Source organism: Anas platyrhynchos, chromosome Z, assembly GCF_047663525.1.
Source record: "Anas platyrhynchos isolate ZD024472 breed Pekin duck chromosome Z, IASCAAS_PekinDuck_T2T, whole genome shotgun sequence".
Classification (NCBI taxonomy): domain Eukaryota; kingdom Metazoa; phylum Chordata; class Aves; order Anseriformes; family Anatidae; genus Anas; species Anas platyrhynchos.
In genome coordinates, this window is record NC_092621.1 from 46,785,015 (window position 1) to 46,857,103 (window position 72,089).

Sequence of the window (72,089 nt, forward strand, 5' to 3'; positions counted from 1 at the left end):
TTTTTTTTTCTATCCATACTCATGGTGACACCACAGTCTTCTCACTAATTGTAAAACAATGTGAAAAGGTGACAAAGACATAGGACTGTTGCAGGCTGTAGCCCACAGATAGCATTTTCCTTTGTCTGTCTCAGAAAGTCAACTTTAAAAGGAATAAATAAATAAATATCATAATTATTCCTTACATTTTGTATTATAAATAAATAAATAAATAGATTCATATTTGCTTGCAAAGCACAAGAATTAGAGTCATCAGTGTCCATAAAGACCAGTTGAAAATATTTGCTTTAGTCCTCTGCAGTAAATTCCTCATTCCCTTAAGTCCTCAGAAGGCAAACTTTAGAAATTAGCTATTCACTCATCATTTTCTGCATTTTATATTTTACTAATCCAACTTCATTTAGCCAACATTCTCTATAACAATTAACTATGCTACTCAATCTTTATTTCAAGAGAATAGAAAGACAGAGATATAATTTTAAAGGTTTCTGTTTCTTTTATCCTAATTAATTCTGTTTCCTTGATCTTCACTCTGCTTGATGGCCCTGGTTAACCCTCCTTCTAGTGCCACCTGCTGCAGTTTTAATGCTATTACATTACATGTACTCTACTACATCTGGTCATATAATGCAGCTGGAGCAAATGTGCCTTTTTAACATAAACTGAACTGTTTCAAGATCATTTTAAATCTGATTCTCGACATTGCTAGCAATCCTGCAGAAAAATACTGCAGTCTGCAAAGGCTGCAAACAACAGAAATGCACAAAGCCAAACATAAAAACATAGAATAGAGCTATGTTACATAGCGTTTGTTAGTAATGAGGCTACATGATCTTTAAGGTCCCTTCCAAACTGAGCCATTCCATGATTCTATGATTCTATGAAAATAAAATCCACATAAAAATAATGCTACTAAGTATATTTTTTAATCATAGTAGCCCTCTACAATACAGACAGCATAGAGAAAAAAAAAAAAAAAAAAAAAAAAACCTAAAAAAAAAAAAAAAACATTCCAAAAATACAGTGTAACTAATGGCTGTAAAATGATTTTTTCCCAGTAGAGGCAGAATACTACAGTTTGTCTGCTGGTTGCAAAGATGCAAGTTCCCGTGCAGCCTGTTCTTGTTAAAGAAAAAAAAGAAAAAAAAATATAAAATAAAATAAAACAAAATATAATAATATAAAATAAATAAAACTAAGCTAAGCTAAGCTAAGCTAAGCTAAGCTAAGCTAAAATAAAATAAAATAAAATAAAATAAAATAAAATAAAATAAAATAAAATAAAATAAAATAAAATAAAATAAAATAAAATAAAATAAAATAAAATAATAAATTGTCTGCGAAGATCACATTTTGCCAATTATTACAGTTATTTCTTTCCCAGGTAACACTCAAAAGTTAGAACAGAGTGTCTGTGGCCCAGATCACCTGCAGGAGGAAAAGAACACATGGAAAAGCTCTATCTGGACTGTTTAAGCACTGCCTTAACAGTGGGATTGAAGAGTGGAACAAGGTGTATAGCTGCACAGAATGTTTTTCTGCTGCTGCTGCAGGATAAATCGTATTTCCCTCCTGGAAGAATGCCATGATTTACTAGAGGTATCTTTTTTGAGTTTTGTTGAAAATGCATCATTTTAGCTCTCATTATACATAATGAGATTTATTATTAATAATAATGAGATTTATTATCTCATTATACATAATGAGATTTTAGCTCTCATTATACATAATATTGTGAATTCCTATGCTGACATTCTTTATACACAAAGAGTAAACTCTTTGTGTATAAAGATTGCCAGCATAGGAATTCACAATTTCAATAAACAGAACTGGAGAATGAATTTGTGCATTTGCCTATAAACATTTTACACAAGTCTCACATATGTATGTATAAGAAAGTAATAAAGTAATTTGTACAAATAAAATAAATGAGGAGCAGGAATTAATAATAATAATAATAATAATAATAATAATAATAATAATAATAATAATAATAATAATAAACATTAATTAAATAAATATTATTAATATAATTATAATTATTATTATTAATTCCTGCTCCTCATTTATTTTATTTGTACAAATAAATATTTATTATTAAATATATATATATTTAATAATATATATATATATATTATATATATATATAATTACATATATATAATTATATATATTATAATTATATATATAATTATATATTTTTATATATTATATATAATACATATTATATATAATATATTATGTATAATTATGTACATGTATGTACATAATGTATCATGTATTATATATATAATTATGTACAAATAATAATAATAATTGTTATTAATAATAATAAACAACAACAACAACAACAACAATAATAATAATAATAATAATAATAATAATAATAATAATAATAATAATAATAATAATAATAATAATAATAATAATAATAATAAAAGATTGTTGTATTGCATAAGACTTATAGGACTTTATACTTAACTGTTCTAGTGGCTTTACTTCAAAGTGAAAAAAAATATTGAAGAGGAGAATAACTAAAAGGGACTGAAAGTTGACAGGGATGGTGTAACACATTATATGGATTTACCAAAGGTAGATCATAGTACACAAAACTGATAGCTCCGTTTTATATCTGATTCCTCCCTAAAGAAAAGAAATGCAGGTCTTCAACAAAGAACACATATGACTATGATATACTTAAGATATTTCTTTAGTAATGTAGAAAAGATGGAGTTTAGTAAAGACGATGTGCAACAAATAAGAAGGAGAATTAATAAAAGAAAACACAAAAAGTTATCAGGATCATTATTTCATTAAAGTATAAATCATCTATATTAACTTATGACCACAGATCAAATATTAGGAACAGGCTCACCATGGTCTGGAAAATGTCCAGTAAAATATAGTCAGTGTAGGAAAGGCCTACACTATCATACACAAAGCATAGGATGACCTTCCTGAAGAATAAAAGTAAAGCAATAGTAAATAGCAAAATATGCAGAGAGCTTATTATCTAACTCTGATAATAACAGCAACATCAGCAGTAAATTAGAGGAGTTAATTTGGAAACGTGAGAATGGGTAAGTCTAAACTGAACTGGTCAATTGTAAATGGAATATAAGGTTCCAGTGTGACATAACCACAAAACAAACAAACAAAAAAAAACAAGTTGTAACCAGGAATTAATTTGTAGTAGAAATATAGTATAATAGTATATTACAGCAGGAAACAAAGCTTCTGAACCTGTAATGGAGTAAAAGCCAAAGGACCTGTCAAGAACAAAGGAACTCAAGAACCTTTCTCCATTTCTGTTTTGTTGGCTGTGTCAGGGCTTGAAAATGTGGATTTGAAAATCTTCAGGGGTAATAAAGATTGTGAATACAAACACACAAAATTCCAGAAAAATAAATAAATAAATAAATAAATAACAATAATGAAATAACTTCTGCTCCTTTTCTCTCAAAGGCAACAACTAAATCTTGTGAAGGCTCTAGACTGTGGCTCACTGAGTCATAGGTATGGTAACCTAACTCACAGAATCAGTCTGTGAATCACAGAACCATAAAATGGTTTGGGTTGAAAGAGATGTAAGAGACCTTAAAGATCATCTAATTCCAACCCACCTGTCATGGGAAGGAAATTTCAGTAGGAACAGTGTATTAAGATTATTTCCAAACTTTATTGCTCCACACAGTCTAACATGTGTTGTCCACTCAGTGCTGATGTCTTATCCACAGCTATCTTTCTATGTGCATCATAGGGGGAGCTTAGTTGCATGGTTACAATGGTTGTATTTCATGCATCTGAAATCTAGATGAGATACTGCTTGTCCTGATTGTGCCCGAGGATATACCCACATAGTCTGATGCAAATGAAACTATAAAAGCATCCAGCCTGGAGCTATCTTGTGTCTACTCTCTGTATGAGAAATTTAACTCAGTTGTATTTAAAGAGATATTGCACCTGTTTAAAAGGATATTGACTGGCTTTATAGCTTAGGTTTCATTGCCAAGAAAATACTGTCAAGAAATTACAATTTGAAAATAAGCTTAGTTTTTATTCCTCTGTGCAAAGGAAAATACTAAAATCCTTCTTGAATTAGAAATGTTAGAAAAGTAAGAATTAATAGGTTGTTTATGTAAAATGTATTTTGACCATGTGGGAAAAAAAAATAAATAATTTTTAAAAAGTAAATAATTTCATGTTCAAAAATGACAGTGGAAAGTAGACAAGCATCCAGCCACTATGCAGAACAAGATTTAACTTACACAAGCTCTATTTCCTCTATGTTAGGAGAAAAATCTATGTAATATGCTTTCCCTATCTTAATTTGTGTGAAATTATTCTTTTGCCAACAAAATTTATAACTGCATCAGGATGTTATGTTGTTGAAGCAATGCGTTTCAGAGAGATGATACAAAAGAAAAAAAAAAAAAAAGACAGTAAATAGACTTGTGCAAGATGAACAAGGTCAAAAATATGGGACTCAGCTTTTCTAAAATGTGAATATCTCTAAATTGAACATGCAGATATCACCTGTATTGCAAGCACTTAAAGTAAGCTGCAAATAGCCAATGCTTCATTGATCTGGACAACATTTTAAAGACCAAGGTCAGAGTCTATATACTGTAGGTTAAATGTTGTTGACATTGTTCAATGTGTTAAGACAAACACTCAAAATTCTCTAAAGGGAAATAATTTTGTTCAGTTCCTCCCCCCCCTCCCCCCCTCTTTAAGATGTTATTTGTAGACATCATAAAAGGGAAAAACACATTAGTCTTTATGTTCTTAGTACCCTCATTCATCTGTTGTAGCTTTATAGGGATCATTTGAGAAGTATCTGGCCTGAATAATTCCCAATTTGTATCTAGATTTGCTTATGTATGGTCTAATGTAAATAACATGCAGCTATAAACAATGCTAGTGCCTATCTGGTAAATATAACCGATCTCTTCAAGGAGTAGAATTTCTTTACAGGTTTATGAAAGGTAGGTAATCTGGCTGTATTTCATTGTGAAACAGAAACAGTGAGAGGGAGATATTTTGGGGATACAAGCAATGGCAGCAAGATTACCAATAACATAGGTATTTCTCCCCATCCACACAAGGAAACAATCAAACTCTGGGAAAGGCTGTTTCATTCTGAATATAAAATGAGTAATTGTCTTGTATGATTCTCTTTTATACAAAAACAAAGAGAATAATTCTTCTTTTGCTGTTTTATTAAAAACATGACTGGACAAATACACTTGCTTATTTAGACTGTCCCTTTTGATGAGTACTATATCAAGAACCTAGACCAACTCTTGTCTGAGAATGACACATCCATGGGAATTATGCCTGATCTCTGAGGAAATCTCATGAGACATGACATCTTAAAGTTCTGGGATGACAAACAAGATGCCATTGAATCAGAGGTGTCTAGCAGATTTTTCCAGATATTTTTCTGTATTATGATATTACAATTATTATTTATTTCTTTATTTACTGCCACCAAGACTTTTCCCACAAGATTACTAAAACAACAGAAAAGGTAGTAGCCGGTTGATTTAGTACACAAGATCACATATCTGCACCTCGTTTGTTCTAGTGCTCAATACCTACCTCTGCACACTCAGTTTTCTCCTCATCCTCATGGATTTACTAGTCTTTTTACATAAATAACTCATGCTCCCAGTTTACTTAGAGCAGCATTAAATTTTGATTCCAAATGATTTTGTTCTTCAAAGCAAGAACTAATATACATCTAATATGCAGCAGCAGAACAGCCACTAAGTCTTCCACAATGCTAAAGAGAAGGATGTCTCAAAGGAGTACTCCAGAGGTTGGGTATCTGTATCTTTGCAGTAGGAATCAAGACTCCCCTCAGATTCTCAAACTTGATGCAGTTACAGTTATATTCTTTAGGTGTTCCATAATGTCATTTATCTCTCCTGAAACAGTAGATAATGCTCTGGGTTTCCCACAAATCAACGCCTGATATTGATCTTTCTCAGTGCTTTTCCCATATAAGAGAATGATTTGTCTGTTATATAACCTTGATTGAGCTGCGTGCACCCCTGCTGATATCAGCAGTACCAGCAGTTTGGTTAAAATGAAACAGGTTCAGAAAACATGTAGATTTCATGGGGATGTGGAAACATTTAAACATATGACAGACAAACTGACGCGTGTAGACTTTAACCATGTGGTGTTGGAAAGGTGTTAGTGTCACTCCTAGCTTTACATCACTAAAGATAGTCTCAGAGTATGTCTGTTGCTGTCTTCTGAAGAAACTCTCTAACTTTAATGAAAATGAATTTAAAGAAGACCTATACTGTCTCCAATACCCAAAACTGCTGTTGTACTGGAAGTCCACAATGGGATGGGAACACACTGAAAGTAATTTACAGTGATGATAAGTACTTTCTTCTCCTGGAAATTTCTCTGCTTTACATAACCCCTTTAAAAACTTTAAATACACAACCATTGTAATCCAGAGTGTAGAAATAGATGATACCTTATAACAGCTTTCCAATACCTAAAGGGAAAAGATGGGAAGGGATTCTTTGTTGGGGGAGGGGGGTAGTGATAGAACAAGGAGTAATGGCTTTAAACTAAACTAAAAGAGGATATATTTAGATTAGATATAAGGAAGACATTCTCTACTCAGAGGGTGGTGAGGCACTGGAACAGATTACCCAGAGAAGCTGTGGATGCTCTGTCCTTGAAAATATTAAAGGCTAGGTTGGATGGGGCTTTGGGCAACCTGGTTTAGTGGGAGGTGTCCCTGCCTGCCCATGGCAGGGAGGATGGAATTAAAATCTTTGAGGTCCCTGGAACCCAAACCATTTCATTATTCCAAAGTTTACTTTTACTTTTATAACATCCTTAATAAAAACAATATTTACAGAATATTGAGTAAAATCATAGCCAGTGTTATATACTGGTAGATCTGCTTATTCATTTGTATATTGTACATGATCAGACATTAATTTCACACATGTCAGTTTCAGTATGTTTTATAGTTGTTCTCTTCTTTTGCTTTTTCATGCTTTAATAATAGGGAAGAAACAAATTAAGTATTCAGCTAGCTTTGCTGTATTTTGAAATGCATCTTCACCATACATTTTCTGAATGCAAATGATAACCAGCTTTATTTCTTGTGTAACCTATATGGGAAATTAGGATAACTAAAAATTGGGACTTTACATTGGGACAAAGTAATCAAATCTCACTGATTTGTAACTCCAAATTAGTAATGCTTACTCTTTCCTTTTAATGAGTCTCTAGTTTTGAACTAATGAAACCCATGTGGACTTTGTTGCTAAATTATCTATTAAGAGATATTTCAAGGTTGTACTAATTTTCACCTCAAGTGATTTAAGTGCCAAAATTTCAGAGTATTTGCACACAACAAAAACAATCTTAAATGATCTGTCTTGTATATGAGAACAGGACTATGCTTTCAGTGTTTCCATTTCAGTCACATTGCTCTCAGAGTTTTATTATATCAGAAACTAAGCCTAAACTGAAAGATTAAAGCTAAGCCTAAACTGAAGACTAAGCCTAAAATGAAGACTAAACTGAAAGCAGAATGATACTAAAATATATAACCTTTAAAATCCAGAATAACATCTTCAAAACGTCTGTTTATGATAACATTTCTGTAAACACATAGGACATATAAATAATTATTAATCATGGATATTAAGAAATCAATAGACTGTTGGTATGCAATTAAACATAACTTCTTTCACTGGGCTATCAGTTTAAAAAAGTGACTTCCAAGCCTTTGTAAATTAGTTATCTTGTAAATTTCAGAAATCTATAATAAGCGGGAACTATTAGCCAATAATTTTGGAGCTAAACAATATAGGCCATTGAGTACACTTTCCTGGCACAGCTTTCCTAACTAAGTCTGAGACATTTAGGGTGAGATCAAAAGGAAGCTACCAAAGGCTTATGAGCTAGGTGTTTCATCCCAAATTACAGAGAAGTAAAATTCAACCACCAGCTAGTGTTAAAATCACGTTACTCTCCAAACTGTTTTTGTATCTGTCTTCAAGAACTGAGGAGCAAAATGGCTTTCTCATACCTGACTGAATCAAAGCATTCAATCTGCCGTATCTTTCACAGGATAGTGATAGCTGTTGTCTAATATAAATGTAAAGGACTTAACGTTCCCTTTACCACCAACTAAATATTATGGTGGTAAAGATACATTTTGCAAAATGCAACTTCCCTTCCCTTCCCTTCCCTTCCCTTCCCTTCCCTTCCCTTCCCTTCCCTTCCCTTCCCTTCCCTTCCCTTCCCTTCCCTTCCCTTCCCTTCCCTTCCCTTCCCTTCCCTTCCCTTCCCTTCCCTTCCCTTCCCTTCCCTTCCCTTCCCTTCCCTTCCCTTCCCTTCCCTTCCCTTCCCTTCCCTTCCCTTCCCTTCCCTTCCCTTCCCTTCCCTTCCCTTCCCTTCCCTCCCCTCACAGAAATATATCTGAACAGCACTCTCAACAGCCCTCTGAACAGCCGTCACAGCTTCCTGAACTGTGTCTGTCTTCTAGGTGTTGACTGATGTCTTCAAAGTGCAGAAGAAAATGTCCCAGGACCAGTCTTCCTGTTAAGACACTCTGTTCCAACATTATGTCATGGTGGGGAGGTTATGGAAAGGCAAGGGACATGGTGTATCTTGATTTCAGTAAAGCCTTTGACACTGTCTCCCCAGCATCCTCACAGCTAAACTGAGGAAGTGAGGTCTGGATGATTGGGTAGTGGAGTGGACTGTGAACTGGCTGACAGGAAGAAGCCAGAGAGTTGTGGTCAATGGGACAGTGTCGATCTGGAATCCTGTGTGTGGTGGAGTCCCTCAAGGGTTGGTATTGGGACCAGTGTTGTTCAATATATTCATTAATGCCTCGGATGAGGGAATGGAGTGTTCTGTCAGCAAGTTTGCTGATGACACAAAACTGGGAGGAGTGGCTGACATGCTGGAAAATGCTACCATCCAGCAGGACCTAGACAGACTGGAGAATTGAGCAGGGAGAAATTTAATGAAATATAATGAGTGCAAGTGTAGAGTCCTGAATCTGGGAAAGAGCAACCCCGGACACCAGTATAATATATATGGGACTGCTCTGCTGGAGAGCAGAGAAGCGGAAAGGGAGGTAGCAGTCCTGGAGGACAGTGGGATGACCATGAGCTAGCATTGTTCTCTTGTAGTCAATGGCATCCTGAGGTGTATCAGAAAAGGTGTGATTAGTAGGTTTAGAGAGGTTCTCCTACCCCTCTACTCTGCTCTGGTGAGACTGCATCTAGAATATTGTATCCAGTTCTGGGCCCCTCAGTTCAAGTAGGACAGAGAACTGCTTGAGAGAGTCCATCCAGCACAGAGCCACAAGGATGATTAAGGGAGTGGAGCATCTCCCTCATAAGGAAAGGCTGAGGGAGCTGAGTCTCTTTAGCCCTGAGAAGAGGAAACTACAGGGTCACCTTATTAATGTTTATAAATATGTAAAGGGTGAATGTCAAGAAGACAGAGCCAGGCTCTTCTCAGTGACATCTAATGATAAGACAAGGGGCAATAGGTGCAAGCTAGAACATAGAAGGTTCCGCTTAGATATGAGATTAAACTTTCTTATGGTGAAAGTGACAGAACAATGGAACAGGCTGCCCAGAGGGGTTTTGTAGTCTTCTTTCCTGGAGACATTCAAAACCCATCTGTACACAGTCCTGTGTGACCTGATTTACATGTTCCTGCTCTGTCAGGGGGATTGGACTAGATGGTTTTTCAAGTCTTTTCAATCTCTAATATTCTGTGATTCTGTGATTCTATCTGAATTTTAGGCAAAGGACACCTACAGACCTGGGTATTCAATCTGTTCTAGTTCCTCCTTTTTTTTTTTTTTTAGTTTATTTTTTTAGTTTAGTTTAACTAAACTAAGTTTAGTTCTGTCAGTGCCCTGGCTTTCCTGATCCCATCCCTGCACATCAGACAGCTTTTCTGCACTCTTCCCAGGGCACACTGCCTTATTTCCACCATCTGTGCATTTCTGTCTTTTGCCTGTTTGACCAGCAGATCCTTATACAACCATGTCAGTTTCCTACCTTCCCTGCTTGATTTATTACATATGGGAATAGAGAGCTCTTGCGCTCCAAGGAAAACATCCTTAAAACGTTGTCAGCTCTGATCAGATCCTCTCTCTCTAAGGACTATATGCCATGGGATCTTACTCACTAATTCTTTGAACAGCTGAGCTCTTCTGAAATTCAGGGTCCTGACATTTTCTTAGCCAGGCCTGTATCCCTTGAGATCACAAACTCAGCCAGTGTGTGTCACTGTAAACTAGGCTTCCTCCAGTCTTAACTTCTTTAACGAGCTCTTCTGCAGGTACCATTGGTGAGCAACCAGAGTACTGCTTCTCCTCTGGTTGGTTTGTCTAATATTTGGACAAGGAAGTTGTCCTTAATGGACTGCAGGAGTCAGTTTCCTGGATAGTTTACTTCCTGCCACGTGCCTTTCCCAGCAAACATCTGGGTGGTTGAAATCTCCCAGGAGTATGAGAGCCTGTGAGCTCTATGCTCAATGCTAGTTGGTGCAAGGACTCATCAACAAGATCTTCTTGGCTGAGTGGCCTGTAGTAGACCCCAACCACAAGATATACTTTGTTGGTCTGCTCCTTAATTTTTACCCACAGACTCTCAACCTGCTCTTGGCTGTTTCTTAGAGGCAACTTTTCACAATCTATTCATTTTTTATCATAGTGGGAAACACCCTCACCCTTCCTCCATGACTGTCTGTCCTGTAAAGTTTGTAGCCCTTCATTCCAATGTTCCAGCCATGTGGTCTGTCCCACCACAGTTCCATGATATCAATTCAATCACAGTTTTCTAATTACACTGTGACTTTCAACTCCTCCTGCTTGTTTCCCATGCTACATGCACTAACACAGAATCACAGAATCACAGAATTTCTAGGTTGGAAGAGACCTCAAGATCATTGAGTCCAACCTCTGACCAAACACTAACAAGTCCTCCACTAAACCATATCACTAAGCTCTATATCTAAACGTCTTTTAAAGACCTCCAGGGATAGTGACACCACCACTTCCCTGGGCAGCCCATTCCAATGTCTAACAACCCTTTCGGTAAAGAAGTTCTTCCTAACATCCAACCTAAACCTCCCCTGGCGCAACTTAAGCCCATTGCCCCTCATCCTGTCACCAGGCACGTGGGAGAATAGACCAACCCCCACCTCGCTACAGCCTCCTTTAAGGTACCTATAGAGAACGATAAGGTCGCCCCTGAGCCTTCTTTCCTCCAGGCTGAAGAATCCCAGCTCCCTCAGCTGCTCCTCGTAGGACTTGTTCTCTGGGTCCCTCACCCTTCTCTGAACTTGCTTGAGCACCTTGATGTCCTTCTTGTAGCGAGGGGCCCAAAACTGAACAGAGTACTCAAGGTGCGGCCTCACCAGAGCCGAGTACAGGGGGACGATCACTTCCCTAGCCCTGCTGGTCACACTGTTTCTGATACAAGCCAGGATGCTGTTGGCCTTCTTGGCCACCTGAGCACACTGCTGGCTCATATTCAGCAGACTATCAACCAATACTCCGAGGCCCTTCTCTGCCAGGCAGCTCTCCAACCACTCATCTCCCAGCCTGTAGCTCTGCTTGGGGTTATTGCGCCCCAGGTACAGGAGCTGGCACTTGGCCTTGTTGAACTTCATCCAGTTGGCCTTGGCCTATCAGTCCAGCCAATCCAGATCCTCCTGCAGAGCCTTCCTACCCTCAAGCAGATCGACACATTCACTTAACTTGGTGTCATCTGCAAACTTACTGAGGGTACACTCGATCCCCTCCTCCAGATCATCAATGAAGATATTAAAGAGGACCGGCCCCAGCATCGAGCCCTGGGGAACGCCACTAGTGACCAGCCTCCAACTGGATTTGACTCCATTCACCACGACTCTTTGGACCCAGCTATCCAGCCAGTTTTTTACCCAAGAAAGCATACAACAGTCCAAGCCAAGAGCAGCCAGTTTCTTGAGGAGAATGCTGTGGGAAACGGTGTCAAAAGCTTTGCTGAAGTCAAGGAAGACCACATCCACAGCCTTTCCCTCATCCACCAAGCGCATCACTTTGTCATAGAAGGAGATCAGGTTTATCAAACAGGACCTGTTTTTCATAAACCCATGCTGACTGGGCTTGATCACCTGGTTGCCCTGCAAGTGCTGAGTGATGACACCCAAGATAATCTTCTCCATGAGCTTCCTTGGCACTGAGTTCAAACTAACAGGCCTATAGTTCCCTGGCTCTGCCCTCTGGCCCTTCTTGTAGATGGGCGTCACATTTGCTAGTCGCCAGTCAACTGGGACCTCCCCCGATAGCCAGGACTGCTGGTAAATGATGGATAGTGGCTTGGCCAGCTCCTCTGACAGTTCTCTCAGTACCCTCGGGTGGATCCCATCCAGCCCCATCGACTTGCGCACAACCAAGTGCCATAGTAGGTCGTCAACCATTTCCTCATGGATAGTGAGGGCCACATTCTGTTCCCCATCCCCTTCCACCAGCTCAGGGTACTGGGTATCCAGAGAACAACTGGTATTGCTGCTAAAGACTGAGGCGAAGAAGGCATTAAGCACCTCCACCTTTTCCTCATCTTTTGTAACAAGGTTTCCCCCCACATCCAGTAAAGGATGGAGATTCTCCCTAGTCCTCCATTTTGCATTGATGTATTTGTAAAAAGATTTTTTGTTGTCTTTAACGGCAGTATCCAAATTGAGCTCCAGATGTGCTTTACCCTTTCTAATTCTGCCCCTGCACAGTCTCCTAATATCCTTATAGTCCTCCTCAGTGGCCCGTCCTTTTTTCCAAAGATTATAAACCCTCTTTTTTCTCCTAAACTCAAGCTGCAACTTTCTGTTGAGCCAGGCCTGTCTTCTTCCACGCCGGCTTGTCTTTGGGCACGTGGGAACAGACTGGTCCAGCGCCATTAAGATTTCCTTCTTGAAGAGTGCCCAGCCTTCCTGGACTCCCCTGCCCTTCAGAACCGCCTCCCAACAGACTCTACCAACCAGTGTCCTGAGCTGCTCAAAGTCAGCCCTCCAGAAGTCCAATACAGCGGTTTTACTGGTCCCTTTCCTGGCCTTGCCAAGAATAGAGAACTCCACCATTTCGTGGTCACTCTGCCCAACACAGCTTCCGACCACCACATCTCCCACCAGTCCTTCTCTGTTTGTGAAGAGAAGGTCTAGCGGGGCTCCTCCCCAGGTGGGCTCACTAACCAGCTGCATCAGGAAGCTATCTTCCACACTCTCCAGAAACCTCCTAGACTGCTTTCTCTGGGCTGTGTTGTGCTTCCAGGATATGTAAGGAAAGTTGAAGTCCCTCACGAGAACAAGCGCTGAAGATTTCGCAACTTCTGTCAGCTGCCTGTAAAACTCCTCATCTGTCTCCTCATCCTGGTTTGGCGTTCTATAACAGACCCCAACCAGGACGCTAGCCTTATTGGCCTTTCCATCGATCCTAACCCACAGGGACTCAACCTTATCATTCCCAGCCTTGTGTTCCACAACATCAAAAGATTCTCTGATATAGAGAGCCACACCACCACCCCTTCTGTGCTGCCTGTCCCTTCTGAAGAGCTTATAGCCAGTCATTGCAGTACTCCAGTTGTAAGAGTGGTCCCACCATGTCTCCGTGATGGCAACCAAGTCATAGCCTGCCTGCTGCATGATGGCTTTTAACTCCTCCTGTTTGTTACCCATGTTGTGTGCACTGGTGTAGATGCACTTCGGCTGGGCCGTTGCCTTCTCCCCTGGCCTTGCCTTTTTTCCCCTTGGCATAGATCCAACAAGCCTTGTTTCAGCCCCATCCTCTTTCTTACCTAGTTTAAAACCCTCTCTATGAGCCCTGCCAGCTCCTGGACTAGGATCCGTTTCCCCCTAAAAGTTAGGGACCCGTCTGCGGCCATCAGGCCGGGTGCCGAATAAAGCACCCCATGGTCAAAAAAAAACAAATTTCTGTGCTGGCACCAGCCTCTGAGCCACGTGTTTATCAGGTGGGCTTTCTGTGTCCTCTCTGTACCCCTCCCTGACACCATAGGGATAGACGAAAACACCACTTGTACTCCTGCTCCCTCCACTAATCATGCCAGCCCCCTTAAGTCCTGTTTGATAGCCTTGAGGCTTCTCTCTTCAATGTCATCACTGCCAGCATGGACTATCAAAAGAGGATAATAGTCAGAGGGGCAAACCAGGTTGGGAAGCTTCCTGGCAACATCCCTGACCCTGGCCCCAGGAAGGCAGCAGACTTCCGTACGGGTAGGGCCAGGACGACAAATAGGGCCCTCTGTTCCTCTGGGAAGAGAGTCTCCCACAACAATCACCTTTCTTTCTTTCTTGGTGGAGGCAGTCCTGAGGCGTGGAGTTGACTTCCTCACCCTAGGCGTCCTCCTGGGTAGGCTTCCCACCTCATCCTCACCCACTGGTCTCTCAAGCTCCAGGGCCTCAAATCTGTTGTATAAGGGCACCTGGGAAGCTGGGGCCGGAAGGGGAGAGCATCGCCTGTGAGGTCAAGCAGGGACCTGTTTCCATTCCTCCTCAACTCCCAGGTTCCCTCCCTATGCCTGATGGCGACAGAGCATGGGGTCCACCCCCATTTGGGTGTCTCACCTTGTAGCTCTCCTTGAGGCCCTGCAGGGAGTTGCTCCACCAGTCTATCTCCCACTTGTACTCCCTGATATCCCTCAACCTCTCCACCTCCTCCTTGAGTTCTGCCACCATGAGGACCAGGTCATCCACCTGCTCGCACCTCACGCACACAGTCTCTCTGCCTCCTGTCGATGGCAGCAACAGGCTCAGACACTCCCTGCATCCAGTGATATAAAATATCACTGAAATAAAATATAGCTAAATATAAATAAATAAAAAGACTATAATTTTTATCATATTTTATTGGAAGTAACACTATTCAGGACAGCCAAAAAGTACATAAACCTATCCCCTTGACCACTACAGAAATCTTATTTTTTAATCAGAAAAAGTAAAGAATAAACTTGTTCTGTGACCATAAATAGACTTATCTCCTGTAGTAACAGTATTTACCACATACGTTAATTTCCTTTGTTTATACACTGAAGCAACTTTTTATACTTTATAATACACAGAGCCCAGCCCTTAAGTCACAGCCTTTGTCCTCATTTCCTTATTTTCCTCAGTTTTGCACCACAGGTTGATAATCGGTAAATAAATAAATAAATAATAGAAATTTAAAAGTATCTGTTGAAATGAAGCTTAGAGGTACAGGTAATGTACCTGCTGTCTCCATGTCTCCCACAACTAATCTTGCATGAGTGGTGTAGTAAGGGCCACTACTTCACTTGTATCCTCAGTTTTCTCAGACTGATATTCAAAACTGACACTTGTTTTCTTTACAAGAGGTGTTGTTTTCATAGACTGTTCTTCAGTGGTCATAGTAATAACAGCAAAAAAAGAGGGGGTAAGCCAAGCATTTTGACTGATGTTCTACAGTAATCAAAACTTGCAAGGTGCAGAGTCATAGACTTTTTGCTTTTCTTATTTTTGGAGTCTATTACAAGCTACTAGCTTGTAGCTCTGAATCTGAAATAGAAATTCAGAAAAAAAATATGTAAGGAAAAACAACAAAACCAAAACATATGTGAGGCAGTAATGTTAGTATTGCTTTAGTGACAAAGAACAGGCTGACTAATTAATTCCTAAACCTTTACACTGACCAAAGTGGAGACATTGGAGTCTGGAGTATCCTTCTTTCTTTCTTCCTTTTTGTCTCTTACTCATATTCTCTGCCTTTTGCCTTTCTTTTTAATTTTGTGCTTCACTAGAAGTTTGTTCTTTGTCATTTTGTTCCTGATGGGTTTTGTCATGAATTTATCCTTCTAACAGAAAGACTGCTCTGGTTTAGAATTGGATGCAACATACAAAACAGAATAGAAAGCTAACAGTGAAATAGAGGAGAGAGAAGCAAAAAAAGGTGATAAGATACATAAGGTGTTAAAGTCAAATTAAAACAGACATTTAAGGTGATCTAAGAAAAGAAAATTCCTGCTGAGAAAAATCTTAAAGAGACTTCTTAGACCTAAACATTCATCACCATAAAACTAATGAAGGTCCTTTAAAGATAATTACTGACCTTTTTGAATACTTAAAGTGCTGTTTAGATTCTAAGAAGCATTTAAAGGACTTAGCAGAATCATAACAAGCTAATGGATAGGAGGAAAAAAAAAAAAAAGGAAGCTTTAAAATGGTGGTGCATTAAAACCACAATGAAAAAAATATATATATATTCACAGATTTAAAAGTTTATGGACCAAATTTGACAACAAAGACAGTGCCATCTAAACCTAGTTTCCAGGTATAATGCATGTATGCAAAATCAGGTCTTGTGCATATAGATTTCAGAAAACAGTTAGATGTGCTTAATGGCATTATATTCTGCGTCCTTGTATGGATCCGTAAGAATGGTATGGCCCTCATTCTGTCTTCTTGTGTGTGCCTAAGAGAGGTCCAGAGTACTAGGATTTACCAATTCCTGTGCTCAGAATAGAGGCATAAATCTAGTAAGCATGGCTTTCCTTTACAAAATACACAAAAAGTGGTCTCTACTATGGCTGTTTACCTGACATTTGTCCACTTGTGCCAATAACATAGTCTGTCCAAATCTCTTACTCAATACAAAGACTCAGGTAGAATCACTTGAAATTTGTGATGGAAAATATGTGAAGTATTTCTGGGTCTATTTAATTACCATTTTCCTGCTCAAAAATAAATTAAAAAAAAAAATAAAGAAAATTTTACAGATTTTAATTTCACAGTTTAATTTAATATTCTAAATATCTGGTCAAATTTCAAATTCTTTATTTGTTAGACTTTGCAAAAGGGAAAAGATAAACACAGCCAGCTAAACCTGACTTCTTATGCTAGCTCACCACGTGGTGATGATTATATCATATGGTGATTCATAATTATGAATGAAGTAGATTCCACAAAATTATACTATATCTTAAAACTATATTATCTGAAAATAATAATAATTAGGCTTGATAACTCATGCTGTAGTACATATTGACACTAGGAAAAATAAAATATATATAATAATTTGTGTGTATTAGGATGTTTCATTTTTCAGCAAGCAAAATATCTACAAAGAACTTTTTGTTTGTTTTTGTTTTTGTTTTTCCTTGACTTGTTGAACAGCACTGTTAACATGAATGTAATGGATAGAAAATTGTCAAGCTAAGTATCTTGTCAATTAGCAAAATAAAATCTAGTTTCTAAAAAGAAAAAAAAAAAAAACTCACAAAAATTGATTTTGAGGAATTAAGTACCTGAATATTTAGATAATAACGTATATGTATACCAGCTCAAAGTTAACCCCCAAAGTATTTTATACAGTATATAACTAAATGAATAAGTAAAGCCAAATATATTATAATAACCGTGTACAATAACTGAGAGATTTCCTTATAGCTCCTTTTCTTCGAGCTATACTGGCCACAGAGGCACAGATTCTCTAAGTATCATAATAAAGACTGAAGAGAAATATCCCCTGGAGGGAGACCCAACCAATCTCAGCTGCTTTAGATTCACAGGCTATGCACAGCACACTTATGCCAGATTCCTATATTCTGTACAGCCTCACAGGAACAGAAGCACAAAGATGTCATTATATTCCTCTTTTCTCAGCTACAGGTAGGGAATCCTCCCACCATGTTGAACAAGCTACAGATCCATTCTAAAGGGGAATTCCAAAACAACTTTGAAACACCATCTGCAGGATTTATTTTGCATGCTCAGAAAAGCTTTACAGACAAACACACAAATAAATATCTAATCAACATTTCTTGAAGTTTGACATACAGAACTACAAGCAAAAATATTTTCTGTTAGGAATAGTGGTGCATAAGAAAGTACCTAGAAATTGTTTATACATGTACAGCTGTATAAGCATTAGTTATATAACACAGGATAAGTTGCAGCTGTGTATGAAATAAATAAGTGTATACACAGTTCCCTTGCACTAGCTGTCATTAAAAAGCGCACATTAGAACTAAAATCTAGAATCAGAACAGAACCAGAAGCCTAGAATCAGATCAGAATCAGAACTGAAACCTAGAATCAGAACAGAAACCTAGCCAAGTAAAAAGGTTAAACAGATAAACTAAATAATTATCTTTAAAGATATATATGTATGTTATAAGAAACTTAGGAGAACGTTTTTTTTTTTTTTTTTAAAGTATATTTTCAAGATCAGTTTTCTTCCAGATCTAATCTCAATTGAGTAATGGAATAAATTGTTACGAAACAAATAAACAAAATTACTGGTGCTTTGAAAATGAATTAACATTGTAGCAAAATTCTGTGTAGCAAAATAAGACTATTCAGCTCTCTAAAATTCATTAATTACATGTCCGAATTTTGTCCTGAGTAGCTTGTGAAAATACAGACATATTCATCTCCTGTAAGGATTAGGTGCTTTCTTTAGCACAACTGATTTTCAGGTTTCAGTTTCCTTCACACCAAGCTGTCTTAGTTTATCTGTACTACAAAGATTAAACCACAAAAATAATATGCAGATGTCCCAGGGAACAGCAAGTAGAAGTCACTACATGTAGTCAGGATTCTGAGAATATATGTCTAAGAAAAAAGTCACACCCTTAAATATTTGAACATTGCTTTACAGTCAAGATATTAGAGGGGAAGTTGTATGAGGAGTGGCTGAGGTCGCTTGGCCTGTTCAGCCTGGAAAAAAAGAAGGCTGAGGGGAGACCTCACCATGGTCTACAGCATCCTCATGAAGGGGAGTGGAGGGGCAGGCACCGATCGGTTCTTTTTAGTGGCCAACGATAGGACTAACAGGAATGGTGTCAAGCTGTGGCATGGGAGGTTTAGACTAGCCATCAGTAAGAGGTTCTTGACTGAGAGGGTTGGCACACACTGAAACAGGCTCCCCAGGGAACTGGTCACTGCAGCAAGCCTGTTGGAGTTTAAGAAGCATTTGGACTGTGGTCTTAGTCATATGGTCTGAATTTTTGGTTAGACCTGTGTGGAGGCAGGAGTTGAACTCGATGATCCTTGTAGGTCCCTTCCAAGTCAGGATTTTCTATGATTCTATGATCTTCATGCTTAATTCTGATCTCTACCCCTTTTCTGTAATTATGATATATATATATTTTTTTTGAGAAAAGAGATATGAAATGTGTGCAGGTATTTACAGTCTTGCATTTGTCAACTTTGAGCTTAAACAATTAAAATGCAAATTAATTATTATTACTGTTACTGAAATATTATATTTTCTGGATTTTTAAAATTCTGATATCCTTTGAAATTTAGCACATTATAACCAGCACCCTAGAACCTAATACACTGTAAAATACTTGTCAAGGGCTGAGCTTTCAGAATGGTTGCAGATATCCTGAGTCTGCACCTGAACCTGCAGTATTGCCCATATTTTCCACATCTCTTGTTCTCCAGACTGATCACTTCTACAGCTATGTTATAACCTGTGTACATACTTTAACCTGCATTTCCATTTGGATGTAAGAAGCCAGTTCATTGAAAAGTTTTCTTGTTACTGACCTCTATGGTTCTGCAAAGCATATGCATGCCCTACACAATACACATGTACTCTATTCATCTCTCTGTTTATGAATGCAGTTAGGTCACACTGGTGTTAATGTTTTCAGGTAGTCCCAGAATAAAGTTTCCAAGAAATTCTTAAAACCTAAGAAAATAAAACAAACAAACAAACAAACAAACAAACAAAAAAAACATGCTTGAAGTGTGCAGAGCACACTTAAATATCTCATGTAAATGTCATGCAGGTGTAGATAATTGTATTCAAATATTAAAGAAAGAGTCTTGAGTTAATTGCAAAGATATGAGATATCACAGAGATAAGAAAACTTGATTAAAGTTATCCTTCTCGCATGGAGTATAAATTTGGTTTAAAAAGATTTTCAGTTTTAATAGTGTTAAATATAAAATATTTAGATTTTGAAAATTATTGCTGATAAAACAATAGGTAATACTAAAATATCTAATATGAATTATAATAATAATAATAAAAAAGTCCAAATCTGAACTCTGAACATCTCTCTGAAAATCTCACTGAAAATCTCTCTCTCTCACCCTCTCTCCCTCTCTCACCCTCTTGCTCTCTCCTTCCCTCCATCTTCCCTCCCTCCCTCCTCATCTCTTTCCCTCCCCTCCCTTCCCCCCCCCCTCCAACTCTCTCTCTCCCTCCATCTCTTTCCACCTCTCTCCCTCTCTCCCTCTCCATCTTCCCCCATCTCTCCCCATCTCCTTCTTCCTCCCCTCTCTCCCCTCCATTTCTCTCTCCCCATCTCTCTTCCCCTCTGTCCCCCCTCTCCTTTTCTCCCTCCTGTCCTCTCTCTCCATCTCTCTCCCCACATCTATCTCTGTACTCCCACCTTTCCCTCCATCTCCCTCTCCATCTCTCTCTCTCCCATCTCTCTCTCTCTCCATCTGTAGATTACCTCAGCATTTGTCCTCCAACTATTATCTGAGTATCCTATTGAACACAGATCTTTCTCTAGAACTTTTAATTTCACCAGGGTCCAATACCTTTCTGAACTGAAAATATCACATGAATACTGCTCCTTTGTGTATTTGCACATACAAAAGTGTTGTGCAGACTAATTTCTCAGAGTTTCATTTCTCAGACACTTTTTTTTTTTTTATCTTTTAAATATACCCTGACATTCCACCCAAAGCTCAGCTAAATTCACCTAAAATTCAGATGTTCATTTAATCACACTTCCTTCCTTGTGAACTTCATCCTTGATAACCCCATAATTATCATGTATTCCTGCACTGGAAATGTACTGCAACCCACTTCCATTAAACACTTATTTCTTTGCTAAAAATATTAATAGAAGTGCATTTTCTGTCAAAGGTAAGCACTGTCCGAACACACACACACACAAAAAAAAAAAAAAAACAAAAAAACAAAAAACAAAACAACAACAACAAACAAACAAACAAAAAACCTTCAAATAAAGTAAGATACAAAAATTAAATTCATATAAACTAGGACCATAAAGTATTTTTATTTTCTATGAATACTCTTTACCCCAAGCATTTAAAGTTAAATAATTTTGAAAATAATTATCAGAAAGTTTATTATTGAGCCAAACTTGAAAGAGTAGCATGAGTTTTTAAAGGATATTCATTGATTTAAAACACACACACAAATAAAGAAACAAAACGAAACAAACAAACAAAAAACCTTGTGGCTTATTTTCACATAGTTTTAGAAAAATGGAATGTTGTTATGGAAGGATACAGGCTCTTCAGGAAAGACAAACAGGGGACATGAGGAGAAAGTAAAAGTGTAGTCTTATATGCATATATGTCAAAACCAGCTGGAGTGCACTGAATTCTGCCTGGGGATAGATGAAAAGCAGAGAGTTTATGAATAAGAATTAAAGGGAAGACAGGCCTAGATGACATTATAGTGGGGGTCTACTACTAGCCATCCAGACAGGATAACCAGGCAGATAAAACTCTCTACAGATAGATAGAAGCAACCTCATGTTCATAGACCCGGGTCTTCATGGGAAATTTCAAACCACCCCAGTATTTGTGGTGGAGATAGCACAGAAAGATATAAGCAATCCAAGAAATTCTGCAATGCATTGATGTTATTTTTTTTTTCTCCAAATGCTGGAAGAGCAAGTGAGGAGAGATTCTATGCTTGACCTCATTCTCACCAACAAAGAGGGTTGGGTGGGAAATGTGAAATTCGAAGGCATCTTTTACTGCCAGGACCATGAAATGGTGCAGTTTTGGATCCTGAGAGGAGAGGGGAAGAAGTACAAAGAGCTCACTGCCCTGGTCTTTAGGAGAGCAGACCTTTGACAGCATGGCCTTTGATGCTGTTCCCACAAAGATACTCTGTCCTGTGACTGGTACTCTTTAACATCTTTATCAATCACATAGGCAATGGGATCTAGTGGACCCTCAGCAAATTTGCAGATGACACTAAGCTAAGTGGTGCATGTGATACAAGAGAAGGAAAGAAAGCCATCCAAAGGGACATGGACAAGCTTGAGACGTGGGCTGATGTGAAATTAATGAGGTTCAACAATGCTAAGTGTTGCACCTGGTTTGGGGCAATCCCAGACAAGAGTATAGACTAGGAGGAGAGCTCATTGAGAGCAATTCTGCACAGAGAGAGTTGGAAATTATAGTTGATGTAAAACTTGACATGAGCCAGCAGTGTAAACTGGTAGCCCAGAAATCATAGAATAGAATATATAGAATATCCTGAGTTGGAAGGGACCCTTAAGGATCATCAAGTCCAACTCTTGACACCGCACAGGTCTACCCAAAAGTTCAGACCATGTGACTAAGTGCACAGTCCAATCTCTTCTTAAATTCAGACAGGCTCGGTGCAGTGACCACTTCCCTGGGGAGCCTGTTCCAGTGTGCAACCACCCTCTCTGTGAAGAACCCCCTCCTGATGTTAAGCCTAAATTTCCCCTGCCTCAGCTTAACCCCATTCCCGTGGGTCCTGTCACTGGTGTTAATGGAGAAAAGGTCTCCTGCCTCTTGACACCCCCTTACGAGGAAGTTGTAGACTGTGATGAGGTCTCCCCTCAGCCTCCTCTTCTCCAGGCTGAACAGGCCCAGTGCCCTCAGCCGTTCCTCATACGTCTTCCCCTCCAGGCCTTTCACCATCTTCGTAGCCCTCCTCTGGACACTCTCCAACAGTTTCATGTCCTTTTTATACTGTGGTGCCCAGAACTGCACACAGTACTCGAGGTGAGGCCGCACCAGCGCAGAGTAGAGCGGGACAATCACCTCCCTCGACCTGCTAGCGATGCCGTGCTTGATGCACCCGAGGACACGGTTGGCCCTCCTGGCTGCCAGGGCACACTGCTGGCTCATATTCAACTTGCTGTCTACCACGACCCCCAGATCCCTCTCTTCTAGGCTGCTCTCCAGCGTCTCATCGCCCAGTCTGTACGTGCAGCCAGGGTTTCCCCGTCCCAGGTGCAGGACCCGGCACTTGCTCTTATTGAACTTCATGCGGTTGGTGATCGCCCAGCTCTCCAACCTATCCAGATCCCTCTGCAAGGCCTTTCCACCCTCATTCGAGTCCACAACTCCTCCAAGTTTGGTGTCATCAGCAAACTTGCTCAAAATACCTTCTATTCCTACATCCAGATCGTTTATAAAAATATTGAAAAGTACCGGCTTTAAAATGGAGCCTTGAGGGACCCCACTGGTGACCGCCCGCCAGCCTGACGCAGCCCCATTTACCATAACCCTTTGGGCCCTGCCCGTTAGCCAATTGCTCACCCATCGTATGATGCTTTTATTTAGCTGTATGGTGGACATTTTGTCCAATAGGATCCTATGGGAAACCGTGTCAAAAGCCTTGCTGAAGTCCAAAAAAATCACATCAGCTGGTTTCCCTTGGTCCACCATACGGGTGATCTTATCATAAAAGGAAATCAGGTTAGTTAGGCAGGACCTACCCTTCACAAACCCATGCTGGCTGGGACCAATGACTGCTTTGTCCCCCAGGTGCGCCTCAGTAAGTTCGAGAACCATCTTCTCCATGATTTTACAAGGCACTGACGTGAGACTGACAGGCCTGCAATTGCTAGGGTCTTCTTTCTGACCCTTCTTGAAAATCGGCACAACATTTGCCAGCTTCCAGTCTACCGGGACCTCTCCAGATTCCCAGGATCATTGAAAAAGAATTGAGAGAGGTTCCGTGATGACGTCCGCCAGCTCTTTCAGCACCCGGGGATGAATCCCATCCAGACCCATGGACTTGTAGGGATCCAGGTGGAGTACCAAATCCCGCACAAATCACAGAATCACAGAACTGTAGGGGTTGGAAGGGACCTCGAAAGATCATCGCGTCCAACCCCCCTGCCTAAGCAGGTTCCTCAGAGCAGGCTGCCCAGGTAGGCATCCAGACAGGCCTTGAATATCTCCAGAGAAGGAGACTCCAAAACCTCCCTAGGCAGCCTGTTCCAATGCTCTGTCACCCTCACTGTGAAGAAGTTCTTTCGCATGTCAGTGAGGAACTTCCTGTGTTCTAACTTGCAGCCATTCCCCTTGTCCTATCCCTACAAACCACTGAGAAGAGGTTGTCTACATCCTTCTGTCCCCCGCTCCTCAGATATTTATATACACTGAGGAGATCCCCTCTCAGTCTTCTCTTCTCCAGGCTGAACAGACCCAGTTTTCTCAGCCATTCCTCATAAGGAAGATGCTCCAGGCCCCGTATCATCTTTGTGGCCCTCTGCTGGTCTCTTTCCAGGAGAGCCCTGTCTTTCTTGTACCGGAGAGCCCAGAACTGGACACAATACTCCAGGTGACGCCTGACCAGGGCAGAGTAGAGGGGGAGATTCACCTCCTTTGACCTGCTGGCCATGCTCCTTTTAATGCACACCAGGATCCCATTGGCCCTCTTGGCCACAAGGGCACACTGCTGGCTCATGGTCAACCTGTTGTCCACCAGGACCCCCAGGTCCTTCTCCACAGAGCTCCTCTCCAGCAGGTCGTTCCCCAGCCTGTAGTGATACTTCAGGTTGTTCCTTCCCAGGTGCAGGACTCTACACTTGCTCTTATTAAATCTCGTTTGGTTTCTTCCTACCCATTTCTCCAGCCGGTCCAGGTGTCGTTGAATGGCAGCACAGCCTTCTGGTGTGTCAGCCACTCCTCCTAGCATTGTGTCATCGGCGTACTTTGTGTCATCGGTGTACCCAGGAAATGCATCCTGGGCTTCATCAAAAGAGGAGTGGTCAGCAGGTAGAGGGAGGTGATCGTCCCCTTCTAGTCTACCCTTCTGATGGCCCCCTTGGAGTACTGTGTTTAGGCCTGGGGGCCCCAGAACAAGAAGAATGTAGATCTGTTAGAATAAGTCCAGGAGAAGGCTATGAATTTGATCAGAGGTCTGAGCCGCCTCTCTTGTGAAGAAGAGCTGAGAGAGCTGGGGATGTTCAGCCTAAAGAAGACTCCGTGCTGACCTCATTGCAACCTTTCAGTACTTATAGGAGACTTATAAAAAAAGATGTAGGGTGATTCTTTACTCAACCAGATAATGACAGGACAAGGGGAAATGGTTTTAAACTAAAAGATGGGAAGTTAGGAGGAAATTCTTCACTCAGAGGGCGGTGAGGCACTGGAACAGGTTGCCCAGAGAAGTAGAGGATACCCCATCTGTGGAGGTGTACAAGACCAGGTTGGACAAGATCCTGTGCAACATGATCTAGTGGGTGGCATCCTTGCCTATGGAAGGGGATTGGAACTACATGATCTTTAATGTCTCTTCCAACCCAGGCCATTCTATGATCCTATGAAGACAGATATGGACATACTGGGAAAAGTCCAATGGAGGTTCATCAGGATGATCAAGGGACTGGAGCATCTCTCCTCTAAGGAGAGGCTGGGAGGGCTATTCAGCCTGGAAAAGAGATTTTATCAATGTCTGTAAATACCTGAAAGGAGGACACAAAGAAGACAGTCATACTATTTTCACTTGTGCCCAGTGCCAGGAAGAGAGGCAATGGGCACAAAGCTTAACAGAAGATATTCTGTATAAACATTGGAAAACATTTCTTTACTGTGTGAAGTAAAGCACTGAAAAAGGTTGCCCAGAGAGATGGTGGAGTCTCCCTCCTTGGAGATTTTCAAAAGCTGTCTGGACATGGTCCTGGACAACCTACTGTAGGTGTCCCTGCTTAAGTAGATGGTTGGACCAGATGACCTGCAGAGGTTCCTTTCAACTATAACCAATTATGTGATCCTGTAAACACTGTAGTTATTAAATGCCAATGAATTCTAACTACATAACATAACTATCTGCATAATTTTGTGACTACATTAAAACTTTTTGTTTGACTTTATAAATGCAGTGCTGTCTACTGCTCAAACAATATTTATAACATAAACACAGCAAACATAAACAACAAAATCCTTTAGTAACATCACAACAAACACTACAGATGTAACTTGAGAAAGAACGTGGCATTTATTAGTTTGTGAGTTGCTAGACAAATGCCCACTTAACTCTCTTTATTTCCTCATTACAACACTCAGGACAGTATGTGTTTTGTCAGTAACAAATTGGCTAATGGGTAATTGATTTGGAAGTTTACTGTTTTTCACAAAAACAAGCAAACAAACAAACAAACAAAAAACACATCCTGAAAGGTGCTATGTTAAAAGTTTTTTTTTAGCCTTAATTCATGTGTTGTTCTTAAGCAGTAGACTGTCTTTTATAGCCAGGTCCCAATATACAATTCCTTAAGTCTCATTTAGAATTTAAAAGGGAAAGAATTGATCTTCAAAAGTGTGGATCCCTGTGATAATTGACAGTCTCCATGAAATACAGTCGTGAGGCTTTGGAAATAGTTTTAAAATTTAGTGGTGTACAGAATTTTATTTTCTGATAAGTTACTTGCAAATTTCTTGTTCTTAATACTGTGGATCGGAACTGTCTGTAGAAAGTGCACAGAACTTTTTTTTTTTTTTTCTCACATTTATTAATCTTTTACTTCAAATATTTATTTATTTATTTTTTCTCCAAGACTATCACTTTCTTGTCTAGCTATGGTCTTGATGACCATAGTTCAACACCTTCATTGATGACCTTGATGAGGGAATAGTATCTGCCCTCAGCAAGTATGCCGATGATACAATGCTAGGAGGAGTGGCTGATGTGCCAAAAGGCTGTACTGACATTCAGTGAGACCTGGACAGGCTGGAGAGATGGGCAGGAAGAAACCAAATGAGGCTTAATAAGAGCAAGTGTAGAGTCCTGCACCTGGCAAGGAACAACAGGACATATCAGTACAGGCTGGGGAACGACCTGCTGGAGAGGAGCTCTGTGGAGAAGAACCTGGGGGTCCTGGTGGACAGCCAGCAGTGTGCCCTTGTGGCCAAGAGGGCCAATGGGATCCTGGTGTGCATTAAAAGGAGCGTGGCCAGCAGGTCAAAGGAGGTGAATCTCCCCCTCTACTCTGCCCCAGTCAGGCCTCATCTAGAGTACTGTGCCCAGCTCTGGGCTCCCCAGTACAAAAAGGACAGGGAAAGAGCCTGGTGGAGGGCTGAAAAGATGATGCCTGGAGCATCTTCCCTCTGGGTAAAGGCTGAGAGGCCTGGGTCTTTTCAGCCTGGAGAAGAGAAGACTGAGAGGGATCTCATCAATGTGTGGGAGACAGAGGGATGTAGCCAACCTGTTTTCAGTGGTTTGTGGAGACAGGACAAGGGGTAATGGACACAAGACAGAGCACAGGAAGTTCCGCACCAACATGCAAAAGATCTTGTTCACGATGAGGGTGAAAGAGCATTGGAACAGGCTGCCCAGATTTTTCTGCAGCTGTTAATTGTGTATATCTCCAAGTCTGAGAAAAATCTCTCTCTCTCTCTCTCTCTCTTTTTTATTTTTTTTTTAAAGATGAAATAGGACTTCACAGATTTTCCTACAAGAAATATATTAGAATTGAAGTACCTTAACAATTCATGTTTTTTCAAAAAAAAAAAAGAAAAAAAAAAAGAAAAAAAGAAAAAGAAAAAGAAAAAGAAAAAGAAAAAGAAAAAGAAAAAGAAAAAGAAAAAGAAAAAGAAAAAGAAAAAGAAAAAAAGAAAAAAAGGAAAAGGAAAAGGAAAAAAAAAAAAGAAAAAAAAAGAAAAAAAAAAAACAAAATGAAAGAAAAAAAAGAAAAAAGAAGAAAAAATAAAAACTGAGGACTTTATTTTTATAAAGAAGTCTCTTAAACTCAATTATAATTGGCTTAAACTAATCCTTTATTTCATTGAAGTTACAACACTAAAAAGAATCAACAGAGAATTCATTAATTTCTGAGAATTGTATTTTTATATTTTTTTAATAATTAAACATTTGGCAATTGTTCAATAAGCAGATTTAATTTCACTACAAGGTTCTTGATTAATTTAGATTCTCCTTGCAATCTGTTGCAATAAGTAGTATTTAATTAAAAAGGAATAATTAAACAAATGGTGTTCTGTAAGAAGTGCAAAACTACCAGATGTTGATCTGATACTAGTACTTTTTTTTTTTTATATATATTATTTTATTTATTTACTTTTCTGAATGTAGAGGTACATATATTATTACCCACAAGGTAGTTTACTTTCAAGTGCATTTTTTGTGCAGAAGGAAGCCATTTGCCACTAGTGAAATATGCTGCATGTTGTCTAGAAACGCAAGTCCTTTCCACGTGGCTTTTGCAACATCTAAAATAACAAAATAATATTTAATAAGGTATGATGTTTTCTAAATGATGTACCTTAATCCAAACTCTATTACATAAACAAACTCAGTAAAGCTGAAGAGAGAGATTAAATACTCCCTCTCCAGGACTATGATGTGTGTTTTTTTGTTTTTGTTTGTTTGTTTGCTTGAGTTTTTTTTTTGTTGTTGTTGTTTGTTTGTTTGTTTGTTTGTTTGTTTTGTTTTTCTGTAATGTTGAGGTTGCTGTAGCCATTCGCAAATCAGAACACTGTGAGCCAAGGTCTGTTCTTGTACTGTTCAAGGTCTTGTTCATGTTGTACTGACATGACAGGACCTCTGCATATGGCAACACTGGCCTGTAAATATCCTTCTAAATTTATCATATTCCCCTAATTCATTCTGTTCTGCTGCATCTAAGCTTTAAACTAGGTCATTAGATGTGGCTTTAAACAGTGAATTATTGCATTTTGTGTATGGATTTAATTTCATAGATAAGAAAATATACAATAAAATTAAAAAATAAAAAATAAAAACAATAAAAAAAAAGAAAGTTCTAAAATCCTTCAGGACATACTTGCATTAAAAATTTACTGTATGGGGAAACCAGGGCACAAGTTTACAGAATGTTCCTTCTCATCCATAAAACCAGCACACTTTACACCATTTTAAAGACCTGAAGAAAAGAGTTGTAGAATTTGGACAGTTCTGGGAAGGGATGGTATGACTTACAGTAGCAATATTAATAGGCTTCCTTATATTCCATAGCAATAGTTAAAACTTTCATTTTACCAAAGGCTTGTATAGAGGATTATTGGGTACAGCACTAAGACCAATGGTTTGTAGCAACCTTGCCCCAGGAATTGTCAAAGTTGAGAGCCTGAGTTTAGGTCTCCCAGATCTCATGCAACTGCTTTGCTCAACCTGCCACATTTCTTCAGTGGTTCCCAGTGCACAGGCTGCAAGCACAGTCCCAGGGCATCAAGTAACCAAGAGGGTACCCACCTATTCCTTTCTAATGCAGCAGGAGATCTTCCAATTATAATGTAATTTAAAGTGTTCTCTTAGACCCTGATTTTCCTGTGCCCCGATTCCTTAAACATTGAATCTCTCACCTCTTCTGCCCCATGATTCTGCCATGATGTTTGCTCCGATTCTTAAGAACTCCTGTTCTTAGACTCACAGGAAGCCCAGATCCAAAACAGTCAACTCAAATCAGACCACCTCAGTTGTTCAGTATCATGGAAGTCTAGTATTTGAAATAAATAAATTAAATAAAATAATAATAATAATAATAATAAAAGTCTCCATCAGAAATTATGGATTTATTTTCAAAGACAGAAATTACAACATTTAGCTTCTCTGGAATAGTGTGACAGCTGACATCCTCAGTCATTAGCATTCCAGACCTACCCAGCTCTGGTCAGAAATATATATTGTCCATTATTGTTAAAAAAGTTGTAAGACAAAGGGAAATTAAATTTCCAGGTAAACTTGGTCTGCAGCATAGATCCACTTGATGTATTTGTACCAGGGACAAGGCTGCTATTTAGGTAAGTGGTGGCAAAGAGAGAAAGGAGAATGTTGCAAGTCAGGTAAGATTTTTATTACCATCTGTTGTCTAAAGAAAGCTCTTCTACACACATGTCTCTCTTTATTAGGTCTTCAGAATAACCTAAAACAACTGAAAAGGCAGACAGCAACAAATTTTACAAACTTGTTAACCCTGCATGTCCTTTAACCCACTCTACCAAGGTAAGGTGAGAGAAAATGTACTCCATATCTGAATATATTCAGATACTTAATCTGTTAAATATTATAAAAATAGATCAGATATGATTAAAGTAGGACACTATTCATACATTCCTCACAAAGCATAAGTTTCAGTATAGACATCTTTCAAGTGAATTCAAGGGAAACAAACAAACAAACAAAACAACAAAATGTGAAGGATAAACACAGAGCATCGGCAACATGAGAGAACCAAGCTGAAATCCCTGCTCCAGTGTTGCCACAAATTAAGCATATGTTTCAGCTGAAAAATTTCTGGTAAACCTTGGATACAGGGCAAATTACTGGAAAGTGTCAAGACACAAGACACATTTAATGGAAAACTGATGTTTTTTGAGATCTCTCCGGAAGAGGCAAAGTGTTTAATATGTGTTCATATATTGAACGTTGTGTACTTGCAGCAAACAAAAAGTACTACTTTTTTTTTGTTTGTTTTTTTGTTGGTCATTTCTGTTTTTGAAAATCAAGAACAAAGCGGGAAGTTTCTTACATTTTGAAAGTAAAAGCTTCTGTATCTCTAAGGGATTCAGAGTTCTTAATAAACATAACAGTAATAAATATTTATTTCAAGCAGATTTAAGGAGGGTGGGTGGTGAAAGGAATAGTTATGAACTATTTGCCTAAAGCTATAATGATATTTGAAAATTTACAACAAAAGGTAGAATTTTTTTTTTTTTCATTTTTTGTCATAGTAGGAGGAGGAATCACATAAATGCAGCAGAGTAAATGGAAAATAAATCTGTCATATGAACTTATTAACTTAGAAGATAAAAGAATCCCCAGATGATGCAATGTTGAGGGGAAAAATAATAACAATAATAATAATTATTATTATTATTATTATTAATACTAATAATAATAACAATAATAATAATAAAGGTGCAGCTAGTATGGAGTAAAGGATGAAAAAATTTCAACAATTCCTTTTAGTGATTTTATCATATGTTAAGTGTAAGAATATTTACATTTAAGATGAGTAGAGAAGTTAACAGTGTCTTGACTTGAAAATAATAAGAGTAATGATGGAATTATGAAGCTCTTGTATTCCAATTTTTATTCTAATTTGTTGCCTGTCTTAATTGATTAACCCTCTATTCTGTCTTCCTCTGATGAATTAAGGAGATGCATATTATGCTCTGGCTGCAGATATGTGAAAATGTATTCATAGAATCATAGAATGGTTTCAGTTGGAAGGGACTTTAAAGATCATGTAGTTTCAAGCCCTCTGCCATGGGCAGGGACATCATTCACTAGATCAGGTTGTTCAAAGACCCATCCAACTTGGTCTTAAACACTTCCAGGGATGAGTAATCTACAACTTCTCCAGGCAACCTGCTCCAGTGTCTCACCAATGTCATAGTGAACAGAATTTCTTCCTAATATGAAATCTAAATCTCTTTTAGCTTAAAATCATTACCCCTTCACCAATCCTGTCACTAAACTCCCTGATAAAGCGATCCTCCACAGCTTCTCTGTAGGCACAGTCTAATTACTGGAAGGCCACTATAAGGTCTCTCCGGAGCCTTCTCTTCTCCACGCTGAACAACCCCAACTCCCTCAGCCTGTCTTCATAGGAGAGATACTCCAACCCTCTGATCTTTGCGGCTCTGCTCTGGAATTGCTCTAATAAGTCCATGTCTCATGCTGGGGACTGTAGATCTGAACACAGTACTCCAGGTGGGGTCTCATGAGATCAGAGTAGAGGGGAAAAATCACCTCCCTTGAACTTCTGGCCATGCTTTTGATGCAGCTCAGGATATGATTGGCTTTCTGGGCTACGAGTGCATATTGCCTTTTCAGTTTTTCATCCATCTGTTAAACATTCAATTTCTAAGGAACAGTCAGAAGCTTAGATGACAAAGTTTTGACACCTAGTAGGAAGAGAAGAATGGAATGTCTTACGTGCCATATTTGCTATAACTATTTTTTTTTTTTTTTCCTATATTACAGGAAGAACCCTATACCAACATAAACTCATTTATTCACTAATAACAGAAAAGGAGACTAAGGAACTGATCTAGTTTTAAAATATGACTACATGTAAAGCTCAAGAACACGAAGCAGAAACCCTAACACTGCTAAGTCTCACTAAATGTTTGTTTCCCTGCATACTTCCTGATATGCACTGTAGTATTTGAGAGTTCTCAAGATTTTATTGTAAATCATGTTACACTTGTAGATTTCCTGTTAGAAGGTTGGATACTGGAAGCATAGAATCACAGAATCATTCAGGTTGGAAAAGATCTGTAAGATCCAACCTTTAATCTGAACTAAAATCCACTACTAAACCATGCTACTAGTTCCACATCTACATATTTATTGAAGACATCCAGTAATGGTGACTCAGTGACTTCCCTGGGCAGCCTATTCTAATGATGCACAACTCCTTAAGTAAATAAATTTCTCCTATTATCCAACCTAAACCTCCCTTGGGACAACTTTAGATCATTTCTCCTTTTCTTTTCACTTGGTGCTTGGGAGGAGAAAGCAATCCCCACCTCCTTTAAGGTAATTGTAAAGTCCAGTAAGGTCTCCCCTGAGCCTTCTTTTCTCCAAGCTAAACAACTCCAACTCCCTCAGTCACTCCTCATAACATTTGTCCTCTTCAACCTTCACCAGCTTTGTTGCCCTTCATGGATATGCTCCAGCACTTTGATGTCCTTCTTGTAGTGAGGGGTACAAAAGTGAACACAATATTCAGTGTGGCCTCACCAGAACAAAGTACAGAGTTTCTTATACAAGCACAGATTGTTTCTTTTACAAGCCAAAGACAATGGGAGACTTGCTAATGTGCTGCCCATCTATAAGAAGGGTCATAAGGGGGATACAAGGAACTACAGGCCTGTCAGTCTAACATTGGTGCCAGGAAAGGTTATGGAACAGGTCATCTTGAATACAATCACACAACATGTGCAAGTCAACCAGGGCATCAGACCCAGCCAGCCTGGAGAAACTGGCAGCCCATGGCCTGGACAGGTACATTCTTTGCTGGGTTAAAAACAGTCTGGATGGCCAGCTGGAAATTAGGATGGATGGTTGGAAATTAGGAGAAATTTCTTCTCAGAAAGAGTTGTTAGGCATTGGAATGGGATGCCCAGGGAGGTGGTGGTGTCACCCTTCCTGGGGGTGTTTAAGGAAAGGTTGGATGTAGTACTTAGGGACATGGTTTAGTAGGTAACATTGGTGGTAGGAGGGTGGTTGGACCAGATGATATTGGAGGTCTTTTCCAGCCTTAATGATTCTATGATTCTATGATTTATAATCTTCTCTTCCTAAAACAAAAACAAACAAACAAGCGAAAACATTGAAGTAAGTTGCTCCAGAAGCTCAATGTCCTTCTTGTAGTGAGGGGCACAAAAGTGAACGCAGCATTTGAGGTGCAACCTCACCAGAACCAAGTACAGAGGGACAATCTCTTCCCTTGTTTTGTTTCTTTTATGAGCCAGGCTTGTTGGTCCTCTTGGCCACCTGAGAACACTGTTGGCTCATAATCAGTGGATCGTTGACCAATACGTCCAGGCCCTCTTCCGCCAACGAGCTTGCCAACCACTCTTTCCCAAGCCTGTAACATTGCATAGGATTGTTGTGCCCCAAGTGCAGGGCCCAGCACTTAGACTTGTTGAACTTCATACAGTTGGCCTTGGCCTATCAGTCCAGCCAATCCAGATCCTCCTGCAGGGACTTTTTACCCTTAAGCAGACCAACACTAATGCCTATCTTGGTGTTGTCTGCAAAATTACTGAGGGTACACTCAATCCTCTCATCCAGATCATTGATAAAGGTACTAAGGAGTACTGGCCCCAATACTGAGCCTTATTGGTCGCCACCAGTGACCGGCCTCCAGATGGATTTAGCTCCATTCACCACAACTCTCTGGGCCTAGGCACACAGCCGGTTTTTTACTGAGTACCCAGAGAACAACTTGTCTTGCTGCTAAAGAAGGCATTAAGTACCTCATCTCTTGTTACTATGTTCCCCACCACCACCACCACCATCCAATAAAGTCTGGAGATTCTCCATGGTCTTCCTTCTCTTGTTCATGTATTTATGAAAACATTGTTATTGTCTTTAACAGCAGTACACAGACTGAGCTCCAGTTGGACTTTGACCTTTTTAATTTTCTCCCTGAACAGCCTAACATCTTTATAGTTCTCCTGGGTAGTCTGCCTCTTCTTCCAAAGATTATAAACCCTCTTTTTCTTCCTGAACTCTAGCCACAGATCTCTGTTCAGACAGGATGGTTTTCTTCCTGCTATCCTCACTCTGCCCCCCTCCCTTTGGCTCATCTTCTGGCATGTGGGGATGGCCTGCTCCTATGCCTTTAGGATTTCCTTCTTGAAGAGCATCCAGCCTTCCTGTACTCCTTTGCCCTTTAGGACTGCCTCCCAAGGGATTCTGAGAACCAATCTCTTTAACAGGTTGAAGTCTGCCCTCTCAGTCCAGGGTGGAAGTTCTGCTAACCACCCTCCTTACTTTTCCAAGTATCGAAAACTCTATTAATTCTTGATCGCTGTTCCCCAGACAGCATCCAGTCTTCACATCACCCACAAGTCCTTCTCTGTCTACAAACAAAAGATCAAGTGAGGCATAGTCCTGTGTTGTCTCACTCACCAGCAGTGTTCGGAAGTTATATTACACATGCTCCAGCAACCTTCTAGACTGTTTTCTCCCTGCTGTGTTGTATATCCAGCATACATCTGATAAGTTGAAGTCCCACACGAGAACAAGGGCTACCTATTGAGAGACTTCTCCCAGCTTTTTATAGAATATTTCATCAGTCTCTTTATCTTGATAAGGTGGTCTATAACAGATGCCCACCAGGAAATCTGCCTCATTGGTCTTCCCCCAAATGCTTACCCATTATCATTCAGCCCTGTCATCACCATTATTAATCTCAAGACAATTCAAATACTCCCTAACATACAGGGCTATCCCATTGCCACTTCTTCCTGACCATCCATTCTGAAGAATTAGTAGCTATCCATTGAAGTGCTCCAGTCACACAAGAAAGGCTGTGCTTGTGGTCTACCTGGACTTCAGTAAGGCTTTTAACACTGTTTCCCACAGCATTTTCCTGAGGAAAGTGGTTGCTAATGGCTTGGTCTGGCGTACGCTTTGTTGGGTTAAAAACTGGCTGGACAGCCAGGCACAAAGAGTTGTGGTGAATGGAGTTAAATCCAGCTGGAGGCCGGTCACTACTGGAGTCCCCCAGGGCTCAGTACTAGGGCCAGTTCTCTTTAATACCTTTATCGATGATCTAGATGAAGGCATCGAGTGCACCCTCAGTAAGTTTGCAGATGACACCAAGTTAGGTGCGTGTGTCAATCTGCTCGAGGGTAGGAAGGCTCTGCAGGAGGATCTGGATTGGCTGGACTGATAGGCCAAGGCCAACTGGATGAAGTTCAACAAGGCCAAGTGCCGGCTCCTGCACCTGGGGCGCAACAACCCCAAGCAGAATTATGGACTGGGAGGTGAGTGGTTGGAAAGCTGCCTGGCAGAGAAGGGCCTCGGAGTATTGGTTGATAGTCGGCTGAATATGAGCCAGCACTGTGCTCAGGTGGCCAAGAAGGCCAACGGCATCCTGGCTTGTATAAGAAGCAGTGTGGCCAGCAGGGCTAGGGAAGTGATTGTATCCCTGTACTCAGCTCTGGTGAGGCTGTACCTTGAGTACTGTGCTCAGTTTTGGGGCCCTCGCTACAAGAAGGACATGGAGGTGTTCAAGTGAGTCCAGAGAAGGGCAACGAAGCTGGTGAGGATTCTGGAGAACAAGTCTTACAAGGAGCAGCTGAGGGAGCTGGGATTGTTCAGCCTGGCGAAAAGGGTTCCCACGTGCCTGATGACAGGACAAGGGGGAATGGGCTAAAGTTGCGCCGGGGGAGGTTTAGGTTGCATATTAGGAAAAAACTTCTTTACTGAAAAGGTTGTTAGGCATTGGAATGGCCTGCCCAAGGAAGTGGTGGAGTCACCATCCCTGGAGGCCTTTAAAAGATGTTTAGATGTAGAGCTTAGCGATATGGTTTAGTGAAGGACTGGCTAGTGTTATGTCAGAGGTTGGACTAGGTCGTCTTGGAAATCTCTTCCAACCTAGACGATTCTGTGGTTCTGTGAAGTTGCCCTGTCATGTTTTGGTGATAGCATCTATGTCACAGACCTTGTGCTGCACGATTGCTTCCATGTGGAGGAATGGTTGAGTGAGGTAGGACATGTGGATGTTGAGCAGTTGGGAGACAATGGGCTAGTGAAGTACCGTACTCAACTCACATGAGCCTGGGCACGTACGCAGCTGGCTGAGAGTCAATCAGGCTCAAGGACATGATGCCCTTGGGCGATCGGGAAAGTCCCTAAGGCGGGACAGGTAGCTAAAAGAAGGAGGACCAGACTGAAAAGCCCGGGAAGTGTTAGCCAATCCTGAGTTTAGTTTCTGCAATATGTATGAGTTGATTATGTTCGAACTAGATAAAAGGCGACTGAGCTATCCATTAAAGTTGAAGTTCACTGTTCACTCATATTGAGCGTCTGTGTCTTCCTTCCATCGGCAACACTTCCAGTTCCTCCTCTTTGTTGCCCATGCTGTGTGCATTGGTGTAGATGGACTTCAGTGGGCTACAGATCCTGCCAGCTTTTGAAGGGGAAAAGCCATAAGTCCTGCATGACCATTCCCAGGCTCTTTTGTGATTTCTATCCCATTAACATCCCTTGTGTCTTTGATACTCTATGGGTCTCTAACCCCTACTTCAGAAGGGATTGTAAAGTATATATTAAACTCACTTTCTGCCCAACTTAATAGGAATTTAAATTCAATGCTTTTACCATTCCAGTGGTGGAGCAGGGGGGGCTGGGGCTGTGTTGGAGTGAGCTACACAAATTGATTTGATTTTAAAGACAGTGATTTTTACAGAAATATTTTTTATCTTGACTCATGTTTTATCAGCAAACTAGGGTTAACATAACTGAATAAAGATGTTTTCCTTATAACTGACCTTATTGTAGAACATGTTGTAGTGGAGAAACAGCAATGACAGTATGTCTGACAGAGAGCCAGTACAGATCATTCAGCAGTTATTCAGCTGTGCTATTCATTTTTGTTGCAGAAAAGTCTAATAACTTAGTTCAGGTGTATGATGAAGTAGCTTGTACCCACGTATAGATTACTTCTGAAAATGCTTTTAATTGAAACTTAAATAATATATTTTTTTTCTTTATTGAACACAAGGTAAAAAACAATTTCAGTTGGTCCCAACCCATCTATGAATTAAAGATAAATTTGATAACATTTTTAACTGCAGTTTCCATTACTAAATTAAAATAATTTTAGGACCTACTCACTTTACGTAATAACCCTGTGATTTAAAATAGGTCACTCACTAGTTTCTTTCACTGTAGGTTTTGATCTCCTTATTTTCACAGAATCACAAAATCACAGAATTTCTAGGTTGGAAGAGACCTCAAGATCATCGAGTCCAACCTCTAACCTAACACTAACAGTCCCCACTAAACCATATCCCTAAGCTCTACATCTAAACGTATTTTCTGGCAAAGTATTGTTCCATCTGTACATCTACCTGATAATTTCAACCATTTCCAATGAATATGCACTACTTAAAAATAGTAAACTTTTTTTTGATTTCTTTGCCTGATAGTTAGGGTAGTGATGAATAGTGATAGGATAGTGATGAATATCATATGAGGTATTACCATTATTTGTTGTGATTATCGTATTCAGTTTTTCAACTACCCTGAACAGTCTGTTATTTGCCTAAATGTACTTGAAGGCTACAGGTTCTTCTTTAGGACAGTCTATCCCTCATTCCACAGGCTTTTTGTTATTATTAATATTTTTATTTTTGATCCTTTCCCCCATCCCAACAGGAAAAAAACATCCCTACAGGAAAAACATCACTACAAGAAGGACATTGAGGTGCTCAGAGATGTGGGGTTCGTAGAACAAGTCTTACGAGGAGTGGCTGAGGGAGCTGGGGTTGTTCAGCCTGGAGAAAAGGAGGCTCAGGGTGACCTTATCGTTCTCTATATATACCTTAAAGGAGGCTGTAGCGAGGTGGGGGTTAGTGTATTCTCCCACGTGCCTGGTGACAGGGCAAGGGGGAATGGGCTAAAGTTGCGCCAGGGGATGTTTAGGTGGGATATTAGGAAGAACTTTACCAAAAGGGTTGTTAGGCATTGGAATAGGCAGCCCAGGAAAGTGTTTCAGTCACCATCCCTGGAAGTCTTTAAAAGTCTTCTAAAAAAGTCTTTAAAAGACATTTAGATATAGAGCTTAGTGATATGGTTTAGTGGAGGACTTGTAAGTGTTATGTCAGAGGTTGGACTAGGTCATCTTGGAGGTCTCTTCCAACCTAGATGAGTCTGTGATTTTGTGATCTTGTCCTGCTTGGACTGTCTCAAGGTCTACTGCATGAACTATTTCCTGTTTAATTTGTTCAAAGGTTTAGCAGGTTACTTTGATTGAACGGGCTTATAATCAGACTACAAATTGGAATGTGCATTCTCCAAAAACCCACAACCCCTGAGAAAGTTTGTGTTTCTTTTTTGCCAGTTAGTAGAGACATAGCTGTTATTTTATTGATCACATACACTGGGATTTGATGACATCAATTTTGCCATATTTTTCTTAAAAATCACTTCTCTTGTGAAATGCCTTTGACTTTTGCTTAATGCCTTTGCTTTTGCCTTGACTTTGCTAAATTGCAATACCACAGTTCAGAAGGCTTTGGACTATTTTCTTCCCTTTATTTAAAACTTCCTCTGCTGTGTTAACCCTACAGGATGATGTCATCAATGTGCTACAGTAGCTTCCCCCTGTTACAATGCAGTAGATTGTAGTGCAAGGTAGATTTTCCACCCCATTTTCTCATGTCCTCTCCATAGTCATGTATGTAAAACTATAGGGTGGCATGAGGTGTATACCCACCATATATTCTTTCTTGAAGAGAAGGACATTTACTCCTGATAGCTGAGACACTAGACCATACAGATGGGGAGGAAGATGTATTCTTTTTAAGTTGGTGGACCTCTTCAGAAAGTTTCTCCACAGCCAAGACATAGGAGAGAGGAGAGACTTCGTACTGATGGAGTTGTTTAATCAATTCATCCACTGTGGGTTTCTCTTGTTTTTTTTTCCAGGTCAATATCCTTCCACACTCCCTGTCACTCATAACTATCCTGCCTCAGGACAGATCTCTGGATGGCATTCGTAAGTAGTAGTTTAACCATAAACAAAACCTGATGTGCATTCAGAAGACATAACAATAAGAACATGCTGGTTTGAAAATCCCAAGGATATCCAAAGCTTTGAAGAGATATCGTTAAGTAGCCCAGAGGAGAAAAGGGAGGTGAAGAAGAAAGAGAGAGTGAACAATTGGGAAAAAACATCCCACCCTGCCTCCTCCATAAAGTGGCCCCCTAAAGATAACAGGTAAAAGACACAATTATTAATAATTTCTCAGATATGATTTCCAAAGCATGGAGTTGACAGTAATGCTGATTACAAATACAAGATTAGTCTCATGATCAGTAATTTTATCGTATCATAAGCCAGTGCTTCACAGTACAGCAAAATAATAACCTTAAATGAGCCCCCGGAAAGGATAAACAGCATGACAGGGGACACATACAGTAAGTAATGTGTTATATGACTCAATCTGGATAACAGGCACAGCAGACCTGAGATCAAAACAAACAAACAAACAAATAAATAAATAAATAAAATGTGATTAACAATTATTAAACTGATCTAATGTTTATAGCAATCTTGTTTTGACATGCTCTGTCTAAAAGACTGTTGTGGTTTAACCCATCTGGCAGCTAAGCATCACAGAGATGTTTGCTCACCCTCTCCTCTTCCCTCTTCTACTCTACCCATCCTACCCATCCACCCTGTTGGGATGGGAGAAAGAATCAAAAAAAAAAAAAAAAAAAAAAAAAAAAAAAAAAAAAAAAGCCTGTGGAATGAGGTAAAGACAGTTTATTAGGATAGAAAAGAAAGGAAAATAGTAATAATAGTGATAACAGTACTATCATTAATAATGTGTACAGAAAAAAAATGATACACGATACAATTGCTCACCACTTACTGACCAATGCCTAGCCTATCCCTGAGCAGCCCAGTCCCATAACCTGGCCAGCCACCCCATATTAATTATTCAGCATGGCATTCTATGGTATGGAATATCTCTTCGGCCAGTTCAAGGCAGCTGTCCTGATTCTGTCCCCTACCAGCTCCTGCTGTACACCCAACTTGCTAACTGGCAGGAGAGTGTGAGAAGCTGAAAAGTCCTTGGTTTAATGCAATCACTGCTCTGCAACAATTAAAACATCAGTGTTTTATCAACATTATTCTCATCCTGAAGCCAAAACAAGAATACACTAATCCCCACTTCACTACAGCCTCCTTTAAGGTACCTATAGAGAACGATAAGGTCACCCTGAGCTTCCTTTTCTCCAGGCTGAACAAGCTCAGCTCCCTCAGCTGCTCCTCGTAAAACTTGTTCTCCAGAATCCTCACCAGCTTCGTCACCTTTCTCTGGACTCACTTGAACACCTCCATGTCCTTCTTGTAGCGAGGGCCCCAAAACTGAGCACAGTACTCAAGGTACAGCCTCACCAGAGCTGAGTACAGGGATACAATCACTTCCCTAGCCCTGCTGGCCACACTGCTTCTTATACAAGCCAGGATGCCGTTGGCCTTCTTGGCCACCTGAGCACAGTGCTGGCTCATATTCAGCCGACTATCAACCAATACTCCGAGGCCCTTCTCTGCCAGGCAGCTTTCCAACCACTCACCTCCCAGTCCATAATTCTGCTTGGGGTTGTTGCGCCCCAGGTGCAGGAGCCGGCACTTGGCCTTGTTGAACTTCATCCAGTTGGCCTTGGCCTATCAGTCCAGCCAATCCAGATCCTCCTGCAGAGCCTTCCTACCCTCGAGCAGATTGACACACGCACCTAACTTGGTGTCATCTGCAAACTTACTGAGGGTGCACTCGATGCCTTCATCTAGATCATCGATAAAGGTATTAAAGAGAACTGGCCCTAGTACTGAGCCCTGGGGGACTCCAGTAGTGACCGGCCTCCAGCTGGATTTAACTCCATTCACCACAACTCTTTGTGCCTGGCTGTCCAGCCAGTTTTTAACCCAACAAAGCGTACGCCAGACCAAGCCATTAGCAACCACTTTCCTCAGGAAAATGCTGTGGGAAACAGTGTTAAAAGCCTTACTGAAGACAAGGTAGACCACATCCACAGCTTTTTCCTCATCTACCAGGCACATCACTTTGTCATAGAAGGAGATCAGGTTTATCAAGCAGGACCTGTCTTTTATAAACTCATGCTGACTGGGCCTGATCACCCGGTTGCCCTGTAAGTGGTGTATGATGACACTCAAGATAATCTTCTCCATGACTACTGAAGTCAAACTAACAGGCCTATAGTTCCTTGGGTCTACCCACCAGCCCCTCTTGTAAGATGGGCATCATGTTTGATAGCTGCCAGTCAACTGGGACTTCCTCTGATTGATAAATCATGATTCCCATGATTTATCAATCATGGAAAGTGAGTTGGTCAGCTTTTCCATCAGTTCTCTCAGTGCCCTAGGGTGGATCTCATCCAGCCCCATTGACTTGCATACATCTAAGTTATGTAACAGGTCACCAACCATTTCAGCATGGATTATGAGGGCAACATTCTGCTCCCCATCCCCTTCTGCCAGCTCAGGATACTGAGTATCCAGAGAACAACTGGTCTTGCTGCTAAAGACTGAGGCAAAGAAGGAATTAAACACCTCAGCTTTTTCTTCATCTTTTGTAACAAGGTTTCCCCTGGCATTCAGTAAAGAATGGAGATTCTCCTTAGTCCTCTTTTTCATGCTTGTGTATTTGTATCTTTAACAGCATTTTCCAGATTGAGCTCCAGATGAGCTTTAGCCTTTCTAATTTTGTCCCTGGACATCCTTACATCATCCTTATAATGCTCCTGAGTGGCCTTCCCTCTTTTTTCCAAAGATCATAAGTCTTCTTTTTTTCCCTAAGCTCAAGCCACAGCTCTCTGTTCAGCCAGGCCAGTCTTCTTCCATGCCAGCTCGTCTTTGGGCACATGGTGAGAGATTGCTCTTGAGCCATTAAGATTTCCTCCTTGAAGAGTGCCCAGCCTTGCTGGACTCCTCTGCCCTTCAGAACCACCTCCCAAGGGACTCTGCCAACCATTGTCCTGAACAGATCAAAGTCTGCTTTCCAGAAGTCCAAGACAACAGTTTTACTGGTCCCACTCCTGACTTCTCCAATAATAGAGAACTCTACCATTTCATGGTCACTCTGCCCAAGACAGCTCCCGACTCCAACATCTCCCACCTGTCCTTCTCTGTTTGTGAACAGGTCTAGTGGGACACCTCCCCTGGTAGGCTCGATAACCAGCTGCATCAGGAACCTATCTTCCATGCTCTACAGAAACCTCCTAGAGCGCTTCCTTTGAGATGTATTTTATTTCCAGGATATGCCTGGGAAGTTGAAGTCCTCCATGAGAACAAGAGCTGACAATTTTGCAGCTTCTGCCAGCTGCCTGTAGAACTCGTCATCTGTCTCCTCAGCTTGGTTTGATGGTCTATAACAGACCCTCACCAGGATTCTTGCCTTGTTGGCCTTCCTGCTGATCCTAACCCAAAGGGGACTCCACATTATCATTCCCAGTCTCAAGTTCCATTACATCAAAATACTCTCTAATATAAAGAGCCACACCACCACCCTTTCTGTGCTGCCTGTCCCTTCTAAATGTAAAGAACGTGCTCTGCACCATAGCCAGGGAGAATGGCCCCACCTGGAGCCTCTGGGAGAAAGAGCCCAGGGAAACTTGAGGTTGACCCCTAGGGTTTTGGAATGGAGGATATAGAGGATCCGAGGCCTTCTACACTCCAGCTGAAAAAGATATTTTGGTGTGGAAGTGTTGCCATGGGGGTTGACAAGTCCCATGATTGGTGATAAAATTGGACTCTTAACAATGAGGCCATGAGAAATGTAAAGAGCTTATAAGGAACAAAGAAGGGTAATTCAGGAGATGCCTTGCTGTCTCAAACTACTTGTTCTCCAACCATTAAAATGTGGAAGTTGCTAAATGTTTGCTGTTGTCAGGCAAAGCCATTAACCAATGAATTGTTAGTGGAAAAAGACTGCTGTAGAACTTATGGTATAAGAAGAGAGCCTCTCCTCAATAACGGAAGTTGAAGTTATTGTCATCAATAAAGAAGTAGAAGTTATTGATCCCTAAATGAACCCTGGTGTCCGTGAGGTCATTACACCACAATTGGCACCATATGAAGTTTAATCTGCTTTGGACGTGGTTGGTACTCAAGCAGAGCTTCTCCTGGCACTCTGACTGCTGGTACTGGGCATGATATTCAAATGCATCATGTGACTGATGCTACATGGAGTAAGTAGGTTACACTGATTACTCAGTGGGCTTGAATATGAAACCATAGTCACCCAGGAATCTTGGATGTGATTGTGGACTGGCCAGAAGACAAATATCTTTGCTGAGGCGATCGGCTCTGGGGCAGATGTGTTCTGCAGTGGAGCAGGGGACCGAGGCGGGCAGGGCTTTTTGTCCGGAATCGAGGCCGCTCAGGGGAGCTGCCGGGACCCGGCAGTCCTCGTGAGAGAGGCTGATGAGGCGCGGGCGGAGCCATCAGCGCCCCCTCCCAGGCTGTTTAAAAGTTGCCCCTAGGGAGCGCGAGCGACCAGGAGCGCGGCGAACAGGATGGGCAAGCAGGGCGTGGCGCGTCGAAGGGCGTGCCGCGGCAGTTTGTGTGGCAGTTCACGCGGGCAGGGCAAGCGGGGGGGCCCATCGTCGCTCTGTTGCAGCTGCCTCTCCCTTCGGTGCTTGTAACCTGCTTGCGTAGAACCTGACCATGGTATCAACCAGGCAGAAAACCGTGGCCTTCGCATCTCGTGCGGCATCTCCAGCCACGGTCACCAGTGTGGCTACTCAGATGGAGGGCTCGGGGAAACACGCAGCCGTCCAGGTACTGGGCTGCAGAGTGTGCCCCAGCCTTCTGTCGGTCTCCGACAGCAGTGGTGGGTATGCCTGTGGGAGGTGTGCCCAGGTTGAAGAACTGCTCAGACAGGTAGCGATCCTCCGGGAGGAGGTGAACAGGCTCAGGAGCATCAGGGAATCAGAGATGGAAATTGACTGGTGGAGGTGCACTCTACCCTCTCTGAGGCAGGCTCATGAGCCTGCCACAGCACAGGTGTCTCCTGTTATGCAGAAGACGGAGGTTCCCTCCTCCTGCCAGGCAGCGGGAGGAGACCTAGATCAAGGGGGGGAATGGAGGCAGGTGCCTATTTGGGGTGGTAGGCGAGCCCTCTCTGCCCACCTCACCTTCTCATCTACCCTTAAATAATCGATATGAAGGACTAGAACAAGACAATCTGAATGACAAAGTAGATAAAAACCCGTCCCAGTTGGAAGGGGCGCCTAAGACAAGGCGACCTACACATCGCATTGCCACATCATCCTTCAAAAAAGAAAGAAGGGCTATTGTTATGGGGGCCTCCCTTCTGAAAGGGACAGAGGGACCGATATGCTGACCGGACCCAACCCGCAGAGAAGTCTGTTGCCTCCCTGGGGCTCGGGTGAGAGACTTTGCCAAGAAAGTCAAGCGCCTGGTACGGCCCACTGACTACTACCCGCTACTGGTCTTTCAGGCTGGTAGAGATGAAGTAGCAATGAGAAGTCCGAAGGCGATCAAAAGAGACTTTAGGGATTTGGGGCGGCTACTTAGAGGATCAGGGGCGCAGGTTGTGTTTGCCTCTGTCCTTCCAATAGGGGGGATCGAAGCTGAAAGGCATGCTGTTCACATAAACTCGTGGCTTGGAGACTGGTGTGACCGGCAGAACTTTGGGTTCTTTGATCACGGGAAGGTCTATGCTACACCGGGCCTGATGGCACTGGATGGGATGCGCCTCTCTCGGAGAGGGGTAAGGATCTTTGGTCAGGAGTTGGCAGGGCTGATAGATAGGGCTTTAAACTAGAGTCGAAGGGGGAAGGGGCTAAAACCAGGCACACCGGTGAAGACCTAAGGTACAGTGACCACTTCCCTGGGGAGCCTGTTCCCCAAAGGGTTATGGTGAATGGGGCTGTGTCAGGCTGGCGGGCGGTCACCAGTGGGGTCCCTCAAGGCTCCATTTTAGGGCCGGTACTTTTCAATATTTTTATAAATGATCTGGATGTAGGAATAGAAGGTATTTTGAGCAGGTTTGCTGATGACACCAAACTTGGAGGAGTTGTGGACTCGAATGAGGGTGGAAAGGCCTTGCAGAGGGATCTGGATAGGTTGGAGAGCTGGGCGATCACCAACCGCATGAAGTTCAATAAGAGCAAGTGCCGGGTCCTGCACCTGGGACGGGGAAACCCTGGCTGCACGTACAGACTGGGCGATGAGACGCTGGAGAGCAGCCTAGAAGAGAGGGATCTGGGGGTCGTGGTAGACAGCAAGTTGAATATGAGCCAGCAGTGTGCCCTGGCAGCCAGGAGGGCCAACCGTGTCCTCGGGTGCATCAAGCACGGCATCGCTAGCAGGTCGAGGGAGGTGATTGTCCCGCTCTACTCTGCGCTGGTGCGGCCTCACCTCGAGTACTGTGTGCAGTTCTGGGCACCACAGTATAAAAAGGACATGAAACTGTTGGAGAGTGTCCAGAGGAGGGCTACGAAGATGGTGAAAGGCCTGGAGGGGAAGACGTACGAGGAACGGCTGAGGGCACTGGGCCTGTTCAGCCTGGAGAAGAGGAGGCTGAGGGGAGACCTCATCACAGTCTACAACTTCCTCGTAAGGGGGTGTCAAGAGGCAGGAGACCTTTTCTCCATTAACACCAGTGACAGGACCCGCGGGAATGGGGTTAAGCTGAGGCAGGGGAAATTTAGGCTTGACATCAGGAAGGGGTTCTTCACAGAGAGGGTGGTTGCACACTGGAACAGGCTCCCCAGGGAAGTGGTCACTGCACCGAGCCTGTCTGAATTTAAGAAGAGATTGGACTGTGCACTTAGTCACATGGTTTGAACTTTTGGGTAGACCTGTGCGGTGTCAAGAGTTGGACTTGATGATCCTTAAGGGTCCCTTCCAACTCAGGATATTCTATGATTCTATGATTCTATGATCTTGGGATATCACCAAAAGAGAGGGTGGTCTGTGATGAAGTCCCACTGTATACCAATCTACCAGAAAATGAGAAGCAATATGTCCTGTTTACTGATGGGTCCTGTCATATTGTGGGAAACCATCAGAGGTGAAAGACTGATGTATGGAGTCCTACACAACAAGCTGCAGAAATTGCTGAAGGATAAGGTTAATTGATCCTATTTTCAGAAGTCAAAGACATCCAGATGGCTTTAGATATCACTGAATTAGAAAAGTGGCCAGTTCTCTATCTCTACATGTATATTGATTCATGGATGGTAGTAAATGCCCTGAGGGGTGGTTACAGCGATGGAAGCAAAGTAACTGGTAGCACAGAGGACCAAAGGACCTTCCTAGCAGACTGTCCCACCAACATTGGTGTGCCGCTCCCAGGCTTATCTCTAGCAAGACTGCTTTTACCCTTTTTCCCTTCCAAATCTAGTTTAAAACAATGATGCATGCTAACTTCTCTGAAAAAAATCCTTTTCCCACTTTGAGACAAGTGTACCTTGTCTGTTGTCAAAAGGCCTGGTATTGTGTAAATGACCCATGATTAAAAAAGTCCTGCCAGTGACACCAGGCTTAGAGACAGGTGGCTCTAAGATCTCAAGATCTTCTTCATCTTCCTGTTTCTCCTCTCATCATCCCCTGTAACTGGAAGGGAAAAGGAGAACACTAGTTCTGTTCCTGATCCCTTTACCAGTTGTCTGAAGGTCCTGAAATCTTTCTCAATTGTCCCTGCAATTTTTGTTGAAACTTCATCACTACCTACCTGAAAAATCAGTAATGGATAATACTCTGAGAGCTGCACCAGGGTAAGAAACATTCTCTTCACATCTCTAACCTGTCCTCTGGGGAGGCAGTAGAGTTCCTTAGAAGTTAGTCCAGTCTGCATATTGAGAATTCTGCTCCCTTCAGAAGGGAATCTCCTATGACAAAGATTTCTTTTTTTTTTTTTTTCTTTGTGGAAACAGTTTTGTTACAGGGCATAGGCTGACTTAACCTTGGCAACACCTCCAAGATAGATGAACCATCGTCTTCGTTATTGTTTGCTTCCACTTGCAGAGCCTCACCTACTACTCATGGACATCTGGGAATGTAGGGTAGTCAATGGGGATACTTGCCTGTTGCTTCAGGCAGGAAGCTGTCTCCATTGCTTCTTGTCCTTTGAGACACTGTGTTCAACTAAGTGGAGAGAGGATAGGAAAATTCTCCATATCAGTGTTCCTGTTTGCCTGTTCGGCCTGTCTCAGGGAAGGTAAGGAGCAATTCCAGTAGTCTATCTCTCTCTTGCACTTCCTGATACTCCTCAACCTAGACACCTCCTCACAGAGCTCATGTCCCTAAGCAGAGGAGTTCCTCTCCTGTACACATCTTTCATAGGTGTGCTCACTACTACCATCCTGTAATGGAATAAGAGTAAGGCACATCCTGCAGCCTGACACTTGTGTAGTAGCATTCTCCCACTGGAGCTGTGTCTAGGAAGATCCATGGTGGTGGTGGGTGCAGAATTTAGAGACGCAGTGGCTTTCTGGTAGGTGGATACCATTGTTTCCTGGTTCAGTGCCCTTCCTGTGTGCTCTCTTGTGCATTCTGCCCCTTGAACCATGCCACATTCTGGATGATGCACCATACCCAGTTTACCCACCCTGGTTGCCATGCTTCAGTCATTTGTGCTCCCTAGAGGCTGCCTTTCTACATACAGGTGTGGACACCTCTGCTTCTGGCCCTTCCCCAGTCTTGTCAGCCACTCTCACAAGGCCTGCTGGCTCCCAGGGCTCTCTCTGCCTTGTGGAGTTTCCTTGATGCAAGAAAACTAATTCCTTGCATGCTGTGATCCCTCACTCCACTACAGAATGCAACTGCACTGGAACTGATCGCCTCGTAGAGTCTGTTTATACAATTATTTCATATCACTGGTTAAAAAGAACATAATAGTCTGAGAAATCATATTTCATAACAATGGTTGACTGACTAAAATTATTTCATGCATCATCATCTCTGCTAATCTCAGAAGCAAAGACATCTGAATCCCCCCAAGTGGACTTCTATATGACCTACCTGTGTCTCATTATGGTGGAACTAATACACACCATTCTCTGAGAGGACAAAAGCATCTGTGGAACAAGAAAATATAACAGGTCTCTTTTGCCAGGGTAGTTCTTAACAGAGTTTGCAAGCAACAATTTTCCCAAACATCTGAAAATGAAGCAGAAGCCTTTTCACATCTTCTTACTTAGCTTGAATTACATTGAATGTTTGAATTGAAAGTTTAAAAGAAACTTTGAGAAAACCATTATTATTATTATTATTATCATTATTATTATTATTATTATTATTATTATTATTATTATTATTATCATTATTATTATTATTATTTGTTATTTTTCAGTGGACTATATTATTTACTAGGATCAATAATAAAGATCAGTTATTGACAAGTGATCTGAGAAGAACGTGGAAATTTGTGGTAGGATTATCAGGTTATATGTTTAAATAAAAGTAGGAATCTTGTGGAAAAGTAAACCATTTATGTAGGACTACAACTAACCATCTCACTGACATTTTAATTTTCCCAATGTCTACCATAAAAGCATGTTAAAAAAGAGAAATAAGATATTTATTGTCTGTAATTGTGGCAGAGAAATGTCATTTTTTATTAATCACAGCTTACATTTCATTAGCAAGATCCTCTCTGAGAAGTATTATGAATATTATAAACTCAGTATTCATCTGACACCAACGTTTTATTAAAATTAAGAATTTACTAATGGTGTAAATTTATTATTCTAGCTTTATGAAGGTTGATATAATTAAGATAAGTGTGCTGAGAGAAAACTGCATCTATCAAATATCTTCAAGGTGAATGGTATCAACATGTTGATATTTTAAGCCAGGATTTGAAAATTTTACAATGTAAGTTAATGAATGAACAAGCAGAGGAGGTGTCTTTGCCTGCTATTATATAAGGATGAAAGATACCGATATTCTATTTCTGCCATGGGATAATTTTGAAAATAAAAAAACAAGCACATGTCAAATTTCTTAAACCTGCTGACTTCAAAACTATTGAATCTTGTGTAGTGGGTTTATGTGGCAAGGTTTTGGTATCAGGGGGCCATAGGGGTGGTTTCAGTGAGAAGGATCTAGAAGCTGCCCCATGTTTGGTAAGGGCCCCACTGCTGACCAGAGCTGAGCCAATAAGCGATGTTGTTTTGCATCTCTGTGAGAGCATATTTAAGACAGGGAAAAAAACGCTGTGCCACACAGCATCTGGGAGAGTGAGAGGAGTGAGGAGCAGCCTTGCAGGAGTCAAGGTCAGTGAAGAAGGAGGGGGAGAGGTGCTCCAGGCGCTGGAGCAGAAGTCCCCTGCAGCCTGTGGTGAGGACCATGGTAAAGCAGGATGTCCCCCTGCTGTCCATGGAGTACCATGGTGGAGCAGGGTTCTACACTGCAGCCCGTGGGGGAGACCACGGTGGAGCAGGTGGCCCTGCACTGACAGAGGCTGCTGCCTGTGGAAGACCCCTGCCAGAGCAGATTCCTGGCTGGACCTGTAGCCTGTGGAGGGGAGCCCACACAGGAGCAGGTGACCTGGCAGGAGCTGCTGCCCATGGGGGACCCAGGTTGGAGCAGTTTTCTCCTGCGGGATGGACCCTGTGGTATGGACCCATATCTGGAGCAGTTCTGGAAGAGCTGCTGCCTGTGGGAAGCCCATGGCAGATCAGTTCATCAGGGACTGCATCCCATGGGTGGGACCCCACAGCACAGGGGACGAGAGTGACCGAGAAGGAGTGGCAGAGAAGAAGCACTGTAGACTGACCATAACCCCCATTCCCCTATTCCCCTGCACCACTCAGGGGGAGGAGGTGGAAGAGGGTGGATGGGGAGAAGGGGAAGGTGCTTTTGGTTTCTTTCCTTTGTTTCTCACTTCTCTAACTTGTTAGTAATAAGCAATAAAACTTACTATCTCCCTATGTCAAGTCTGTTTTGCCCATTACAATAATTACTGCGTGATCTTCTTGTCCTTATCTCAACCTTATTTCCATTTTCATTTTGTTTTCTCCCCATTCCTCTTTGAGGAGGGGGAGTGAGAGAGCGGCTGTGGTGGACTTGGCTGCTCACTCGAGTGGAACCATGACATCTTGTTCCATTTATTTATTCACTTTTACGAACAAGTAAGACAGTATTAAAATGTTACTTCTTTACCCTGCATAGCATACACATGATTTAGTTTCAAACATTCAAAAAACAAAAGAGACAACAATTTTTATTAATTTGTCTGGATTTCTTGCTAGTGGGCCTAGAAATACATGCTGGGTAAGAGAATCTCATCTGTTCTGTTATTTTCATGCTGTAGAATACTATATATAACATCTACTTAATGGAACCTGAAAGCATTGAAAATGGGTTAATTTTATGTTAGATGGGAATTAATCATTGTACCATTTCCAAAGCTCATTACAATTTTTAGTACATAACTTGATTAATTTCTCCCCTTTTGTTCTTCTGGTTTAATCGTCAAGGGAATGAATTATTATGGAATACTAAGAGTACGGATATAGTTTATGAATTACAATAGTAGACTATGCTCTTTTCAATACTTGTTGCTCTGGTTGGCCATTCCACTATGAGATTTATTACTGGCTGTCACTTAGGGTCCATAAAGCTCAGTATTTTCCACTTTCAGAGAGCACTTTTATTCTTATGAGAATAAAAAAAAAAAAAAAAATAAATAAATAAAATAAATAAATAAATAAAGATTTAAAAATCAGTGGAACAGAAACAACAGCATCATTGGGTGAAAAATTTACTGTTATACATTTAGTCTCTTAAGAGTAAGTCGAGTCTGCTAAGCACAGACTGTCCTAAAGAAGAACCTGTAGCCTTCAAGTACATTTAGGCAAATAACATACTGTTCAGGGTAGTTGAAAAACTGAATACGATAATCACAACAAATAATGGTAATACCTCATATGATATTCATCACTATCCTATCACTATTCATCACTACCCTAACTATCAGGCAAAGAAATCAAAAAAAAGTTTACTATTTTTAAGTAGTGCATATTCATTGGAAATGGTTGAAATTATCAGGTAGATGTACAGATGGAACAATACTTTGCCAGAAAATACGTTTAGATGTAGAGCTTAGGGATATGGTTTAGTGGGGACTGTTAGTGTTAGGTTAGAGGTTGGACTCGATGATCTTGAGGTCTCTTCCAACCTAGAAATTCTGTGATTTTGTGATTCTGTGAAAATAAGGAGATCAAAACCTACAGTGAAAGAAACTAGTGAGTGACCTATTTTAAATCACAGGGTTATTACGTAAAGTGAGTAGGTCCTAAAATTATTTTAATTTAGTAATGGAAACTGCAGTTAAAAATGTTATCAAATTTATCTTTAATTCATAGATGGGTTGGGACCAACTGAAATTGTTTTTTACCTTGTGTTCAATAAAGAAAAAAAATATATTATTTAAGTTTCAATTAAAAGCATTTTCAGAAGTAATCTATACGTGGGTACAAGCTACTTCATCATACACCTGAACTAAGTTATTAGACTTTTCTGCAACAAAAATGAATAGCACAGCTGAATAACTGCTGAATGATCTGTACTGGCTCTCTGTCAGACATACTGTCATTGCTGTTTCTCCACTACAACATGTTCTACAATAAGGTCAGTTATAAGGAAAACATCTTTATTCAGTTATGTTAACCCTAGTTTGCTGATAAAACATGAGTCAAGATAAAAAATATTTCTGTAAAAATCACTGTCTTTAAAATCAAATCAATTTGTGTAGCTCACTCCAACACAGCCCCAGCCCCCCCTGCTCCACCACTGGAATGGTAAAAGCATTGAATTTAAATTCCTATTAAGTTGGGCAGAAAGTGAGTTTAATATATACTTTACAATCCCTTCTGAAGTAGGGGTTAGAGACCCATAGAGTATCAAAGACACAAGGGATGTTAATGGGATAGAAATCACAAAAGAGCCTGGGAATGGTCATGCAGGACTTATGGCTTTTCCCCTTCAAAAGCTGGCAGGATCTGTAGCCCACTGAAGTCCATCTACACCAATGCACACAGCATGGGCAACAAAGAGGAGGAACTGGAAGTGTTGCCGATGGAAGGAAGACACAGACGCTCAATATGAGTGAACAGTGAACTTCAACTTTAATGGATAGCTCAGTCGCCTTTTATCTAGTTCGAACATAATCAACTCATACATATTGCAGAAACTAAACTCAGGATTGGCTAACACTTCCCGGGCTTTTCAGTCTGGTCCTCCTTCTTTTAGCTACCTGTCCCGCCTTAGGGACTTTCCCGATCGCCCAAGGGCATCATGTCCTTGAGCCTGATTGACTCTCAGCCAGCTGCGTAAGTGCCCAGGCTCATGTGAGTTGAGTACGGTACTTCACTAGCCCATTGTCTCCCAACTGCTCAACATCCACATGTCCTACCTCACTCAACCATTCCTCCACATGGAAGCAATCGTGCAGCACAAGGTCTGTGACATAGATGCTATCACCAAAACATGACAGGGCAACTTCACAGAACCACAGAATCGTCTAGGTTGGAAGAGATTTCCAAGACGACCTAGTCCAACCTCTGACATAACACTAGCCAGTCCTTCACTAAACCATATCGCTAAGCTCTACATCTAAACATCTTTTAAAGGCCTCCAGGGATGGTGACTCCACCACTTCCTTGGGCAGGCCATTCCAATGCCTAACAACCTTTTCAGTAAAGAAGTTTTTTCCTAATATGCAACCTAAACCTCCCCCGGCGCAACTTTAGCCCATTCCCCCTTGTCCTGTCATCAGGCACGTGGGAACCCTTTTCGCCAGGCTGAACAATCCCAGCTCCCTCAGCTGCTCCTTGTAAGACTTGTTCTCCAGAATCCTCACCAGCTTCGTTGCCCTTCTCTGGACTCACTTGAACACCTCCATGTCCTTCTTGTAGCGAGGGCCCCAAAACTGAGCACAGTACTCAAGGTACAGCCTCACCAGAGCTGAGTACAGGGATACAATCACTTCCCTAGCCCTGCTGGCCACACTGCTTCTTATACAAGCCAGGATGCCGTTGGCCTTCTTGGCCACCTGAGCACAGTGCTGGCTCATATTCAGCCGACTATCAACCAATACTCCGAGGCCCTTCTCTGCCAGGCAGCTTTCCAACCACTCACCTCCCAGTCCATAATTCTGCTTGGGGTTGTTGCGCCCCAGGTGCAGGAGCCGGCACTTGGCCTTGTTGAACTTCATCCAGTTGGCCTTGGCCTATCAGTCCAGCCAATCCAGATCCTCCTGCAGAGCCTTCCTACCCTCGAGCAGATTGACACACGCACCTAACTTGGTGTCATCTGCAAACTTACTGAGGGTGCACTCGATGCCTTCATCTAGATCATCGATAAAGGTATTAAAGAGAACTGGCCCTAGTACTGAGCCCTGGGGGACTCCAGTAGTGACCGGCCTCCAGCTGGATTTAACTCCATTCACCACAACTCTTTGTGCCTGGCTGTCCAGCCAGTTTTTAACCCAACAAAGCGTACGCCAGACCAAGCCATTAGCAACCACTTTCCTCAGGAAAATGCTGTGGGAAACAGTGTTAAAAGCCTTACTGAAGTCCAGGTAGACCACAAGCACAGCCTTTCTTGTGTGACTGGAGCACTTCAATGGATAGCTACTAATTCTTCAGAATGGATGGTCAGGAAGAAGTGGCAATGGGATAGCCCTGTATGTTAGGGAGTATTTGAATTGTCTTGAGATTAATAATGGTGATGACAGGGCTGAATGATAATGGGTAAGCATTTGGGGGAAGACCAATGAGGCAGATTTCCTGGTGGGCATCTGTTATAGACCACCTTATCAAGATAAAGAGACTGATGAAATATTCTATAAAAAGCTGGGAGAAGTCTCTCAATAGGTAGCCCTTGTTCTCGTGTGGGACTTCAACTTATCAGATGTATGCTGGATATACAACACAGCAGGGAGAAAACAGTCTAGAAGGTTGCTGGAGCATGTGTAATATAACTTCCGAACACTGCTGGTGAGTGAGACAACACAGGACTATGCCTCACTTGATCTTTTGTTTGTAGACAGAGAAGGACTTGTGGGTGATGTGAAGACTGGATGCTGTCTGGGGAACAGCGATCAAGAATTAATAGAGTTTTCGATACTTGGAAAAGTAAGGAGGGTGGTTAGCAGAACTTCCACCCTGGACTGAGAGGGCAGACTTCAACCTGTTAAAGAGATTGGTTCTCAGAATCCCTTGGGAGGCAGTCCTAAAGGGCAAAGGAGTACAGGAAGGCTGGATGCTCTTCAAGAAGGAAATCCTAAAGGCATAGGAGCAGGCCATCCCCACATGCCAGAAGATGAGCCAAAGGGAGGGGGGCAGAGTGAGGATAGCAGGAAGAAAACCATCCTGTCTGAACAGAGATCTGTGGCTAGAGTTCAGGAAGAAAAAGAGGGTTTATAATCTTTGGAAGAAGAGGCAGACTACCCAGGAGAACTATAAAGATGTTAGGCTGTTCAGGGAGAAAATTAAAAAGGTCAAAGTCCAACTGGAGCTCAGTCTGTGTACTGCTGTTAAAGACAATAACAATGTTTTCATAAATACATGAACAAGAGAAGGAAGACCATGGAGAATCTCCAGACTTTATTGGATGGTGGTGGTGGTGGTGGGGAACATAGTAACAAGAGATGAGGTACTTAATGCCTTCTTTAGCAGCAAGACAAGTTGTTCTCTGGGTACTCAGTAAAAAACCGGCTGTGTGCCTAGGCCCAGAGAGTTGTGGTGAATGGAGCTAAATCCATCTGGAGGCCGGTCACTGGTGGCGACCAATAAGGCTCAGTATTGGGGCCAGTACTCCTTAGTACCTTTATCAATGATCTGGATGAGAGGATTGAGTGTACCCTCAGTAATTTTGCAGACAACACCAAGATAGGCATTAGTGTTGGTCTGCTTAAGGGTAAAAAGTCCCTGCAGGAGGATCTGGATTGGCTGGACTGATAGGCCAAGGCCAACTGTATGAAGTTCAACAAGTCTAAGTGCTGGGCCCTGCACTTGGGGCACAACAATCCTATGCAATGTTACAGGCTTGGGAAAGAGTGGTTGGCAAGCTCGTTGGCGGAAGAGGGCCTGGACGTATTGGTCAACGATCCACTGATTATGAGCCAACAGTGTTCTCAGGTGGCCAAGAGGACCAACAAGCCTGGCTCATAAAAGAAACAAAACAAGGGAAGAGATTGTCCCTCTGTACTTGGTTCTGGTGAGGTTGCACCTCAAATGCTGCGTTCACTTTTGTGCCCCTCACTACAAGAAGGACATTGAGCTTCTGGAGCAACTTACTTCAATGTTTTCGCTTGTTTGTTTGTTTTTGTTTTAGGAAGAGAAGATTATAAATCATAGAATCATAGAATCATTAAGGCTGGAAAAGACCTCCAATATCATCTGGTCCAACCACCCTCCTACCACCAATGTTACCTACTAAACCATGTCCCTAAGTACTACATCCAACCTTTCCTTAAACACCCCCAGGAAGGGTGACACCACCACCTCCCTGGGCATCCCATTCCAATGCCTAACAACTCTTTCTGAGAAGAAATTTCTCCTAATTTCCAACCATCCATCCTAATTTCCAGCTGGCCATCCAGACTGTTTTTAACCCAGCAAAGAATGTACCTGTCCAGGCCATGGGCTGCCAGTTTCTCCAGGCTGGCTGGGTCTGATGCCCTGGTTGACTTGCACATGTTGTGTGATTGTATTCAAGATGACCTGTTCCATAACCTTTCCTGGCACCAATGTTAGACTGACAGGCCTGTAGTTCCTTGTATCCCCCTTATGACCCTTCTTATAGATGGGCAGCACATTAGCAAGTCTCCCATTGTCTTTGGCTTGTAAAAGAAACAATCTGTGCTTGTATAAGAAACTCTGTACTTTGTTCTGGTGAGGCCACACTGAATATTGTGTTCACTTTTGTACCCCTCACTACAAGAAGGACATCAAAGTGCTGGAGCATATCCATGAAGGGCAACAAAGCTGGTGAAGGTTGAAGAGGACAAATGTTATGAGGAGTGACTGAGGGAGTTGGAGTTGTTTAGCTTGGAGAAAAGAAGGCTCAGGGGAGACCTTACTGGACTTTACAATTACCTTAAAGGAGGTGGGGATTGCTTTCTCCTCCCAAGCACCAAGTGAAAAGAAAAGGAGAAATGATCTAAAGTTGTCCCAAGGGAGGTTTAGGTTGGATAATAGGAGAAATTTATTTACTTAAGGAGTTGTGCATCATTAGAATAGGCTGCCCAGGGAAGTCACTGAGTCACCATTACTGGATGTCTTCAATAAATATGTAGATGTGGAACTAGTAGCATGGTTTAGTAGTGGATTTTAGTTCAGATTAAAGGTTGGATCTTACAGATCTTTTCCAACCTGAATGATTCTGTGATTCTATGCTTCCAGTATCCAACCTTCTAACAGGAAATCTACAAGTGTAACATGATTTACAATAAAATCTTGAGAACTCTCAAATACTACAGTGCATATCAGGAAGTATGCAGGGAAACAAACATTTAGTGAGACTTAGCAGTGTTAGGGTTTCTGCTTCGTGTTCTTGAGCTTTACATGTAGTCATATTTTAAAACTAGATCAGTTCCTTAGTCTCCTTTTCTGTTATTAGTGAATAAATGAGTTTATGTTGGTATAGGGTTCTTCCTGTAATATAGGAAAAAAAAAAAAAAATAGTTATAGCAAATATGGCACGTAAGACATTCCATTCTTCTCTTCCTACTAGGTGTCAAAACTTTGTCATCTAAGCTTCTGACTGTTCCTTAGAAATTGAATGTTTAACAGATGGATGAAAAACTGAAAAGGCAATATGCACTCGTAGCCCAGAAAGCCAATCATATCCTGAGCTGCATCAAAAGCATGGCCAGAAGTTCAAGGGAGGTGATTTTTCCCCTCTACTCTGATCTCATGAGACCCCACCTGGAGTACTGTGTTCAGATCTACAGTCCCCAGCATGAGACATGGACTTATTAGAGCAATTCCAGAGCAGAGCCGCAAAGATCAGAGGGTTGGAGTATCTCTCCTATGAAGACAGGCTGAGGGAGTTGGGGTTGTTCAGCGTGGAGAAGAGAAGGCTCCAGAGAGACCTTATAGTGGCCTTCCAGTAATTAGACTGTGCCTACAGAGAAGCTGTGGAGGATCGCTTTATCAGGGAGTTTAGTGACAGGATTGGTGAAGGGGTAATGATTTTAAGCTAAAAGAGATTTAGATTTCATATTAGGAAGAAATTCTGTTCACTATGACATTGGTGAGACACTGGAGCAGGTTGCCTGGAGAAGTTGTAGATTACTCATCCCTGGAAGTGTTTAAGACCAAGTTGGATGGGTCTTTGAACAACCTGATCTAGTGAATGATGTCCCTGCCCATGGCAGAGGGCTTGAAACTACATGATCTTTAAAGTCCCTTCCAACTGAAACCATTCTATGATTCTATGAATACATTTTCACATATCTGCAGCCAGAGCATAATATGCATCTCCTTAATTCATCAGAGGAAGACAGAATAGAGGGTTAATCAATTAAGACAGGCAACAAATTAGAATAAAAATTGGAATACAAGAGCTTCATAATTCCATCATTACTCTTATTATTTTCAAGTCAAGACACTGTTAACTTCTCTACTCATCTTAAATGTAAATATTCTTACACTTAACATATGATAAAATCACTAAAAGGAATTGTTGAAATTTTTTCATCCTTTACTCCATACTAGCTGCACCTTTATTATTATTATTGTTATTATTATTAGTATTAATAATAATAATAATAATAATTATTATTATTGTTATTATTTTTCCCCTCAACATTGCATCATCTGGGGATTCTTTTATCTTCTAAGTTAATAAGTTCATATGACAGATTTATTTTCCATTTACTCTGCTGCATTTATGTGATTCCTCCTCCTACTATGACAAAAAATGAAAAAAAAAAAATTCTACCTTTTGTTGTAAATTTTCAAATATCATTATAGCTTTAGGCAAATAGTTCATAACTATTCCTTTCACCACCCACCCTCCTTAAATCTGCTTGAAATAAATATTTATTACTGTTATGTTTATTAAGAACTCTGAATCCCTTAGAGATACAGAAGCTTTTACTTTCAAAATGTAAGAAACTTCCCGCTTTGTTCTTGATTTTCAAAAACAGAAATGACCAACAAAAAAACAAACAAAAAAAAAGTAGTACTTTTTGTTTGCTGCAAGTACACAACGTTCAATATATGAACACATATTAAACACTTTGCCTCTTCCGGAGAGATCTCAAAAAACATCAGTTTTCCATTAAATGTGTCTTGTGTCTTGACACTTTCCAGTAATTTGCCCTGTATCCAAGGTTTACCAGAAATTTTTCAGCTGAAACATATGCTTAATTTGTGGCAACACTGGAGCAGGGATTTCAGCTTGGTTCTCTCATGTTGCCGATGCTCTGTGTTTATCCTTCACATTTTGTTGTTTTGTTTGTTTGTTTGTTTCCCTTGAATTCACTTGAAAGATGTCTATACTGAAACTTATGCTTTGTGAGGAATGTATGAATAGTGTCCTACTTTAATCATATCTGATCTATTTTTATAATATTTAACAGATTAAGTATCTGAATATATTCAGATATGGAGTACATTTTCTCTCACCTTACCTTGGTAGAGTGGGTTAAAGGACATGCAGGGTTAACAAGTTTGTAAAATTTGTTGCTGTCTGCCTTTTCAGTTGTTTTAGGTTATTCTGAAGACCTAATAAAGAGAGACATGTGTGTAGAAGAGCTTTCTTTAGACAACAGATGGTAATAAAAATCTTACCTGACTTGCAACATTCTCCTTTCTCTCTTTGCCACCACTTACCTAAATAGCAGCCTTGTCCCTGGTACAAATACATCAAGTGGATCTATGCTGCAGACCAAGTTTACCTGGAAATTTAATTTCCCTTTGTCTTACAACTTTTTTAACAATAATGGACAATATATATTTCTGACCAGAGCTGGGTAGGTCTGGAATGCTAATGACTGAGGATGTCAGCTGTCACACTATTCCAGAGAAGCTAAATGTTGTAATTTCTGTCTTTGAAAATAAATCCATAATTTCTGATGGAGACTTTTATTATTATTATTATTATTATTTTATTTAATTTATTTATTTCAAATACTAGACTTCCATGATACTGAACAACTGAGGTGGTCTGATTTGAGTTGACTGTTTTGGATCTGGGCTTCCTGTGAGTCTAAGAACAGGAGTTCTTAAGAATCGGAGCAAACATCATGGCAGAATCATGGGGCAGAAGAGGTGAGAGATTCAATGTTTAAGGAATCGGGGCACAGGAAAATCAGGGTCTAAGAGAACACTTTAAATTACATTATAATTGGAAGATCTCCTGCTGCATTAGAAAGGAATAGGTGGGTACCCTCTTGGTTACTTGATGCCCTGGGACTGTGCTTGCAGCCTGTGCACTGGGAACCACTGAAGAAATGTGGCAGGTTGAGCAAAGCAGTTGCATGAGATCTGGGAGACCTAAACTCAGGCTCTCAACTTTGACAATTCCTGGGGCAAGGTTGCTACAAACCATTGGTCTTAGTGCTGTACCCAATAATCCTCTATACAAGCCTTTGGTAAAATGAAAGTTTTAACTATTGCTATGGAATATAAGGAAGCCTATTAATATTGCTACTGTAAGTCATACCATCCCTTCCCAGAACTGTCCAAATTCTACAACTCTTTTCTTCAGGTCTTTAAAATGGTGTAAAGTGTGCTGGTTTTATGGATGAGAAGGAACATTCTGTAAACTTGTGCCCTGGTTTCCCCATACAGTAAATTTTTAATGCAAGTATGTCCTGAAGGATTTTAGAACTTTCTTTTTTTTTATTGTTTTTATTTTTTATTTTTTAATTTTATTGTATATTTTCTTATCTATGAAATTAAATCCATACACAAAATGCAATAATTCACTGTTTAAAGCCACATCTAATGACCTAGTTTAAAGCTTAGATGCAGCAGAACAGAATGAATTAGGGGAATATGATAAATTTAGAAGGATATTTACAGGCCAGTGTTGCCATATGCAGAGGTCCTGTCATGTCAGTACAACATGAACAAGACCTTGAACAGTACAAGAACAGACCTTGGCTCACAGTGTTCTGATTTGCGAATGGCTACAGCAACCTCAACATTACAGAAAAACAAAACAAACAAACAAACAAACAAACAAACAACAACAACAAAAAAAAAACTCAAGCAAACAAACAAACAAAAACAAAAAAACACACATCATAGTCCTGGAGAGGGAGTATTTAATCTCTCTCTTCAGCTTTACTGAGTTTGTTTATGTAATAGAGTTTGGATTAAGGTACATCATTTAGAAAACATCATACCTTATTAAATATTATTTTGTTATTTTAGATGTTGCAAAAGCCACGTGGAAAGGACTTGCGTTTCTAGACAACATGCAGCATATTTCACTAGTGGCAAATGGCTTCCTTCTGCACAAAAAATGCACTTGAAAGTAAACTACCTTGTGGGTAATAATATATGTACCTCTACATTCAGAAAAGTAAATAAATAAAATAATATATATTAAAAAAAAAAAAAAAGTACTAGTATCAGATCAACATCTGGTAGTTTTGCACTTCTTACAGAACACCATTTGGTGGGTGCGGTTTTGTTCCCATCCCATACTTCCAGGTGAAGAAGCTGAGTACTCTGAGGATAAGTTATCTAACTATTAAAAGCAGATGTAAAGAAGTTATTAAGGACCTCATCCTTTTCCTTATCCTCAGTAATCATGTTACCCACCATATCCCGTAAAGGATAGAGATTCTCCTTGGCCTTCCTCTTACTGTTAATATGTTTGTAAAAACATTCATTTATTTATATATTACCACACAGGTTGAGCTCATCAAGTCTTTAGCCTTCCCCATTTTTTCCTTGCATATGCTGGCAGCTTCCTTGTACTGTCCCCTAGTTGCCCGTCTCTTCTTCCATCAGACATAAACTTTTACTCCAGGAGACTCAGGAAAAGTACCCTGTTCAGCCACTCCCATCTTATTCCCTACCAGTTCATTTTATGTCACCTGGGGCCTTTAAGACTTCCTTCTTTAGGAGCGTTCAGCCTTTCTGGATCCCTCTGCCCTTCAGGACAAACTCCCAATGAACCCTCCTTACCAGTGTCTTGAACTGTTGTAAGTCTGCCCTCCAGAAGTCCAAGATCACAGTTTTACTGCCTCCCCCTCCTGACTTCACCAACAATAGAGAATCCTACTATTTTATGGTCACTCTACCTAATATATTCTCTGACCATCTCCCACTAATCCTTCTTTGTTCATGAAGAGGAGGTGCATAAGGACAGCCCCACGCACAAGGCTGTCAGGAAGGTATCTTCCACACACTCCAGGAAGGTTCCTGGAGTAGACTGCTTCTTCAGGGCTGTATTGAATTTTCAGCATAAGTCCAGAAAATTGAAGTCTCACATGAGAACAAGTGCTAGCAACTGCACAGTTTCTGCCAGCTGCTTGTAGAATACCTCATCCACCTCTTCATCCTGGTTTTGTGGTCAATAAAGGATCCCCACCAGGGATGCCTTGTTAGCCATCCCGCTGATCCTTATCCCTAGGTATGGGAGTATCATCATGGGGGCTGACAAGCCCCCCCATGGTTGGTGATAACATTGGACTCTTAACAATGAGGCCATGAGGAATGTAAACAAGTTAGAAGAAACAAAAAAGGGTGATTCAGGAGACACCCTGCTGTCTCAAACTGCTTGTTCTCCAACCATTAAGACATGGAAGTTTCAAAATGTTTGCTGTTGCCAGGCAAAGCTGTTAACCAATGAATAACTAGTGGAAAAGGACTTCTGTAGAGCTAATGGTATAAGAAGGGAGCCTTTCCTCAATAAAGTTGAAGTCGAAGTTATTGATCCTAAAAGAACCCTGGTGTCAGTGTGGTCTTTATGCCACAAAAGGAACCTGAACAGGGAAATGAAGAACACTATGCCACACCTAATAACTCCACCTTATCATTCCCAGCCCCAAGCTCTACAACATTAAAAAACTCTCTAATATAGAGAGCCACACCACCACCCCTCCTTTGTTGTCTGTCCCTTCTGAAGAGCTTTTAACCATCCATTGCAGCATTCCAGTCATGGTAGTGGTCTCACCACATTTCAGTAATGGCAACTAGGTCATACTTTGTCTGCTGCACAATGGCTTCCAGCTCCTCCTGTGTTTTGCCCATCCTTTGTTCGTAAGTGGAGATGTGCTTCAGGTTAGCCATTGCCCAAATGTAAAACAAAGCTTTTAATTATGAAGAAACAGAATTCATTGCAAAGGGAGTTTAATGCAGATTTTTTACAGACATACAGAAGTCTCTCAAGATCTGTGTGTTCAGAGACAGACTCCTCTTCTTGGAGATATGTTACACACAGTTTGAAATGTTATACTTTGTATATCAGATTGGCCAGAGGTGTTTATGACTATGAATGACTGTGAATTTGAAATAACTTACAAATCTTATTAAACCAGGAGAAACAGATTTGATTAATTTAACACAAAATTCACTAGATTCTTCAATGGTTTGAAAATATCATGACACACCCATACTAGTTTGCTCAGGCTATTTTCAGATATCTTAAATGAAGCTGTTTTAACTATATGCTCAGCTTAACAATGCACATAAATAGGTATTCTAATCTCATTTATTTAAATGTGTGTCTAATTCCATACCAAATATCACTATTTTCTCAAAAGAATTATCAATATTGGGATACTTGTCAAAAATGAATGTTAGACACATTGGTGAATAAGAATCCATAGTTTCCATAAGGAAGAGAAACTTAAGCTTCCCTTAGCTTTTCTGGCAACAAGGAATATAACAACTTTGAACAAACACTTGAAGAAATTGGTGATATACTATGAACTTAACCAGACTTTAAAAAATTATTTCCTTGAATAGCTTGTGGGCTTTAGAAGAAAGGAAAAAAAATCAAGACTTTTAATACAGAAATGAATGCAAATGTTGTTATTCAGTTATGTCATAGTTGTTTCGTGTCAGTACAGCTATGGCATTTTTATGTGCACTGTTTGTTCTTTTGTTCATTTATCATAGATGTATATTGACATTTATTTTACTCTGAATTTATAGAACAAAGACTTTACTTCAGTCTGCTAAAGACATGAAATATGGCATTGTTGAGTACATTGTTTGAAAGAAGAGGGTTATTATTTGTAGTTGAAAAATGGTCTTGACTTTTGATTATTTATCTACTTCTGAAGATGATTGTGTAGGAAGTACTTTAGATCATGTAGTATTTTTTAATATTTTATATTTCTTGATACCTAGGAAATGGACATTTTAAGACACAAATAAGTCTAACCAATCACTGAAATCTTCACTTCCTTACATAAGGCTTTCTTAGCGTTCCCATCCTCAGATACTCTTTAGTTTTCCACAGTTCCTTTAGAACATGGAATTAATCTATCTAATGTATTTATATGTCTGGTTTCTCCATTTCAACATGTTTTCCATTGTTTCTTTATTATTTTAATATTGAAAACTGTCCACTCTCTATACAATCAAGTCTTAACACAGACAACAGACCTTAAATAATGACAACAAAGGGTATATGAAACTCATGCATAGAATTCAGAAAGGATATGTCAGTTAAATAAATATATTTTCTGTCATAAATGAATATACAAAATCTGAATTAAGATATGATATATAGACCCACTCTTATCAGAGTTGTTTACAACAGCTAAAATTTTTAATTTTTTTAATTTAAAAAAAAAAAATAATTAAAATTTAAAATTAAAGTATAAAAACAATATTTAAACACTCAAAAGTTCCTTCTGAAGTTTCTATGAAATTCAGAAAAATATGTTATCTATAAGGGTATGTTTGTGCAAACACAAAACTGAATTATTATATATATATTTCTATAGCTATACTATCTATAACAAAAGAAGAGGTTCAAACTGAATATAAGGTGAATCTTCTTTTCCTTGAGGCCACTCAAGAGGAAGATGAGGTTTCTTCTATTCTTAGTTTTCAAGCCCAACCAGACAAAAACCTGAGCAACCTGACCTGGAATCACGACTGACCATCCTGTGAATAGGAAGTTGTACCACAAGTCTCCTGAGGTCATTCTCAGCCTGAATTATACTAAAGTTTTTACTCTTCTAGCAGTCTGAAACTGCTTGAAAAATAGGGGAAAAAAAAAAAAAGAAAAAAGAAAAAAAAAAGAAAAAAAATACTTCATCTATAATCTTGAAGAAAATGTCCAAATTCAGTATCTGCAGATTATACATCCGCTGCTTAATGGAGAAGATAGCCAAGTAGATTTCATTTTTTCTATTATTATTATTATTTTAAATCTAATTAATTACATGACATTCTATTTGTTTAGCAGATTCATCAACCTGCTAATTAATGGAGAGCTATTCATCTCTTAGCAGAACAACACCCTCCACAACCCCTCCCCTCCAAAAAAAAAAAAAATTCAGACCAAAAGAACTGTACTGACTGATGTTTGTTGGTTTTTTTTTTTTCTCTCTCTATTTAATTATCAGTATCTGTAATGCTTGTATAAAGAGGTAGAATCATTAAATGGTTTTTAATACTTATTAGCACTAACTAATTGAAAAGTAAAAAATTAAACATACATATTTAATAAATGTAAAACCATGCCACAGTTAAAATATCTTTTAACTTATTATCTTGAAACACAAAAAGAAGCACCAATTACATTTAAAATGCTGTTTTATTCACCAGCCAGCTTACTCTAAGTTGCTACTAACGAATTCTAGCTTTTCTTTTAAAACTGACTAAAAATTATGAATGTAAAACAAGACCACAAACAATTATTTAAGTGCAGATTTCCTTCTTGTTGTTTCATTATTAAAATTGGTTGTTTCAATCACTGTATTTAAATAAGCTCATTTGAGCCACTAGACATAGGATAGTGATATCAATAGTGAAAATTTCAACTAAAATTTAAAAATTTATGCACATTCTGGGATGACAAAGTATGAAAAGAGAGAAATGTTAAATAACAAGTTAATTGATGCATGAAATTTAATGAGAAAAAGTACTGAATTTGTGCAGGAAAAGTAACTGTAATCTTCATAAGTCTCTCTCAGCATCTTATATTTAAAAACAAAATAAAACAAATTAAAATAAAATAATAAAATAAAATAAAATAAAATAAAATAAAATAAAATAAAATAAAATAAAATAAATAAAATAAAAAGTACATTTTGTTTCACAGTCATTTTGTAATTACGTTTAATTTCCTTTCAGAAAAAATATATTGTCCATATGTATATATAGTAATAACATTATATGGAATAATAAGGAATTAAAATAATATATATATAAAGAGAGAAATAAAATATTTGCATTAAAACGCAGGCCAGTAATTTGATTCATAAAAGTCAGATATTATCAACAATTATTCAAGCAAAACATAGGTTAAGCCTACATAATGATGGCTTATACAGATACAAACCTCATTAATTTCTTTATGTATAAATATTATTACATTAAATTTATTTGACACAAATTACCAACTTTGAGAGGTGATACATGTCTTCAACAAAGGCATGAACCGCAAGTTGTTGGAGGAGCCCTCTACTCTTCCCTTGTGAGCACTCACTTAGCAATGAGCTCACTTAGAGTGAGCATCAATCTCTGTGGCACACAACACAAAATATGTGAACCTGTTAGGGTGTGTCCAAAGGAGGTCCCATCAAGGGGCTGGGGCTCCTCTCCTATGAAGAGAAGAGCTGGTGATGTTCAGGCTGGTGAAGAGAAGGCTCCATGGAGACCTCATTAAGGCCTTCTGGTATTTAAACAGAGCTTATAAAAAGACGGACAGTGACTTTTTTACATCGGTACATAGTGATAGGGTGAGGAGGGAACAATTTTAAACTAATATTTAGATTAGATGTTAGGAGGAAACTTTATTATTATTATTATTATTATTATTATTATTATTATTATTATTATTATTATTTTTAACAGATGAAGAAGAAGGCTGGTTTGGCTTGGCCTGGCTTAACTAAGATCTTCTAGATCTTAGTTGGAAAAGGAAAGTGTATGGACACTTGAAGCCAGGTCAAGTGACATAGGAGGATTACTGAGATGCTGTTCACTACTTTAGGGAACAAATTCTTGTGGCCATAGCTCAATTAGAGTTGAAGCTAGCAAGTGCTGTGGGAGACAACAATCAGTACGTTTTTCAAGTATGTTATAAGCAAAAGAAAGACCAGAGATAACATCGGTCTCTTATTTGATAATGCTGGTCACCTCACAAATATGGACTTAGACACAATTATGATCTTCCTCAACTCTGTCTTTAACACTGAGAGTTGAAAGGCCTTTCACAGACATCTCAACAGACTAGAAGGCTGGGAAATTACCAACTGAATGAACTTTAACAAGAACAAGTACTAGATTCTGCACTTGTGACAGGGCAATCCTGGATATATCTACAGACTAGGGTATGAGAGGCTGGGGAGCATCCCTGCAGAAAGAGATCTGGGGGTTCTGGTTGATGGAATGAATCAACACTGTGCCCTGACAACCAGGAGGGCCAACTGTATTCTGGGGTGCCTCAAACACAGCATAGGTAACCAGTCGAGGAAGTGATTGTCCCAACCCTCTGCAGGTGAAGCCTCACTTCAAATACTCTGTGAAGTTTTGGATACCACAATATAAGGATAGAATACTACTAGAGAATATCCAAAAGAGGGCAACAAAAACGTATAATGGCCTGGAGGAGACACTCAGCATGAAGCTGCATCTGCAGATATTCAGGTTGGATATTAGAAAAAAGATTCTTCACTGAGAAGGTGATTGGGTTCTGGAACAGTCTCCCCAGTGAAATGGTCATTGCAGCAACCCTGACAAAGTTCAAGAAATGTTTGGACAACATTCTCAGATATAAGGTTTAACTTGTAGGTGTGGATCCATGAGTAGGACTTGATGATTTTTGTGGGTCTCTTACAACTTGGGACATTCTATGATTTTATGATTTCTTCATAGTGGACCACAGCATTATCAGGTCTCAAGTGAATCTGCCATGATAATTGGAAAGAGAGTTTATTATGCCACAGATATCCAGTGGAGGTGGTCATGCTACAGCTGTTCTCAGGCTCCATTTCTGACAACTGCCATTCTAAGAAAAAGAGAAAGTCAGCTAGTTTCCTGAAATTTCTCCTGCTTCAGATTACTTTAAGCTAAAATTTGAGAAAAAAATACTTATAAAGACAACATAAAATAGTCAGATATGTTGCATAAATCATTGGGTGTTGGTACAGATGAAGATAAACAAAACAAAACAAAAAAGGACACATCTAATTACTTTCTTTTCATTCTGTTTAACAGCTAGCAGACTTTAAGCCTGAAGTTGTCAAAGTCGTTGAAATTCTATCCTCCTTTTTCCTCCAAGATGTTAATATTCATTAACACAAGTTTCCTTCCTCTCACCAAACCAATCCCTGGCACCTCTACTTTAAAGTTCTTAAAGACAGAGAGCCAAACAGTTGTCACTTACTTCATCCAAAGTCAAGATTGGATTTATCTATTCTAATTTACATCTATGTTAATTTTCTAAACTTGTTTTATGGTCAATAAAGGGAACAAGCTGCTGCAATTCATCTCATACTAAAATAGACATATAAAATAGGTTACATTAATCACTCTGCAGAAATTCCTACTTCTGAAGAGCAACTATAAAGAGATCCCAAATGTGTATGCTCAAGGAGTTTGGAAGTGTTTGCTCCGTTAAAGATATCTAAAGGTAGATGAGACAAATATTCATATAGGTTTAATTAAAGCCATTACCACCTTATAAAACATATTTATGTTTTATACATATATATGTATATACATATATATACATATATATGTATATATATATTATAACACATATATACATATATAATAACATATATATTTTATTATAACATATAATAAAACAAATATTATATAAACTTATATAATAAACTTATACTTGCCCTGGGATTAAATGTTCAGGTCCATATACAAATATAGTCTTGTCTACAGACACTTAACCTACTGCTCACAGAATCACTTATCTAGGATTTTATACATACAGCTCACAACTGTATATTTGAACCCAAAAGTCAGTAGTTACCACAGTCTCTGAGGTGGTAACTAGGATTTCCTATTACATTTCCCATTAAACTCTATTTTATATGAGAATTTGTAATGACAGAACTTTTGAACAGTGGCAAAACCAGTAATCCTAAATTGCTGAGGTTTTTGAAATTGTCTGATACAACACTTTCTTAAGCAGATAAATGGAATCTGTCTTATATGAAATCTCTACAAGACAGTTTGCAAAGCTATTTGTAAATGATAATCAGAAAATACTTATGAATGCAGTGTTGTAGAAGTGAAAACTTATGAGGTGAAGGATTCCACATGGTTTCTTTTAGTCTGTTAGGTTGTAAAATAAATTAAGTGCATGACACTTTTGCAGGCACTACACTGACGAAAAATGACAATTCGGTAGAAAACATGGCTTGAGTTCACAAGAACCATAACAAAGAATCTGTGGAGAAAAATAAATAAATAAATAAATAAATAAATAAAACAAAATGAACAAACAAACAAACAAACAAACAAACAAAAAAAACCACTGAGAATATAAATTTCCAGTGATCTGCTTATAAAAAATAACAAATTGACAAGGCAATATAAAACGATTGTTTAGAAAATGCATAAGTATAAAATCAGCTCAACATCCTCTTGAGAGCTTGGGAAAGACTGATAAAATTAGGGTTGCTGAATTTGAAAATCAATCAATCAATTAATTAATTAATTACAATATAGGCTCCTAAAAATTAGAAGAAGGCAATCTCTTTCCCATTTTTAATCTTGGATTGATTAGAGGTCACAGGTTTAAATTACAGCTGGTGAGATTTAGGTTTGACATTAGGAAACTTTTCCATGTTAATAATAGTCAAATACTACTAATATATTTCCTAGGAAGCTTGATTAAAGGGAGAGAACAATTGTATCGGATATCTTAATAATTCTTTATATCAAAACATATAATAAAAAAAAAAATAAAAATTAAGAAAAAAGGAAGGGAGAAATTTCATGTAATTACATTAATTTTATACAACTAAACATTTTTCACTTTTACAATGTATAGATTATTTGTCTTTGAATTTTGCTGAATACAGAAAATTTCTGAGACCTCACTGTTGAAAAATAGATTCATCATTGAAGATTAAGCTATACCAAAAATGCTGACACAAATTTACGTAAAGAGAGATGAACACTGTACTGTGATGGTAATTAGTAACAAAATAAATCAAGAGGATTGGCGATAGTGCTGCCAACTATCTATCTGTTCTATTATTTACCGTGACTGAGCACACATTTAAAAGTACTTTGCAGGGAATTTTGTATTAAATTAACTAGTATACTTCATTAGTGGATGCGGTGTAAATATGACACAACAAAACTGTCTGCTTCACTTCTGATAGAACTTATGTGCTCATGAACACTGATGAAGTATTTTAAATGTTATAAATGTGGTGCATATGTGCATGAACAGTCAATCAGGCTTAGTTTTGTCAAGAAAAATTCTGAGTGTAATCAGATTATAAAACTGAGTCAGCATATTTAAGAATGAATAGAATCAATAGAATTTCATAAAACAGTCAAACTAGAAAAAAAATACACATTTTCATAACTGCTGGATGACTTTGTTAATTCTCACACGTCACATTCAGTGAAGGAAGCATTGTTTTATCTTCAAATCTTAAGGAGCTTCCTGATGTAATGAACTCTTGGTTGTTAAAATTGAGACATATCCAGCATTTTTTATTTATCTATTAATGACACTATCTTCTGACAAAATAACTGCATTAAAATAACAAATATGTTCAATACCAGATATTATTATTTAGAGACACATTCAAATAATGTGTTGTTTTTATTAAGACCTAGACAACGTCCAGTTTATAACACAAGTGTGTAATGTATGTCACCATTTTTTGGTACAATGTTCCTTCTAGGTCCACTGACTTCAGCTCTACAGGCCTGAGAACTATCTTCCCAATTTGACAGACTTGTTATGTTTGTAGAGAAGGTTATTCTACACTACTGCCTCAACCTCAAATTCAGCTGTGCGTGAAATTCAGAATGTCTGCATACTGAGATAAGGAGCAGCTCTTTTGAACTTGAAAAGTAGAACAGTACTATTTCAACTGTGCCCTCACTGAGGAAGGATGAGTATTTGGCTTATTTTGAACAAAAGCACTTTCAGGAAAAATGACTATCTGTCCCTTTTCAGTTGTTGTTGTAGTAGCAGTCTGTTTTTATTTTTCTTAACTGACTTACAAGAAAACAGCATTGGTTTTTGGAAAAAAGAAAAAAAAGTACAACAGAATGCACAGAACTGATCTATTTAAATCTCTCTGGTGCTTGCTTTACTCATTATATTTTGTTTTTTAATTATTATTTTTATTTCTATTCATTTCTTTGTTTGTTTGACAGTCAAGGAACTGCAAAATTTAACCTGGCAGTAATGATTTTTGTCTTATTTGTCTCTTCTACACAAATTAACTCTACCTTAAATCCATTCCTTTCAGGTAAGAACACAAGACTGCAAGACTGCATGGTAAAATGTTTAATTAGATTGTCTTTTCCAAGTTGCTGCTCTACAGGTGTCAGATATTCAGTCTTTCCTTACCTTCAAACTTGCGGAGGAAGGATGGAGAGGAGGTATTGTAAAGTATATACATGTGTGTATATATATATATATATATATATATATATATATATATATATATATAATTTTATTTATTTTTAATTTATTTTATTATTTTATTTCATGAAAAAACAAAACAAAACAAAACAAAACATTTATTATGTTTTTATTACATAAGGCTATGAATACAATTTAAGTTCAGGCACATTTAAAGTTATGGTCATTTAACCATAACAAAAGGCTCAATCTGTGGCCTTTTTTCAATGTGACAAGAAATATGTTTAATTATTAACAACTTTAAACACAGAATGACTCTGCAGAGAAAGTCTACAACATTTTAATTCCATGAGGGTCTGCTTTACCAAACCTATAGAGTTTCACCCATCTTTTATGCATTTGCCTCCCACTAGCTAGCTCACCTCCCAGTATTTTAAAAGGTTTATTCAAAATCTAGTTTTATCTAACATATTTCACCTTCTGACAGACAAGAAAACATGATTTCCAACATTTTTGTAATCATTATTTTGTTCAAAGTGCTGTCTGGAATCCACTCTCTTCATCACATGTTTAGAGGAGTGTTATTTTTTCTTTCACAGTTCTGAATCACCACTGTTTGAAGTAACCCATACATATGTGGTAGTTTCAGAAATGGTATTCCAATGCCAGAAAAATACTGTATCGCTGGTTTCAAAATGACATTTACCAAAATATCATGTTCTCAAAGACAGTAACTAATTGCTCTTGTTACATTTCATGGTCTATGCAAAGATGATATCATTCACCGAGAAAAAAAACATCAATACAAATATGGAAGTTATCATTCAGGATTAAAAAACAAAATGGTGTTAATCCAACATTTCTGCAGACACAAGTTAAGAGTGGTTGTTTTTTATGTGTGATGATTAATTTAATAAAGATTTCAACTTTCACAGGAAACAAACAAATAAATAAATAAAATGCAGGAGGTGGGCTTAAGAGAAGCACAATTTTCATTTAACCAAAACCGAATATTTTATCATGTTTAAAGTGATTTATGAAATATTTTGTTAAAAATAAAAAAGTAATAACATAAATAAAAATTCCATGAGTTTG